This window comes from Cololabis saira, chromosome 13 (genome assembly GCF_033807715.1).
Source record: "Cololabis saira isolate AMF1-May2022 chromosome 13, fColSai1.1, whole genome shotgun sequence".
In the NCBI taxonomy this organism is placed as follows: Eukaryota; Metazoa; Chordata; class Actinopteri; order Beloniformes; family Belonidae; genus Cololabis; species Cololabis saira.
In genome coordinates, this window is record NC_084599.1 from 42,319,521 (window position 1) to 42,391,609 (window position 72,089).

Here is a 72,089-nt window from a genome sequence, read left to right on the forward strand (position 1 = left end):
GAGGGAAGAAACCTTGAGCAGGACCTGGATCATAAGGGGGGACCCTCCTGCCGAAAGCCAGACTGGGGGTCGGGGACGTCAACAGCACAGAACAGGCAGGTGGAAGCAGCAGCGGGATGACCGGGGGTGGGGGGGGGATCAGGACCGGGACCCGCAGGCCATCACGCAGCTCCCAAAGCTCCAGCCTGCAAACATGCACAAGTGAAAAAGTGAAAAAAGGGGGCCAACACAAGAAACTACAGGGGCGATGGACAAAGATGATAGCTATGAGATACAGTACTTATAATAAATTAAAGCTGCAAGCAGCGATGAACGGGCCCTCGCACTCACGGCCACCGCCCCCCATAAGCATATGAGAAATGACACCACCCATTACTTCCTATATCAAACCATTCAAAAGTTATAGCAGAAAAAAGGGACAACCAATGACAAGAAGGGGCGGGGCTAATTCAGGCCAATGAAGGTCAAGGACTCCATACAGAATCTGATGACACCACCCACAACTCTATGTCAAACCATTCCAAAGTTATAGCAGAAAATTGGGACAACCAATCAGAAGAAGGGGCGGGGCTAATTAAGGCCAACGAAGCTCAAGGACTCATTACAGAGTCCCATGACACCACCCACAACTTCCTATGTCAAACCATTCAAAGGTTATGGCAGAGAAAAGTATTCTAGGGGGCGCTGTTGAGCCGTTAGGCCACGCCCATTAATGCAAACCATGAAATATCAAATTTATCGCCAAGTCTGTCTTGCATGCAAAATTTGGTGACTTTTGGAGAACTATCAAATATGGACCAATCAGATTTCAAAATGGCCGACATCCTGTTCGGTTTCGGCCATGGCGCCAAGAGACTTTTCTTTAAGTTGTGACATGATACAGGTGTGTAGCGATTTTCGTGCATGTACGTCAAACCGTATTGTGGGGCTTGAGGCACAAAGTTTTCCGGGGGGCGCTGTTGAGCCATTTTTCCACGCCCATTAATGCAAACCATGAAATATCAAATTTATCGCCAGGCCTGGCTTGCATGCCAAATTTGGTGCCTTTTGGGGAACTATCAAATATGGACCAATCAGATGCAGGGATGGTGCGCTTGTTGGCGTCTAGCGTCGCCACGGTAACACTTTTGAAAGAGAAAAGTAATGCGCGTAGTCGCAGGATGGAGACGCACATTTTGATGTATAACACATCTGGGTTCACGATACGGTTCGGGCCGTATTAATTCTCGAACGAATGGCATATATTGCTCCAAAATTACGTGATTAATTCAGAATGTTCAAAATGGCCGACTTCCTGTTCGGTTTCGGCCATGGCACCAAGAGACTTTTCTTTAAGTTGTGACATGATACAGGAGTGTACCGATTGTCGTTCAGGTACGTCAAACCGTATTGTGGGGCTTGAGGCGCAAAGTTTTTTCTATCTGAACCGATCAGATGAAGGGTGGGCGCACTTTTTGGCGTCTAGCGTCGCCACGGTAACGCTTTTGAAAGAGAAAAGTAATGCGCGTAGTCGCAGGATGGAGACGCACATTTTGATGTATAACACACCTGGGTGCACGTTACGGTTCGGGCCGTATTAACTGCCGAAGGAATGGCATAAATTTCGCCAAAATGACGCGATTAATTCAAAATGGCCGACTTCCTGTTCAGTTTCTCGACATGACGCCCAGACACTTTTCTTTAAGTTGTGACATGATACAGGTGTGTACCGATTTTCGTGCATGTACGACAAACCGTATTGTGGGGCTTGAGGCACAAAGTTTTCAAGGGGGCGCTGTTGAGCCATTAGGCCACGCCCATTAATGCAAACCTTTAAATATCAAATTTTTCGCCAGACCTGGCTTGCATGCAAAATTCGGTGACTTTTTGGGCACGTTTAGGGGGGCAAAAAGGCCTTCCTTTTGTCAGAACAATAAGAAGAAGAAGAAGAAGAATTCCTGCAATTACAATAGGGCCTTCGCACTGCAAGTGCTCGGGCCCTAATAAAGATGGAAATGGAGAAGAGAGGAAGGGAAAAGGAGAGGAGAAGAAGGGTGAGAGGCACCGCCCAATGGATCATGTCGGTGCCCCCCTGCAGCATAGGCCTATAGCAGCATATGCTAACAAGCTAAAGTCGCAAAAGTCCCACTGCGCACCAGCGAGTGTACAGCTTGACCCCGCACTGATGTGGAAAAAAAAAATGCCCAAAAAATAAAACACGCCCGAAAAAATGAGGAAAAACATGAAAATGATGGCGATATAATAGTATACAGAAAAGCTTTCCCTTTTCTTATTATTACTCCGTACGCTTTTTTCGTCCGTTAATGCGGCTCGAACCGCAACGTGCACCCATGCATGGCATACATCGTTAGATGCATCTCCATCGTGGCTTCGATGGGCATTACTTTTCTCAGTCAAAAGTGTTACCGTGGCAACGCTAGATGCCAAAAAGCAAAAAAAAGGCAAAAATTCGGACGCTTATTGCTCGGCCGAACATTGTTCAAATTTATATCGGCCCAATTGGCACTAAAGGACCGCGATATTTAACTTTCAATTAAGAAAAAAATTTAATTTTATTTTGGACGCTTGTTGCTAGGCAACAGTTTATCGTACAGACATCATTACAAGATTGACAAATCCGTGACGTGTTGTACTACAACATATTTCAGTCTCATCATGCTAGCTAATACGCTTTTTGAGATATTTAACTGTTCTAATTTTCAAGCTAACGGAAATTTGGACGCTTGTTGCTCGGCAACACGATATCGCAGAGACACCAATCCAACGTTAAAATGCTCGGGACGATGTGGACTACAACATACTGAGGTTTCATTAAGCTGTTTTTTTACAATTTTTGAGATATTGAAGACAGATTGTCCCATTCTATCCTATGGGGCTTGTTACCATGGCAACAAAACCTATGCATTTTTATGGGGGAGAATATGAATAAATCATCCGTAAATGTGGCCCGAACCGCAACGTGCATCCAGGCCTTGGTTTGGTTTATTGTCCATTATTAATAAACCCAGACATGGCAAGAACCACCTCCGACACAACCAGTACCACCTTAAACACAACCAAAACAACCTTAAACACAACCAGTACCACCTTAAACACAACCAAAACAACCTTAAACACAACCAGTACCACCTTAAACACAACCAGTACCACCTTAAACACAACCAAAACAACCTTAAACACAACCAAAACAATCTTAAACACAACCAAAACAACCTTAAACACAACCAGTACCACCTTAAACACAACCAGTACCACCTTAAACACAACCAGTACCACCTTAAACACAACCAGTACCACCTTAAACACAACCAGTACCACCTTAAACACAACCAGTACCACCTTAAACACAACCAAACAACCTCAAACACAACCAGTACCACCTTAAACACAACCATTACCACCTTAAACACAACCATTACCACCTTAAACACAACCATTACCACCTTAAACACAACCAGTACCACCTTAAACACAACCAGTACCACCTTAAACACAACCAGTACCACCTTAAACACAACCATTACCACCTTAAACACAACCAGTACCACCTTAAACACAACCAGTACCACCTTAAACACAACCAGTACCACCTTAAACACAACCATTACAGCCCCAAACCAAAGCAGCGAGAGGGGACGAATGGGCTGTAGGGCAGGCCCATTTCAAAATGTCCTGAACATTTTCTAGTTATTATTAAACGAGACCTACAATCAGTTTTTCATGTGTTTCATTTTTCAGATACATAATGAAAGCAAGCATGTTGAAGGAGCTCAATCTGAGCTAAACATAAGGGTCTTTATGGTACAAACCTTGGGCTGGGGCTGAAATGAAATTGAATAACAGGGGACCCATATTCTTTCAGTATTATGTGTTTCAAATGTAAGGCCTATGGGGCCATATACTGTACTGTATGTGGGACTTGGAGGGAATGTTCTAAATGGGCCAACGAGGGGAAATTATGTTTTGGTCCTATTACAGTTGCATTTAACCAGTTAACCACGTAAAACCCCAGTAAATCCCTCTGAGAGTCCATGTGGGCAAACGTAGACAGGGCCACCATGGGACCCATATCTGCCACTCAGTTCTGAACATCAGGCCCGCATAGATACTGCCTGCTGTTGTGCAACACAGGTAGCTTACTGTCCAGGTATCAGAAGGTTATTAATAGTTTTATTCACAATTATTGATAATTAATAAAGTCGACTATTTACCAAATTGAATTATCAAAATGATAATAATCCGCGTGGGGCACCACCTGGATTTAACCAGAAAAAATGATAACTTAAAGCGACACTACGTAACTTTTCCACCTTAATATCATATTTCCAGAGTCATTGTGATGGTACATCAACTTCCAACAGGTTTAATGAACCTCTGTCATGGTCTGAGGGGTCTGTATCGCCTTCACTGGCACTATGTAACTTTGAGGAGCATGGTAGGAACCCTTCCACACTAAAAAACTACAAATCGTTACGGCTTTGACTGCTTTACGGCATACGTCACTTCCCCCTCCTTCCCGATTCGCAGTCGAGACGAAAATGGGCGGGGCTTGGAGCGCAGCTCCGCAGAAGCTGGTAACCCGTTGCTGTTGTGGCTGCAGCAGCTCCACACAACAGACGTGGGGAAAAGATCCTAATGGTTTAACTTTTCACCGCTTTCCTGCTCGGAGGCAGAACCACGGAGGCCAAGTATCTGATATAACAGAGTAAAAGAGTGAAAGAGTCGTCGGCTCGCTTTGGATCGCGGCTGTAACGACCAAACACCTTCCACAAGCCTGAATTGTGGTTCTGCGTTAAATCGACGCAGACCTACGGCGTAAGGTACGTGGCGACACGCAACGTACGGTGCGTGTCGCCGCGTACCCTACGCCGTAGGCTCTGATTTAACGCAGAACCATAAACAGCCTTAAACCACAAACACTCACACAGACCGGGGTCGGATCAAAACACGGGTTTTATTCCCCACTTCTCCAGCTAAACGCAGTTGCTGACCAGCTCTCTGCGGTGCAATGAACCCCAATCTTCAGATAAAACTAGTTTGTTGAGGAAAAAATATTAACTCTATTTGTAGCTGCAGAGGAAAAAAATAATCTCACGAGGAAAAAAAAATATTGCTCACGCCTCGGAGCCTCTTCAGCATAATATAGCAGTCAAAAAGAAAGAAAAGATAAGTAAGAGGGATACAAAACATGTACTGTATGTTGTACTATTATACAAATTTATTGAAACGCATGGCTCTTCAGTAATGATTTCATATGGATCCAGACCGTTAATAATCATTATTTTCTCCATATACTGCTCCCTGGCTTCCTTGTTTAAGGTATCCCGGTAAATTCCAGTTCCTTTCCAGCAGTTTAACATCTTTTTTTTTGCGTTCCTTCTGTTCACTTGGTGAAACAGAAAAGCGTCCCGTCTTCTCTCATCAAAACAAATGCAGCGACAGGACAGGAGTTTTCCGGCAGTACGCGCTGGTGCTCATGGGAAACGTAGTGTTCTTTCTGGTAAAACACTACCGCTTTTGTCCAAAAGATGCCGCCAAACTCAGAAAAGCTGAAAGTTACGTTGTGCTGCTTTAACAGCAGAAATCAGTCTCAGAGATTAAGGATTATTCTGCAGAATAGCAAATCTTACTATTATCACTTACAGAATAACAATTGAAGGCGTAGTTCGGCTCTGGCTCTGTCAAACAGTCATTGTGACCAGGATTTGTGCAAAGCAACACAAACAACTCATTAAAAATCAATCAGAATTTATTTACATACGGGTACCACAGCAGATGTAAATAATTACCCAAAATAAATCCTGATGGCACACTACGATAAACATAAAACCATTAACTAACAAGAAAAACAACAACAAGAAAAACAGAAATGAAACGCTAAATGCATGAAATGTAAAATAAATCACAACAATAACAAACACAATCCAATGGTCATGTACGGTTCAAAACATGGCTGCAGTGTTTAAAGATGGCGGACCTTTTTGGTATTTAAAGATGGCGGGGCCACGTGCAATTAGACCGGATGGCAAACGCGGCGTCTTAAAACATGAGTAATGGGCGGAAAATGTCGCCACAAAATAACGAACACAATAAAGATAACAATGATGATGATGTATACAGTAAACTCAGCTCTGAACACAGATTTAGCTTGAAACGCTCTAAATTAACTGATATACTCAGGAACCAAAACCTCACGCCTTCCGGTCGGGATCGGGAAGCTGCGGGTTCTGTCGGGGTTCCAGTCCGATGCGGCCTCGTTTCTATCGGCTCCACCATGCGGCTCGGCTCGGCTCAGTCCTGCGGGGACCTCACGGGCAGAACGATCCTGCAGGGGTTCCCCGGGGCGGGCAGCCGCTCAGCTCCCTCTCCAATTCTTCCTTTTAAAAGGAAATACAGTCTTGCTGCGTGCACACAGCCGGATAGATCTCTCCGATCACAGAGCCTCTTGACGCGCCTCCAGGCGCGCGGGGACAGTCCACTGGGATCAGGGCCTCCTCCCGTTCACCAAGGCGCGGGCTCACAGCCCTGGAAGAGTCTGGCTTCCGGGCTAAAGGAACTCAAGCAGAGGAAAGGTTAGGAGGAGCAGGAGGAAGCCGGGGGCTCGGCAGCGCTCCGGATCTCCCCCCAGGGTGATCCGATGTGGGCACGTCTTCTCCCCCCTCCCGGGGGGGAAAGCCGGTCCGTTCCAACCTGCCCTTGACACGAAGCCAAGCTGGAGCGTGAGGGAATGCCGAGGTGATGAGCTGGTGAAGAGAGGGAAAGGGAGACAGGGACGGAACGCCGCGGTCCGGGCCGTGAATCCTTGCTGATCCTCGGGCCGGGCCCGGTGCACGCGTCGGGGTTGAACCGACTTTAAAGTTGAAATACACGTTCACAAAATGTTCACAAACATTTATAAGTTCAGAGTTCACATGAGTGCATGGGCGTAGCACAACACTGCAAATCAGTATGTACTAGTAGTTTAAGGCCCTGTTTCCACATAGCAAAAATGGTGGTGTTTTCATGCGTTTTGGCCGTTCATTTACATGAAAACAAAGATCAAAGTCACCAAAAACGATCATTTCTGAAAACTCCGGCCAAAGTGGAGATTTGCCAAAAAGTAGGTTTTCACGTTCGCTTGTAAACGGAGAGAAACGGACATTTAGGCTTGTTGAAGAATATTATCAAAACCAGTTCAGAAGTCCGCTGTGGTGTAGTGAGTTTTATTCAGTAAGCCGGCGGTGAGCAGACCTACGCAGAGTGTGTCTGGGTTGGGGTGCTGACCACGAATGATTTGAAATCATGGCTTTTATACAGTAAGTTCAAAGCACATAAGGCAGGAATAAACAAGCCAAGTGAGAGACAAAAAGCAATTTACAGTCAGATGTGATCTGTGACCAAATGTCGTTATTCGGGCATTTGGCATGACTGTCACTAAGTTGTAAATTACCCCATAGGGTGTTCTTGTGTTTCAAGTCTGTGGCCAAATGAGTTGGCATTAACATATCAGTCAGTCAGGAACTTCATCATATGGCATTCCCGTGGTTCAAGTCTGGGTTTAAGCGAGTTCAAAGGTATCGCCCCTGCAGGGGGTAGGAAGCTGGAGTTTCAGGTCAGCCACGGTGTCACAATGCCTCATCAGGCTTCAGAACGTCACATTATGCGTCAGAAACGTCACCAGCGTCATGAGTGCGACCTGTGTTTACAAATTGTTTGGCCACTGTAGTTACTCGGGTCATTTGTTGATGTTTTTTTCCAGGATTCTGATTGGCTAGCATGACTTTATCTTCTTGTTACACTGCCCTCTGTAGGTTTGGCTGCTCATAGCACCTTAACAGCGTATTTTTTTGCGGGTTTGTGTAAATGATGATATTTTTCAAAACGTAGAGGGGAAATATCCATTTTTCTAAATACTATGTGGAAACGTGGCCTAAGTATGCAGTTTTGAAAGTAGCCATTGAGTTTCTCCCATGAACAAATGCATCCCTGTGTTTTGACCAAAAGAAGCAACGCTGAGGTTTATTTTATTTTTTATTTACTTAGACCTAAAGTGTGTCAGTTTAGTCCAGTTTCATGCAGCCTGCTTTAAATACCAATACAATCTGAGTCCACACAGGAGCATTTTCATGTTTTACACTGGAAAATTGATATTCACCTTGAGCCTGTCATGCTGGATGTGAGTTTCTGAGACCTCTGAACCAACAAATACATGTAAACAATTAAAATATATACACTTGAAAATTACCTATTTATTCATAATGATGCAACGGGTAAAACATATTGTTTACAAAAATTGAATGCACATTTGTGGGTGTATTTTTAAATTTCAATACTTAATAAACATTTACTAAATATTTCATACATCAGACTTTCTGGGGTTACCTGGATTATGTTTGGCCAAACTATCCATTTCTTTACATTCCTTCATTTCTCACGTTCAGTACTTGAGTTGTAAAAAAAAATCAGGGGGATGGTGACGGATATTGTAATAACATTTTTACCGATAATGTAATACCTTATTACACTTATTACATTTTGTGTTTTAAGTATCTAAGAATGTTATATACGCTGGATTTGAAACAACTGAATGACTATTGGGTTAAATTGCAGACTTTGAGTTCCATGTAATAAATTCCCAATAATGTAATAAGGTATTACATTATCAGTAAAAATGTTATTACAATATCAGTCAGGATATTTTATTACATTATTGGAGAAGTTATTACATTATTGGCTTTTATTAAATTTTCGGCTGAGTTAAGTACAAATTTTATTACATTTTCAGGAAATGATTACATTATAGGGTGCTACAAGGACTGAGTCTGCTAACGGGTCCATGTGACTGCAGGGAAGTGTTTACACTCTTAAAATAACCCGCCAGGCCACCTCGGAATATGGTACTAACATTCAAATCTTCTGCAATGAATCTTAAGTGCATAACTGGAAGTTGTTTAAACTTGTCTGGGAGAAGAGTGAGTTCATAGAAGGTGCAACGCTGCAACCAGACTCTGTGACACCTCGGCCCTGTTGGAGTTTCACTTCATTTATTCGTTATTCACAGTACTCTAGTTGTAAAAGAAAATCAGGGGGGATGGTGGATTTTTTCATATGGGGACAGATAATTTGTGCTGATTACAAATAATATAATATATTACAAATAATAGCAGTGACCAAAACACCTGCAGAAATACTGCAGGAATGACATAGCAGCAGTTAAATGCAGCCTTCTGTAAGCTTTAAATATCCACTGGGCTTACATCAAATACATCAAAACACAACAATAAAAAACACTTTTCTGAACTTATCAATATGACTCTGTCCTTCACAGGATAAGTAACATGGATCACTGCAAAAACTCACAATCTTAACAAGAATATTTGTCTTATTTCTAGTTAAAATGTCTCATTTTAGTAAAAAAAAATCTCATTACACTTAAAACAAGACTCATCACTGGAAAAAACAACAATTTTCACCTGTTTCAAGTAGATTTTCACTTGAAATAAGTAGAAAAATCTGCCAGTGGAACAAGATTTTTTTGCTTGTAATGAGAAGATAAATATTTTCCACTGGCAGATTTTTCTACTTATTTCAAGTGAAAATTTACTTGAAACAGGTGAAAATTGTCAAATAAGTTATTTTTCTGGTGATGACTCTAAATGTTGAAATAGCAGTAAAACCACATTCATTGATGAAATGACATAAGGGATGGAAAGGAGGGATGACAGTTTTACAGGGGGGATGATTTGGACCGTTTTTATTTCAGGGGGGATGCCATCCCACCTCATCCCCCCTCAACTCCAGTACTGGTCACGTTCCTTTAATGAAACAGTGAAAGAAGACATTCATTAGGGAAAACTTTCTGGTGTGGAAAAAGACAGACAGAAAGGACAAACAGACATTCAGGTTGAGGTTACAGACTCTGTGTCTGTCACTCTGAAATCTTACCTCTTCAGTCTGGTTTAAAATAGTCCCACGAAAGATCATGTAAATATATAAAGGTATGTTCTATCCAAGGCACTAATATGTGTGTATATAAATATACAGGACTGTCTCAGAAAATTAGAATATTGTGATAAAGTCCTTTATTTTCTGTAATAATTCTGTAATGAAGTTCAGTTTATTTATACAAGTACACTTCATTCTTTAAAAGAAAATCCAACACCATTAAAAAATAACTAGCCAACACGTTTATTTGTAAAATATTAGCTGTATCTAAAGTACAATACAGGACTGTCTCGGAAAATTAGAATATTGTGATTTTCTGTAATGCATTTACAAAAACAAAAATGTCATACATTCTGGATTCATTACAAATCAACTGAAATATTGCAAGCCTTTTATTATTTTAATATTGCTGATTATGGTTTACAGCTTAAGAAAACTCAAATATCCTATCTCAAAAAATTTGAATATTCTGGGAATCGTAATCTTAAACTGTATGCCATAATCAGCAATATTAAAATAATAAAAGGCTTGCAATATTTCAGTTGATTTGTTATGAATCCAGAATGTTTTAGTCTTTTTAATTGCATTACAGAAAATAAAGAACTTTATCACAATATTCTAATTTTCTGAGACAGTCCTGCATATATATATATATATATATATATATATATATATATATATATATATATATATATATATATATATAGCCTGACACCTATGACCAGCTTTCTAATTTGATTTTGCAAAACAGAACTCATTATCACACAAAATCCTGAATCTATTTTAATTTTTTTTTCATTGCAGAAAGGAATAATTTATTCCCTCTGTCAAATTCAGTTAATCTTCACCAAAAACCTCCATTAGGATTCATCAGTCATGCCCACGGAGAGGTATTACTCAGCTTCCAGGCCTGGCTGTTACAGAAAGGTCAGGAAATTTGTCTTTTCCTCAAGTGTATTTTCTCCTCTCTGGTTCCTGAGCAACAGTGAGCCGTGATGTTGAATCCGGGCCGCGGCCTCCACTCCATCACGCCAGACATCTCAATCCCTTTCCACTGTTAGCCTTTTTTTTTGTTCAAAAACCACATTTATAGCAGCACGGGTTTTCAACACTGATCAGTCACTACTCCTTTCTCCTTCATTAATCCCTTCCTCCTTTCTGCTATTTCTCTCACTTCTTCATCCTTCTCTCTGGTGCTTTCTTCCACAGCGGCCGGGCTTCACTCCATGCTTTCTCTCTTTTTCAAATGACACCTTTCACTTCGAAGTGAGGAGGAGTCTTTTTTCCAACTGCGATTTTGTTTTGCTTTTTTCAGCCTTTACTCCCTTTTCTTCGTCCCGTTGTGGTCCGTGAGCGCCGCTGGGTGCTGCTTAACTGCTGCTCCGCTTGCATATGAGACGCATTAAGGATTCCTAATCCCAATCTCCTCTGTCTTTGACACATTATTTAAAGCAGGGGTCTTCAACCGGGGACTGCGACCCCTAGGGGGGCCGTGGAGGTACTGCAGGGGGTCCTCCAACTTAAAAAGAAATCCTGTTAGGCGTATACATTTATTCGGGTTAGAAAAGGAGTAACCCAGGGGTAATTTTCAGGTTTTTAAAAACCGGAATATGAACGGTTATTCAAAGGGGTTATTGGTTGTTTTCTGCGCATGTTCTTTTCGCAAGAAATCTTGGTCTTTTGAGTCCAGGAAGTTCTTATAAACACGGAGAAACACAAGACCAGGAGGAGACTAATCACTTCATAAATGTAATGAAGGATATGAACATTTCTGCATTTGTAGACGGTATAATCAGAATCAGAATCATTTTATTGGCCAGGTTCGAACGTTGTCCAACGAGGAATTTGACTCCGGTAATTTTGCTCTTTCGCAGTAGATAAACAATAAACAAATGTGGTATTTTTGACATATGTACAGATAAACATCTAAGGTGCAGCAGTTTGAGGTAGGGAAAAAGAAAAAGAAAAAAGGACAGCTCTGAGTAAAATAAAATAACTTATTTACAATTTTACCATTTTACAATTTTACAAAACAAAATTATACAAAAATACAAAAAAATATAGAAAGGAAATGCAAAAGGTGAGAGGTGCAGCAGAGTGAGGCAGACATGATTATTGCAGAAGGTGCTAAATGATTGTTATTGCACTGCGTGTTTGGTTACTCTGAGACTGTTAGTTGTGAGAGTTCATCAGAGCAACAGTTTGGGGGAAGAAACTGTCCCTGTGTCTGGAGGTTCTGACGCACAGAGCTCTGTAGCGCCGTCCAGAGGGGAGGAGTTGGAACAGACTGTGTCCTGGGTGTGAGGGGAAAGTACCGGGATAGCCAGATTTACAAAAAGGTGAGCGAAAAGTTGCGCGAAGTAGGATTTACGGATTTACAGTACCAGCACCAAGGGCAAAAGAAGGCGACTTCTACTGGGCTGTTCATTATCCGCCGTGCTGCTGTTATTGTTGTTGTTTTGGATTTAGATACAGGAAGAAGAAGCGGAAATGACGTGAATTGCGTCATGACGTTCTCCGTGTGTCGCTGGTTTGATCCAGATATCCCAAATTATTACAATCACCATGTAAACAGGGATAACCCTGTTTGCCCACGCATGGAAACAGATTATTCCCAATGTTTCAGTAACCGGAATATTGACCTTAACCCCAATTTTGACTCCATGTAAACGTAGTCATTGTGGTTGCTGCCTGTCTCCGTTGATCTGATCACCAATTCCAACGGGATAGCTTGGAATGGCAGGAAACTCAAATCATCTCAGTACTCACTACTATTTGTTTTTCTTTATGACAATGAAGTCACTCAAATGACCTGAACAGTTACCAGATCTCAATCTGATAGACCTTTGGGATGTAGTGGGAAGAAGATGTGCATCGTGGATGTAGAAGCAGCTAATCTGCAGCCACTGCTGTCAGTATATACTGTACCACAGATAAATTCCAGCAGCACGTCCAGTCGATGTCACAAAGAATTAAAGCAGCTGTAAAGGCAAAATGGGGCTCCAGTGTGGGACTGCAGGCACCATGTTTACCAGTGTGTATGAATTAGCATCATGTCTGTCAGTGAGAAAATATCAATGTCTCTACACAGCAGGATCAAATGTTTTAATTGTCTCAACACAACTATGCTGTTAAGAATGAATCTAATGTTGCTTATAGAGGGAATGTGCATGACGTCACAGATGCAACTTCACAGCGGGTTACGCCCACTGAGTGTCAGAAAGACTGAGTGTCAGAAAGACTGAGTGTCAGCGTAAACTTTCAGTTTGAGCAACTGGAAAACATCTAAAATGGGAAAGAGCTGTTGTGCGATCGACTGTACTCATAGATTTAGCAAGAAATCAGAGTTATCGTTTTACAGACTGACGAAAAATAAGCTTAACAGAGACAAATGGATCGCTGCAATTCAGAGAAACAACTGGATTCCAGTAGATTTGTAGTTTCCATTTTGTATCAGGTAATGTTGGATTTTTGGGTAGCTAACGTTAAACGGTCAAATCATAAAGTTCGGTGTCCTCATCACTTTAATTTCTACAACAAATCCTGCCTTGAAGTCGGACCAAGTGTCAAGACTTTTGTAAGCCTTCAAGCTTTGCTTCGTGTATTTCCCCGGGGTAGAAATTAAGTACATATAAATATCAGGAAACTGGATTGGTGGCCAAATATTAATGTCCATGGACCACTGGTTCTTGGTAACTGTACCAAATATTAATGTCCATGGACCACTGGTTCTTGGTAACTGTACCAAATATTAATGTCCATGGACCACTGGTTCTTGGTAACTGTACCAAATATTAATGTCCATGGACCACTGGTTCTTGGTAACTGTACCAAATATTAATGTCCATGGACCACTGGTTCTTGGTAACTGTACGGGTCACTGTCAAGTCCAACTGCCTTTAATTTAAGCTGATAATCGGCTGTTATCCCGTCTTTTCCACTAGTTGCAGCCATTGTTGCTGATGTTTTTGCCACTCAGTGCAAGTAAGGGGGCTGGTCCAGTGGGGAAGTGACGTCAAAGCATACCGTCTATATCGAACTGACCATATTTTCATCCATTCATCTTCTTCTGCTTATCTGCGATTGGGTTGTGGGGCAGTTACCTATGCAGAGAAGCCCACACTGACCTCTTTTGAGGGGATTCCCAAGCCAGGTGAGAGACGTAGTCCCTCCAGTGGGTCCTGGGGCTTCCCTGGGGTCTCGTCCGGGAGGCATCATAACCACAGCATTTCAGGAGCACTGACTACGTTTCCAGCATCAATAACCCTTTTCTAACCTGAATATTAGCAATAACCCGGTTGGGCACGGCCATGTAAACACCAATAACCCCTTTGAATAACCGGAATTTGCTCATATTGCGGTTTTTAAAAACCTGAATATGACCCCTGGGTTACTCCTTTTCTAACCCGAATATTGGGTCATGTAAACACCAAACGGAATATCCCCATCAAACGGAACATGAATTTGTTTTCTGCACATGCTCTGTTCACAAGGAATCCTGGTCTTTTTAGTCCAGGAAGTTCTTATAAACACGGAGAAACCAAGACCAGGAGGAGACTAATCACTTCATAAATGTAATGAAGGATATGAACATTTCTGCATTTGTAGACGCTAGAAAGTACCGGGATAGCGAGATGGCACAGCTGCAGCTCCATTTGCCATTTATTCACGTTCTCGCCTTCCATTAATGAAGAAGGCGATGAGGAATAGTGTTAAGTCCTGGTGGTGGGGCAGTACCAGCACCAAAGCGCAAAAGAAGGCGACTTCTACTTGGCTGTCCATTATCTGCCGTGCTGCTGTTATTGTTGTGGTTTTGGATTTGGATCCAGGAAGAAGAAGCGGAAATGAGGGGAATTGCGCCATCACGTTCTCCATGCGTCGCTGGTTTGATCCAGATATCCCGAATGATTAATAACCATGTATACAGAGATAACCCTGTTTGCTCACGCATGGAAACGGAATATTCCTAATGTTTCGGTAACCGGAATATTGACCATAACCCCAATTTTGACTGCATGTAAACGTAGTGATTGACTCTACTCTGAGCCCTCTCCAAGGGAGAGCCAGGACACCCTGCAGACGTAACTGATTTTGGCTGCTCGGATCCATGATCTTGTTCCTCGAGTTTCTAACCACAGCTCATGACAACAGGAGAGGGAACGAACGGAGCTCAACATTCCTGTCTCCTGTTTCATTCTTCCCTCACTCGTGAACAAGACCCTGAGCTTTGTATTTTATTGCATCTAATCCTCCATTTTCCTATTTGACTACAGCCACAATAATGTCCTTTTGACAGATGAGACAAAACTGGAGCTTTGTGGCGAGTCACATCAGCTCTATGTTCACAGATGCAAAACTGAAGCATTCCAATATGATGTGAAGATCATTTGCTGATACTGGTGGTAAAAGCTGCTATTACATTTCCCTGTTGTCTTCCTCTTTTTTTATATTGCTGCTGTAACAATGTGAATTTCCCCATTGTGGGACACTAAAGGAAATCTAATGTAATCTAATCTAAGAAGACAACTGTGAAACATGGAGACTGTTCTGGAGCTGCTTTGCTGCACCTACAGAGATCCATTTTTGACCCAGATAGTTGCACTAATAACTCAAGTCGTTGTGAGGGATTTCATAAGATTCATCTTTGATTTCTTTGAGAGGATGCTAATGATTATTTCTTGAATGGATGCTTCCATTCAGGACCAGTTTCCCGCTGGGTTTTTAACCCGATAGTGATCCGTACCAAACGCAGAGTGAGACAAGATTCTCATCAAAATACCACAAATGTGTCAATATGTATAAAGGACAGCTCAGGTGCCGTAAACCATCCTTTTACGTATGTTTCTATTAAAGGGGATCTATTGTGGCATTTAATGTCTATTTTAAACAGGCCTTGAATGTCTTAAAAACAAGCTTTTGATTGTTTTTTCTATATAAATTAGAAATTCAGCCTCTAAACCATGTCTTTATCTTTACCGTTTCTAACCTCATTATCTATGCAGGATTCTGAGTGGGCGGGGCTATGATAATGAGTGCTGATTGGCTGCCTGAATGACGCGATACACCACTACGGAAACATGGTGGAAGCTCCAGCCAGCGGAGTTAAGCCTGAATTTTGGTTCTGTGTTAAATCGACGCAGACCCTACGGCGTAGGCTCTGCGTTGGTGTAACGCGGAACCATAAATCAGCCTTTACACCGTGTCATAACTGCATGCTATGCGAGCGAGCGTCAGTGACAAAATCAATTCCATTGCTTTATTTTCTATTGGACTGTCCTAACTGGTCGCAGCGACGCAGCGACGTTTTCAGCTGAACATTTGTCAGACGTCCTGCTTCTATTTTCTTCCTGTCGCTTGCGTTGAAAGCCGGTTGAAACCGCTGTAGGAAACGGTCATGGATGAGGAACGGCTGATCCAGTTAGTTGAAATGAGAAGTTATCTCTGTGACTACGTTTACATGCAGTCAAAATTCGGGTTATTGCTAATATTCCGGTTCCTGAAACATTCAGAATATTCCGTTTACATGGTAATTAATCATTTGGGATATCTGGATCAAACCAGCGACGCACGGAGAACATCATGACGCAATTCTCGTCATTTCCGCTTCTTCTTCCTGTATCCAAATTTAAAACAAATGCTACTTCGTGCAACTTTTCTCTCTCCTTCTTGTAAATCTTCTATCCGGGTACTTTCTACCGTCTACAAATGCAGAAATGTTCATATCCTTCATTACATTTATGAAGTGATTAGTCTCCTCCTGGTCTTGGTTTCTCCGTGTTTATAAGAACTTCCTGGACTCAAAAGACCAGGATTCCTTGTGAATAGAGCATGTGCAGAAAACAAATTCCTGTTCCTTTTGATGGGGATATTCCGTTTGGTGTTTACGTGACCGAATATTGGAGTTAGAAAAGGAGTAACCCAGGGGTCATATTCGGGTTTTTAAAAACCGGAATATGGGTTATTCAAAGGGGTTATTGGTGTTTACATGGCCGAGCAAATTCAGGTTATTGCTAATATTCGGGTTTTTAAAGGGTTATTGATGCATGGAAACACAGTCTATGATACTTCCTCATTTCACTACAAAAACCAAAATAAAGTTCAGCTGCTGGAGGGAGATGGACAGAGAGACGATGTCACGCAGAGCTACGATAGTCGGACGCTCATGCAGTTACACGGTTTTATAGTTGTGGGCGTGGTTTGCATTTTGGTTACGTAATGAAAATGCGCAGAATCTGAACGGCTCGTAGATCCACATGACATTGGACGATCATCCGGGCGGCTGTACAGACACTGCAGAATCTGGTTGTTTCCTCCTTCTCTGAGTTGGCAGGCTGAGGGGAGACCACTTTATATATGTTAAAGTAAGAAAAAACCTGTTTTTCATAATAGGTCCCCTTTAACTTTGACAGCTGGCAGACCTGCCATGATCCACTGAGCTCTTTTCTCACTGTGTTCTCTTTACTCTTATTTCATGTGTGTGTCATTATCATTGCCATTAACATCGTTCTCTTTTGCGTCTCATTGTCAGATCTCTGGAGACTCATTTCTGTGTGTTTGTTGGTCTGTCGTTCCTGTTTCCTCAGACCCCCGACCGGTGCAGACATGTGGCCGCACTCCCCGAGTCTTGTTCTGCTGGCACTTTCTCATTCCAGTTAATTATCCTCCTCGTCTCCACGGTCACCTTACTCGATTGCTGTGAAGTGAAGATTGAGTGGAAACAGTCGGGTTCCTCAGCAAGGCTGTTTTTATGAGTTGGGATAATATGATTCTGAATCTGGACTTTATTGGAACTAAATGGATGAACCAAATTACCACAAATTGGAATGAATTTGAATTTAATTGGACTATAATGGACTTGTTTCTGTGAATTGGCAGTGCAGGTAAAGGGAACTGAACTGCATAGATCACTAATCTATCCAATAGATTGATTAGAAGTAAAGCTGGTAAGATCCTTCATGTCTTGGCAGATATTTTACTAATAAACTTGCCCAGTTGTTTGTTTTTTTATGGTGCTGGATTTTCTTTTAAATAATGAAGTGTACTTGTATAAATAAACTGAAACTAGCTTTATTGATAAATATAAAATATCTTTCCTCCTGGTCTTTCCTTCCTTCCTTCCTTCCTTCCTTCCTTCCTTCCTTCCTTCCTTCCTTCCTTCCTTCCTTCCTTCCTTCCTTCCTTCCTTCCTTCCTTCCTTCCTTCCTTCCTTCCTTCCTTCCTTCCTTCCTTCTTTTTTCCCTTCCTTCCTTCTTTCCTCCTGCTCTCTCCTTCCTTCCTTCCTTCCTTCCTTCCTTCCTTCTTTTTTCCCTTCCTTCCTTCTTTCCTCCTGCTCTCTCCTTCCTTCCTTCCTTCCTTCCTTCTTTTTTCCCTTCCTTCCTTCTTTCCTCCTGCTCTCTCCTTCCTTCCTTCCTTCCTTCCTTCCTTCCTTCCTTCCTTCCTTCCTTCCTTCCTTCCTTCCTTCCTTCCTTCTTTACTCCTTTCCTTCCTTCCTTCCTTCCTTCCTTCCTTCCTTCCTTCCTTCCTTCCTTCCTTCCTTCCTTCCTTCCTTCCTTCCTTCTTTACTCCTTTCCTTCCTTCCTTCCTTCCTTCCTTCCATCCTTCCTTCCTTCCATCCATCCTTCTTTTCTCCCCTCCTTCCTTCTTTCTTTCCTTCTTTTCATTATTCCTTCCTTCCTTCCTTCCTTCCTTCCTTCCTTCCTTCCTTCCTTCCTTCCTTCCTTCCTTCTTTATTCCTTTCCTTCCTTCCTTCCTTCCTTCCTTCCTTCCTTCCTTCCTTCCTTCCTTCCTTCCTTCTTTACTCCTTTCCTTCCTTCCTTCCTTCCTTCCTTCCATCCTTCCTTCCTTCCATCCATCCTTCTTTTCTCCCCTCCTTCCTTCTTTCTTTCCTTCTTTTCATTATTCCTTCCTTCCTTCCTTCCTTCCTTCCTTCCTTCCTTCCTTCCTTCCTTCTTTACTCCTTTCCTTCCTTCCTTCCTTCCTTCCTTCCTTCCTTCCTTCCTTCCTTCCTTACTCCTTTCCTTCCTTCCTTCCTTCCTTCCTTCCTTCCTTGTTTCCTTCCTTCTTTCCTTCTTTTCTCTCTTCCTTCTCCCTTCCTTCCTTGTTTCCTTCCTTCCTTCCTTCCTCCCTCCCTCCCTCCCTCCCTCCCTTCCTTCCTTCCTTCCTTCCTTCCTTCCTTCCTTCCTTCCTTCCTTCCTTCCTCCCTCCCTCCCTCCCTCCCTTCCTTCCTTCCTTCCTTCCTTCCTTCCTTCCTTCCTTCCTTCCTTCCTTCCTTCCTTCCTTCTCTTCCTTCCTTCCTTCCTTCCTTCCTTCCTTCCTTCCTTCCTTCTCTTCCTTCCTTCCTTCCTTCCTTCCTTCCTTCCTTCCTTCCTTCTTTCCTCCCTCCTTTCCTTCCTTCCTTCCTTCCTTCCTTCCTTCCTTCCTTCCTTCCTTCCTTCCTTCCTTCCTTCCTTCTTTCCTCCCTCATTTTCTTCCTTCCTTCCTTCCTTCCTTCCTTCCTTCCTTCCTTCCTTCCTTCCTTCCTTCCTTCCTTCCTTCTCTTCCTTCCTTCCTTCCTTCCTTCCTTCCTTCCTTCCTTCCTTCCTTCCTTCCTTCTCTTCCTTCCTTCCTTCCTTCCTTCCTTCCTTCCTTCTTTACTCCTTTCCTTCCTTCCTTCCTTCCTTCCTTCCTTCCTTCCTTCCTTCCTTCCTTCCTTCCTTCTTTACTCCTTTCCTTCCTTCCTTCCTTCCTTCCTTCCATCCTTCCTTCCTTCCATCCATCCTTCTTTTCTCCCCTCCTTCCTTCTTTCTTTCCTTCTTTTCATTATTCCTTCCTTCCTTCCTTCCTTCCTTCCTTCCTTCCTTCCTTCCTTCTTTACTCCTTTCCTTCCTTCCTTCCTTCCTTCCTTCCTTCCTTCCTTCCTTACTCCTTTCCTTCCTTCCTTCCTTCCTTCCTTCCTTCCTTCCTTCCTTCCTTCCTTCCTTCCTTCCTTCCTTCCTTCCTTCCTTCCTTCCTTCCTTCCTTCCTTCCTTCCTTCCTTCCTTTCTTCCTTCCTTCCTTATTTGTTTAGGGTGTTTATTTCTAGTTCCTGCTTTCTGTAGAGGAGAAATGAGAAATAAAATGTTAATAGTGGACAACTTTCCCCTCAGGTTTAAGAAAGCATTTTTTTATTTTTGTCGTGGATCATAATGAGTTTAATGCTTTTGGTGCATGTTAAACGGAGGCTGATATGATAAATATATGCGTAAACTCACGAGTTAGTAGACGGTAATAAAGCTCTTGTCGTGCCGGTGGCTTCAGCTTCACATTCTGTTTGCTACGGTGCATTTTATCTGAGATGAAAATCTCGATATTCCCTTTCGCCATTTCAGTTTCACTCCTTCCATTTAGAGATTAAGCAGTTTAAAATATAACGTGAGAACTGGATCCATTTTACCGCAGCCTTTAACCCTCGTACTGTGTTCGGGTCAAAATGACCTAATTCTCCTTCTTCCTTCCTTCCTTCCTTCCTTCCTTCCTTCCATCCTTCCTTCCTTCCTTCCTTCCTTCCTTCCTTCCTTCCTTCCTTCCTTCCTTCCTTTTTTCCTCCCTTCTTTTCTCTCTTCCTTCTCCCTTCCTTCTTTCCTTCTTTCCTACTTTCCTTCCTTCCTTCCTTCCTTCCTTCCTTCCTTCCTTCCTTCCTTCCTTCCTTCCTTCCTTCCTTCCTTCCTTCTTTCCTACTTTCCTTCCTTCCTTCCTTCCTTCTTTCCTCCTGCTCGCTCCTTCCCTCTTCCCTTCCTCTTTTCTTCACTCCTTCCTTCCTTCCTTGTTTCCTTCCTTCTTTTCTCTCTTCCTTCTCCCTTCCTTCCTTGTTTCCTTCCTTCCTTCCTTCCTCCCTCCCTCCCTCCCTCCCTTCCTTCCTTCCTTCCTTCCTTCCTTCCTTCCTTCCTTCCTTCCTTCCTTCCTTCCTTCCTTCCTTCCTTCCTCCCTCCCTCCCTCCCTCCCTCCCTTCCTTCCTTCCTTCCTTCCTTCCTTCCTTCCTTCCTTCCTTCCTTCCTTCCTTCCTTCCTTCCTCCCTCCCTCCCTCCCTCCCCTCCCTTCCTTCCTTCCTTCCTTCCTTCCTTCCTTCCTTCCTTCCTTCCTTCCTTCCTTCCTCCCTCCCTCCCTCCCTCCCTCCCTCCCTCCCTCCTTCTTCCTTCCTTCCTTCTCTTCCTTCCTTCCTTCCTTCCTTCCTTCCTTCCTTCCTTCCTTCTCTTCCTTCCTTCCTTCCTTCCTTCCTTCCTTCCTTCCTTCCTTCTTTCCTCCCTCCTTTCCTTCCTTCCTTCCTTCCTTCCTTCCTTCCTTCCTTCCTTCCTTCCTTCCTTCCTTCTTTCCTCCCTCATTTTCTTCCTTCCTTCCTTCCTTCCTTCCTTCCTTCCTTCCTTCCTTCCTTCTCTTCCTTCCTTCCTTCCTTCCTTCCTTCCTTCCTTCCTTCCTTCCTTCCTTCCTTCCTTCTCTTCCTTCCTTCCTTCCTTCCTTCCTTCCTTCCTTCCTTCCTTCCTTCTCTTCCTTCCTTCCTTCCTTCCTTCCTTCCTTCCTTCCTTCTCTTCCTTCCTTCCTTCCTTCCTTCCTTCCTTCCTTCTCTTCCTTCCTTCCTTCCTTCCTTCCTTCCTTCCTTCCTTCCTTCTCTTCCTTCCTTCCTTCCTTCCTTCCTTCCTTCCTTCCTTCCTTCCTTCTCTTCTTCCTTCCTTCCTTCCTTCCTTCCTTCCTTCCTTCCTTCCTTCTCTTCCTTCCTTCCTTCCTTCCTTCCTTCCTTCCTTCCTTCCTTCTCTTCCTTCCTTCCTTCCTTCCTTCCTTCCTTCCTTCCTTCCTTCTCTTCCTTCCTTCCTTCCTTCCTTCTCTTCCTTCCTTCCTTCCTTCCTTCCTTTCTTCCTTCACACTCAAACCTATACTGTAGGTGATTAAATCAGGAGTGACGGGTTTGGAGCAAATTCTCTGGAAAAAGTGCAGAAGCCACAACCCTCCATTAGTTTAATTAAATTACCTTAATCTGATACGTGCTATTTCAAGTCATCGCACAATTATAAATGCACTTTTTGTTGGTGGCCCCGAGCAATGAGGCATGTATTTATTTATTTCCCCTTCCCTTCACCGCACCACGCACACACGAGAATAAAAACACGCTCAGAGCGAAAAGTCAAGTTGTATCTTGGGGAACGCCGGCCGCCCATCTAAATTACACACATTCATTTATTATTAAAACCGAAATGTAGGTGTTTTGCAGCTGAATACTTCCCTTTCCCCCGGGGGACAGACAGGAGTTTGTTTCATTCATTTCACATCATTCAGCCTCCAGATTGCTTGTCGTTACAGCGTTGCTACCTGGCCCTGAACTCCCCACTGCTTTATGTTTCTATTTGGAAGTAAATGCATTTCTCCGAGGTCCACTGAATACACTATTACCTTTTTTTATGATCATTGGCTGAGTTGCTTAAAAAAAATAAAAAAATCTGCCCAGATAATTAAAAATTATGCAACAAAAGGTTTACAAAGAACCCAGTCGTGCTGCTTCCCGTTTAAATCATTTTTTTTGTCGCAGTGAAAAATAAACAAAATGCCAAACTTAAAATTGTAATTTGAGCTGGCAAATATGATTTGTGGCTTCAAGGACGACTAATTCATGTTGGTGGAAGGTTTCATTTGTGACATCTTTAGTAGGTGGAGATTAAATTCTGAACAAAGTTTTCATTCTTTCATGTTTTTAACATCATGAATAAACGAATAAATGAAGTGAAACTCCAACAGGGCCGAGGTGTCACAGAGTCTGGTTGGAACGTTGCACCTTCTATGAACTCGCTCTTGTCCCAGACAAGTTTAAACAACTTCCAGTTATGCACTTAGAAGATTTGAATGTTAGTACCATATTCGGAGGTGGCCTGGCGGGTTATTTTAGGAGTGTAAACACTTCCCTGCAGATCTCTGCACGTCAGTCACATGGACCCGTGAGCAGACTCAGTCCTGAATCCCAAACTCTCTGGAACTGAATTCTAGGACCACATTAGGCGTTTGTAGGAAATACAAGTCATTACTGTTTGATGTTGGTTTTTGAGTGATGTATGTTCTATTATGTATTTTATTGCTGCTGTTGTCTTGGCCAGGTCTACCTTACAAAAGAGATCTGGTATCTCAATGGGACTTCCTAGGTACCGGTAAACAAAGGTTAAATTAAAAAAAAATAATTAAAATGGGCTGGAAACTATTATTTTATTTAAGACTTCCACATATCTTGGGCATTACAACATACGAAACTGAGTGCCACCTTTCAGCATCCACTACTGATAGCATGTTAGCTGGAATCTCTGCACACACAACATGGATTATACATACAGGCCGACGAATCAGGACTAATTGTCCAAGTAGCCACTTGAATCCAGAGAACCTGTGTCAGTTAATCGATTCGATTCCGATTCTTAAGATTCAGAATCGATTATCAAGATTTGATTCAACCCGATCCGATTCCGATATTGATTTGGGTTAGTGTTATTAAAACAGTTTTTTGACCTGTTGCATGAATGATATGACTGCAGTTCTGCAACATATTAATACTGTTATTATATTGAGATTCAACAGCAAGTATTGCAGCTAATGATGCTGTAAGGACCAATCAGCTCCCAGAATGCTGATAGAACTGAAACAGAAACATCATGGGTCAGAATTACCAAACAGATCCAGGGAGGAAACAGAGACGGATGAAATTGGTTTTATTTTTTAACACATTCCGTTTTTATTTTTTCCATTTTGGTCTATTTCGTTTTTTAATTTTTGAGAATTTGGTTTTTTAGCATTTTATGCAAATGTTACCCCAATACAATATATAAAGTAATGAAATATAGAAAATGTATGCAATTATAACTGAAAACTTTAATGTTTTCATACTTTACATATATCTAAAGGCAAAAACACGGCACCAGTTATTCTTGTGTCCAACAAAACATTCCTTTTTTGGGCATAAACCAAAAAATACCAAAAGTTGTAATGCAATGATGAAAAAAAAAATCGATCTTTAGACATACGAATCGATTTTTAGGAATGAATATGAGAATCGATTTAGAATCGGAAAATCGATTTTTGGATGTGAAATCAACAAGATTTGAGACCAAACGGTTTGTTTGTTGTTTTTTTTTTCTAACCAGGCTGTAAATATGTTTATTTCTGCTCTAAAGTGGGACATTCAGTGGAGATTGACTCACTTTTGGAGTCGCCCTCTAGTGGCCAGTCGAAGAACTGCAACACATCCTAGTTCTCCATGAGCATCAGCCCGGACGTCAGTCCAGTTACAACAGACTTTGCTTTTATTTATTTTCTTCACTGTTTGTCACATTTTCGTGTGTAATGTTTAGAAAAATCTAAATATTGTAATTTGTTACCAAGGTCAAATTTTAAACAAAAATGACTATAAATCTTTACCATTAACGAGGCAATGACATCGATTACGGAAGAGTATCAGGGCCAGGCAGGAGAAAAATTAAAATAATATTTTAGAGGAGGAAGATTTTTTTTCATTATGCACTTCGAGAAAAAGTCGAAATGTCGAGAAAAATGTTAAAATTTGATGACAATAAGTAGGTTAGTCATTTTGATAGTAGGCTAATATAACAAATATAGATACATACAGCATGTGTTGCCTTCATTATAAGGCTTATACAAGACTTAATTTTTTGTGGCTCCAGACATATTTGTTTTTGTGTTTTTTTTTTGGTCCAATATGGCTCTTTCAACATTTTGGGTGGCGACCCCTGGGGCCTGTACTACGAAGCAAGTTCAACATATCCAGGATATCTTTTCCTTATCCAGATTCACTAAGCGGGACAATTGCAATCACGCTAAGCGGTCACACGACGGTGGTTATCAACTCGGTATATCAACCCAGGTTTCTCCAATCTGGATATGAGCGCGTGCACATAAAAGGGGCGGTGTTTTCAGCGCATGACCAATCGCAAGCATGGAGAAGTCCGCTGTCAGAGCCTCTTACTTCAGCAGTGAAGAGCAAACTATAATTCTACAGAAATACGATGAGTATAGGAATATTATACAGGCAAAAAGCAACACAGTTGCAGCTGCAAAATGCAGGAAAGACAGCTGGCAAAAGATCGCTGACTGTATAAATGCATAAGTTCATAGGGATATAAACATATATTTGAATATTCTGGGAATCTTAATCTTAAACTGTAAACCATGATCAGCAATATTAAAATAATAAAAGGCTTGCAATATTTCAGTTGATTTGTAATGAATCCAGAATGTATGACATTTTTTTTGTTTTTGTGTTTGCATTACAGAAAATCACAATATTCTAATTTTCTGAGACAGTCTGTATATATTGGTTCTATAACTATTGTTGTTGACCGATAACTTGTGCTGATGCTGTACCAAAGAATTGGGTTTATTTATTTATTTTATTTTATTTTTTATTTTTTCAGGAGGGGGGTATTTAGTATTTTAAAGTGACTTCTCAGAATGTTCGAGGGACGAAATTGAAAATCCCTTTTTTGCTATCCCCTTACAAATGCATCTTCTTTTTGATTTCTTCTTGATTTATTTATTTAATTGGTATTAGTTTTGGTTGACTGTACATCGATTTTGGGTGATGATTTGTTTTATTTATTCATTGATTGATTTATTTTTTATTTTCTCCTCCACCTCTTTTTTCCTTTTTTTTCCTTTTTTTTCTGGATCGTTCATACAGGTACTCATCAGGGAAAGCAAAGGGGTTTTGGTGGTCCCTGAATACGCGTTCTCTTCGGAGGGATCCTCTCACGATCCGCGCACCAAGCTCCACTGGATTCTCTTCGAAAGGGCATGCCATTTTCCAAGAGAGCTGATTGGTCAGTGGGCGGTGCTTTTACACCCGGCGATCTGTATCTCGAACATAACCTGCTCCGGAGCAGGTTAGCGGTTCAGCATAAGTTACCATGGCGATGTGCCCCGCTAAGAAGTGAACCACCGTCGTAGTCCTGAAAACCCAGGGTTAAACCTGAAGTTACCTCGCTAACCCCAAATCCCGCTTCGTAGTACAGGCCCCTGGTTTAAACGGTGTAGCAGCTTATCTTAACACGAACCTACTGAGAGATTTTGGTGAATCTCTGGACACTAACACACCGAGTGCAAGACAAAAACAACCAGACACAGATTACAGGGCTGGATACTGGAGAGTTTTTACAACCGTAACCGAACCCCAGCAGGGCAGGGTGGAAAATAACTACAGTATGTGTTGCCCAGTTAAAGATTTACTCCTGTCTGGTTGTGAATGACAGCTTTTGTCATGACATTTTAGAAGTGAAGTGAATGGACGTAAACATTGTACATATTTCAGAGCTGCAGTGAGAGCTGCTGGGGAGATCATGAATTGTGTAAAAGTGAGCCTTGAAATACATTTTTTCTGTGCTAGGAATAACTAGAAATACTTGTGATTCCTTGGTTTTATGAAATATATAATTTAGATAGTTAGATTTTCTTTTAAGCCAGTTGAATGGGAAATTGAACATTTCCCTACTGTTTTTGTTTTTACAAGAAACGTCCTTGTAACTGCTGTACATGTTTAAAACCACTGATAACATCCAATTAAAGTTTGAATTAAATTACATCCAAGGCCTTTATTTGCCTTATAATGTACCGACAGTGATTAGAAGCTTAATTGGACGTTTAATGGCAGATAAAAAACACACGGCTACAAACAGAATAAATTCATTACATTTAATTTTTAATTATTTCATTGCACATTTACTCAAGTGCAGTCATACTCAATGTAAAGCTTTTAAAAAATACAATCTCAGTCATCTCTGATGTGATTCCAGATGCTTTTGTGTTAATTTTCAGAAAAATAAAATACAGTATATGACAGATAAAACACTCTTTGGAGAAGTGTTCGTTGAGAGATCTGGAAAGTAAACATTGGGAATCAGGGCAGCATCACTGGTCAACGGTCAGTGTTTCACCACAAAACATGTACATTTCCCTTGATCTGTGTAAGCACAACTGTGTCATAGCAATTTTTTTTTTAATTTTTACTTTTCAATATCTGTAGAATATTACATAACGTACTATTGTTGAGAGGAGAACATGAATACCCACTTTTTCGTTTGGCATCTGAATCAACGTTTACACCACTCAAGCCCCAGCTCCGTTATTCATGGTAGCTGGGAGGGAATATGTCAAAAATTATGAAAATCATGCACTTGGTGACAAGTTTTTTGATATTTGGCATGGCGGTAGTTATCGACATAAGGTTTCAAAAACCACCGCAAACAAATTGGGACGGCCCCCCTAGTGGCCGTTTGCTCCTAGATTGTTGTATATTGTCAATTTCTCTACTTTTTTGGTGCTAGGGAATTCAATTCTGAGATAAATTTCCTATTTCAAGGTCATTTTTTTGCCCAAAAAAACTCTAGAATGAAGTCACAAAGAAAGATTTTAGAGGGCTCTAGACCCATATTTTCACCCCCAAGGAATGCAGTTTTCTGTTTATTGGACAGTAGTGTCAATAATCTCACTGGGTGAGAAGATAAGGTTTTCAAAAACCACCGCAACACAAATGGTGATGCCCCCTAGTGGCCAGTTTGCAAAAAAATTAAAAATGTCTCCCGCCGAAAAAGACAAAGGTCATATCTCAGCTTCTCTTAGACTTAGATTGTTGTATATTGTCACTTTCTCTACTTCTTTGGTGCTAGGGATTCAATGTTGAGATACCTTTCCTATTTCAAGGTCATGTTGAAGGTCAAATTTAATTTCCCAAGTCATTTTTTTGCACAAAAACTCAAACTAAAAATATTGTATAGGGCTCTAGACCTCTATTTTCACCCCCAAGGAATGCAGTTTTCTGTTTATTGGACAGGTCACTATCACTGTAGTGTCAATAATCTCACTGGGTGAGAACAGTGACCTTCATTCAGGCTTAAGATGGACAGAACCTCAGAACTAAGTCACAGTGAAAGAATAGGATTTTATTAAAATAACAGCACAAAAAACATCAGCTCTGCATATTTAAACTCAACACCTACAATGCTGCCTCTATCTCCTTATTGCTTATTGATTCATTTTGAATTTTCTGCAAACCGGCCACTAGGGGGCCGGCCCAATTTGTTTGCAGTAGTTTTTGAAAACCTTATGTCAATACCTAACACCATGCTAAATATCAAAAAACTTGTCACCAAGTGCACGATTTTCATGAATTCCCTCCCAGCGATGGCCCGTACCGCTCAGCCAAGTTCCCCCATTCTCCTTTTTACAAATAGCTTGATAGGTTTACGGTAATTTTTTTAACTAAAAAAATAGTTTGGATCATCAACTGTATACAATACCAAAAACAATGTGCTTTTCCCCCATATTGTGAAATAGTGCTAGAGTTATATATAATTCCCCGTCTCCAGCCCCCGTTCCGGTGCGCCCGTCCTCAACGGAGGCCTCTCTCCGTGAAACTTGCGGTGTTTGTACCTGCCGTTCTTCTCCTTGTTAATGTTGATGCAGGCGTTGTGCTTGTTGCTCTGCAAGTGGTTCCAGTACTTGATGAGTTCGTTGGGGCTGAACTGATGGGACGTGATCAGGTGGCTGTACCTTACAACTGGAGTAAGAGAACGCGCCAGTGGTTGAAGAGAACTCGTTGGGGGGCGGCGCCGGATCGATGCGCAGTTTGGCCAGGCAGATCCCCACGTAAACGTCCTCCAGGTGCAGCCTTCGTATGCTGAGAGAGGCGTGGTAGATCAGCTCGGCCATGTCCCCAGAGAACACGTACCCCCGTGCCCGAGCAGAATATCGGGTAGCGCTCGCTCGGGTAAAGCTCCGGTGGCATGTACCACTTGCTGTCCTTGTTTCGGTTTGGTGCGTAGCCCTCATCAGGTACCCCGGTGAAGTACCTTTGCTTGGGCGAGTAACTCGGGCTTCAGCAGCTTTTGGATGAGATACTCTGTATTTACAAACATATCGCTGTCTGTCTTCATCACGTAGGAGACGTGTGGGCAGAAGTTGGCCACCCAATCCATGCCCATCAGAGTTTTGATGGTCAGGTTGTAGTAAGTGTCCTGATAGTCCTGTTGGATGATGTCGTGGTAAACGCGGCTCTCTTCCTCTATGTTGCTTTGAAGGAAGATGTCCGAGTTCTGTCTTGTGCCGAGAAGAAAAAAGCCGAACGAACCCTAGACCCGCCGCTGCGCTCTTCGTTTCCCCCACGTCTGTCGAATGGCGTTGCGCGCATCAATCTGTCCGGGTTCTGCAGCGATGAGCAGGATGAGGAAGGGTGTGTTGTCCCTGCACTTGAAGGGGCTCGTTCAAGATGTACCGGTAAGGCTGCGCGCTGAGAGTCTCCCCTACATCCATCTCCTTCTGTAAACTGTTGTTTGTGCTCATCGATTCCCCAAGGCCAATGGCGCCCATCCTGGATCCCCCTCCACCTTCAACCCCCGCCTCCCGCCGGCTCTCCCGCCGCCCCCCTCCACCTGCTGAGAGCTGAGGTTGAGCGGAGACTTTGGTGCTATGTACCCTGTTTCCCTCCACAGGCTCCTCAGAGAGTTGCTTTGGTTGACCTCCCCCTTGGGACTGCGGAAACCCCTGACCGTGTAGGCCAACGGGTTTTCGCGAAGCCCACTGCGTCCAGGCAACCTGTCCTGGTGGCTGAAGAATAGGAAGAAGGTGAAGAGCAGCGCGAGGAAGAATAATCCAGCCACATGGGTGCGAAAGAGCGACCGCTTGACGGTCCAGGTGATGGGGCAGCAGTGCCGCCGTCTCCACTGCATGGTGGAGGTCGGGGTTGTCGGAGGCCGCTGCTGCTCGAGAATCGGCGGCGGCAGTCGCGTACAGTCCCCTCAACCATGTGGTTGTCAACAATCTGATGGTTATCTGACGTTTGCAGACGGGTTGGAAAGTGTCTCTCGATGGGTTCGGGGTAGCGTGAGAGCCCCTCAGTTTAGAGAGTTGTTACAAGCAGCAGTTCTCCAGTCAGGGAGGCTTCTCCCCCGTCTGTTCTTTGGCACCCGTCGAAAAACACAGGGTCATACTCTTTGTTTCATCTCCTTCAAGTTGTGAGGGTCAGCTCTTCAGTTTCTGGTCCATCTAATCTGAAATGAGACAAAAAGAGAAACTGAGAAAACAGTCTGGGAGCCACAGGCGAATGATCAGAGCTGCAGATGTGTGTGTTTTTTCCTCCCACATGTGGGGAGAATGGATCGTAATTCTTGATAACTTTGTGTACTGACTTGTTTCGACGACACAGTAATTCTAAATAATCTTCTTCCAGGTTGAAAACACTCACTTGAAGCTTTTTGTGGCTACGGCCCCAGAATGGCAAATGTCTCTCTTGGCAATTTGACTTAATAGAGAGACTCTGAATCAATGACAGAACTATTGTGTGTGTGACAGGGACGGGGGAGAAAGAAACAGCAGCCTGTGGCCTTTGAAAGAAGAAGATTAAGTAGTGAGCTCATCTCTGCTGCCGTCCAGCTACCAAGGAAAATACCACTGACAATTACACAGTGATGGAAAATAAGAGCATCTCCGATTTCATCTCAAGACTTTCCTCGTGAGACTATTTAAACATTTCTCAACTGCAAAGAAATAACCAAAAAATAAAGGGTGGAAACGTTAAGTTGGCATTGTGGTGCAGAGCATGGTGCAAGAGTGGCTCTCTCTTGCGTGTCATTATTCAGCGTGACGCCTTGGGCTGAAGTATAAACTGCTGGTTTCCTCAATGTGGTGCCAGCTAACTCCTCTCTGAACCACACGGGCAAGCGAGTGTCATCAGCCCCCAACTACAGATCGGCAGCAAGGGGGGAAATTAATCTGTCAAAATGAGGTTTCAGGGTCCACCAGGCACCGTTGTCGATCCCCCCCCCGCCCTCCGGGCAATGACAGCCAATGCTACGCGTTCAGTTTCAGCCTATCAATGCCGTGTTTGTCTCGGTGAAATCACCCAAGACGTATGAAATCGAACACATGGGCACTTGCAGACATAGTAGCATAGACAAAAGTCAACTAAAAATCTATATATGTGATAAATAACTGCATATCAGTAATTTTAGGGAGTGTAGCACCCTATAATGTAATAATTTCCTGAAAATGTAATAAAATTTGCACTTAACTCAATCGAAAATGTAATAAAACCCAATAATGTAATAACTTCCCCAATAATGTAATAAGATATCCTGATGGATATTGTAATAACTTTTTACCGATAATGTAATAAGTTATTAGGAATTTATTACATGGTACTCAAAGTCTGCAATTTAACCCAATAGTCATTCTGTTGTTTCAAATCCAGCGTAAATAACATTCTTAGATACTTAAAACACAAAATGTAGAACTCTGGACTGAAAATGAACATATATATTACATTATTTTGTCAAGTATTACATTATCAGTTTTGGGAAAAAAAAGAAAAAAAGACCCACCTGAAAATGTAATAAATTCCCCAATAATGTAATAAGGTATTAAATTATCGGTAAAAATGTTGTTACAATATCCGTCAGGATATTTTATTACATTATGGTGAAGTTATTACATTTTCGATTGAGGTAAGTGCAAATTTTATTACATTTTCAGGCGTTATTACATTTTCAGGAACATTATTACATTATAGGAAATTATTACATTATAGGATGCTACTGGAGGCATTTATCATGTGAGTATAATTGAGTAAAAAGATTGATAAGTGATTGGAGGAAACGTAAGACATCAGGAGTCTTACAATATATGGACCAAAAGTAAAGAAAAAATGAAGTATCACTGAACTGAATTGACTTCGGCACAGCAAATAGATAAATAGTTCTTTATTGATCGGACGCATAACATTTAATAGGAATATCATTGTTTATGTATTTACCAGGATTGCGTGGCCATAAATTCCCCTGATTACGCTACTTTCTTCTGAAAAGGTGAAATAATTTTTTGATTTATTAATCCAAAAGACGCTGCTGAGCAGGATCTACAAAAAACACAAGCGCTTACCAGAAATCAGACAGGACACAAGGGGATAGAAAGACAAGACATACACAGAAGGCTTGACAAGACACAGGTGCACACAATCAGGCCAGAGGGGAACAAGGACACACAAGTAAACGCAAGGAGACGGAGTTTCAAAATAAAATAGGAACTAAATACCAAAACTGTGACATAACAGCACCTTCCTGAAGCTTTTTTGTTTTTATCTGAGCTTTGGGGTGAAACTTAACTTTTCCGTAAACGGGAACATGTCATATTTATGTAGAGATTAAGCAAGAGTTTAACCTAGAACAGTACTTACTATGTCAAAATCAAAAGTATAGACAGGCCATTTGTAATTTTAGGACTGTGACAAAGTGGGTGAGAGCACACCATGGGCCTGATTTACTAAAGGTTTGCGTGCGTAAAAACGTGTGCAAACTTGACATCACCCGCAAACCAATGTGCCAGCTGATCTACTAACAGCGTGCAAAGAGGACTGCGCCTCTCAAATGAGCAAAATAACACACGCTATTCATTTAGTACTTTTGCCCTGATGAATAATCAATATGGGGCGTACCCGCCAGAAATCCTAAATACTGGGAGGGAAAGATGCAAATAGGTTAATTTACCACACGCAATGAGATTTGCCAAGCCTGAAAGTAATTGCGCGTATTGTGATTGCGTCTGTATTTAATACGTTGAAAAGGAAGGTGCTAATCTGCTGCTGCTGTTATTGTGGCAAGGAGGCGACATCCAAAATCAAAGAATACGCAGAGAGAGAGTCTTTATTCTGCTGCATGCTATTTTAAAAATGGTTTTATTAAAGGCCACTTTTTCTTTAGTTCCTCGCCTTATATCTTGCCACCTTCTTTTCTTACCAACTGCATTTATTCTATCACAGATTTTCTCCCATATTGCGTTTCTTTTGGTAATGTTTAAATTTCTTTGCTGTAGTTCATGAATGTGTTTATTTGCCTCTTCCACTAATTTCTCTAACTCCAACTCGTCAAATTTCATTTTGCGCTTGCGACTATCCTGCTTTCCATCCAGACTCTCCATTTAACTCTCTCATTTAAATACATGCGGTTTGCACCTGTTATCAACTGCGCACGCATTCTTAGTTGATCACCCGCAAAACACGCAACAACAACACGTGCAAACGTTTTCAGTGCACACGCAATTTAGTACTCTTTATTTAGGATCTTAGTAAATCAGTGTCACCATTTCAGTCTACTATCTTAGTCCATCCAAATTCAACCGTGCTTGTTTGTTTTGGTTATAGGTTTATCATTCTTTCATACCATGCAGGCACATAGTACCCCGGGTTTGTTTGTGTTCTCAATTATTGCACTTAAAATAATACAGAAAAGTTTTGTTAAGTTTAAAGTAGTTTATTTGTTCAGTTTTGTCATTTATCATGAGGTTGATTATGTTACTTACCATACCCACCAGGTTCCAGTGTGAAAAGGAGGGAAAAGTGCAAACACTTCCTGTATTTATACCCAGTGACATCATTAGTGATGTCACTGGGTTGAACCATGTATTGGGGAGGTACATTTTGGATTTGTTTTCTTATGGATTTTGATTGTTTAAATTGATTTTGTTACTTCAATCTAATAAGTTAAATGTTATTTATAAATTAGGCGCCTTTTTGAAGAATGTCCTTCCTCTGTTTAAATGATTTAGATTTTTATTTTTTTTGGCCAAATTGAGTATTTTAGTTGAACATGTACAGCCTGCCACTTGCTACAAATGTACAAATGTTTGTGTTCTTGTGCTCCGTACCATGTAATCATGGTTGTGAGTTAAAATAAATGATTGATTGATTGATTGATTGATTGATTGATTGATTGATTGATTGATTGATTGATTGATTGATTGATTGATTGATTGATTGATTGATTGATTGATTGATTGATTGGAAATCACACTCATGTTTATTTTCCAGTGTTTTAAAAAGAGAAAGGACCCTCCTGCGTCACTGGTCAACCACAGCCTTCTGATGATCACCAGATCCACTAACCTGTAGGGCTGTAACAATACACTAATCTCATGATACGATACAATACACAATACACGATATTGAGGTCACGATAACGATACGATATTATAGCAGTATTTTTTTTAACAACCTTGAATGAGGAACATGAAAAAATTGTCTTTTATTTGAAATATACAAAATACAAAACAATGTGCATTACAGTTTGTAATGCTTTATAACTGTTTAAGTTTTAAAGAGAAAGCCAGGCCAACCATTTTCCACAAACTGAACTAAAAGTAAATGTCAGGTTTGCATTGAGCATCTTCAGTTTCATACAAGTACAAATATTTAGCCACAAAGTGAATAGTTTCTCTCATGTATGATTTGACTTTTTTCTTTTACAGAAATTTAACAACTAAAATTAAATAAATACATACAATTTTACATCATAAAAAAGATTGATTCATGTTCACCTTATAAGTGTAAGAGGGAGATTTATTTTTGTTAAGAAGGTTATTTTGGTAATTCAGGGTTCATTATTTTATAAATATATTCTTTATATTCTGATGTAAATCAGGGACTATAATGACACTAGTCAGTTTATCTGTAGTGATTAGTCTGTTTTAGATTGGGCGGAGTGATACGCCACAGTACGGCACTAGCTGCTGTGTTGATGTTCTAAAATCCTACACTGTTGAGGGACATTAAAGTACACTGGAACTCAGCAGAAGTTTCCCCGTGTTTATCCTACTCACGACCCCAAAAAGGTTTAATTTAATAAGGTAAGGCTTAACTCTATACCAGCCTTACATCAGTAAAAGTTCAGAGCTCAAAACCCCCAAGAGTCCCGTGATCGGGACCAAAACGGTACTAGTTTCTTCTGAGCGGAGGAAGATTTTGGTCCACGGGTCGAGGTGCGGTCGGCACAAATACGTGGCACGATATATTGTTACACCCCTACTAACCTGGTCATCTCCCGTTAAACCCCCTTCACTCATTAAAGCTATAATCCGGATGCAGCTGCGCTAGCAGACCAGCGCCAGGTGGAAAACCATTTAGGATTTGTGATCATTTGCTGATTAGCCAGGGATAATAAATCTGTCCCCAAGTCACAGAGGAAAACAATCAGTTTGGAAAAGCACAACATTTACTGTTCTTTGCCTGTAATTACATTTGCACAAATACTGTACACATAATCATCTTTTGCCATCATGAACACGCACAGATAATTAGTGGAAAAACAGGATATGCCAGCAGAAATTAGACTCTGGTGAATACTAAAGTAGAAATCTCATCTGCTTCCTTATGTGTTTGCCCGTCTCTTATTAATTTGGAGATATATTTTTGTGCAAATATGACATGCTCGGGTCTGACGAGGAGTTTCTAAACTTACAGTTTTGATTCCCCCTATGTCTGCTCATTTATCCTGACAAGGAACGCTCTAACCTTTCCCGGCGCGGTTGCTTACTCAGTGCGAGCAATTACAGGAGAACGAGAGGGGCCAGGCCCGGCTTTGTTTTAAAGGTTAACACACTTTACATCCCGGCACATCCAGCGCTTGAGAAATTTCCGCTGTCGACTAAATGAACATCTAGTTACACGAGCTCTGATGAAGAGTGCGTGCAGGGGAGGCCCACGTACGCAGAAACGCAGCGACGCCGCGACATCCGCCCACCCACACACTCCACGCGCCGGCCACCGCGGACGGCTTTGTTTGGCCGCTCTCTCCACGCAAATGCCAATTTCTCTGGGAGGTCAGACACCCCGTTTCTACTCTTTTAGCCGTTCTATTTACTCTGCCGACGCTTCTCTCCTCACAATTCATTTTTCTTTCCTCCCATCAATGTCAGCTCTATGGAAGCCAATTAGTTACAGCAGCACTAATTAAAGCCCCAGCGAATACAGCAGCGGTCAATAATCCCAGCGTAGAGTGAGAGAGATGCACGGGCGGTGACGTATCGGGCATATATTAGTGCCAAACTCTCGCACCAACGTCAGATTCAAACCCGTTAGAAATGCTAGAACTTGAAGATGGGAAAATGGGACGTTGCTTTCTTTACTTTTCTGCCTTCTCTAGCATGTTTCTGTGATTTTATTCCTCTCATTCCCTCCCCCCATCAATGCCTGTAATGCAGTCAGGACACGGTTTTGTCAATGAGGCCACTGATGTAACCAGTACTGGAGTTGTAAAATAAAATCAGGAAGGAAGGAAAGAAGGAAAGAAGGAAGGAAAGAAGGGAGGAAAGGAGAAAAGAAGGAAGGAAGGAAAGAAGGGAGGAAAGGAGAAAAGAAGGAAGGAAGGAAAGAAGGGAGGAAAGGAGAAAAGAAGGAAGGAAGGGAGGAAAGAAGGAATGAAGGAAGGAAGGAAATAAGGAAGGAAGTAAAGAAGGGAGGAAGGGAGAAGGAAGGAATGGAGAAAAGAAGGAAGGAAGGAAAGAAGGGAGGAAAGAAAGAAGGAAGGAAGGAAAGAAGGGAGGAAAGAAGGAAGGAAGGTAGGAAAGAAGGAAGGAAGAAAAGAAGGAAGGAAGGAAATGAGGGAGGAAAGAAGGAAATAAGGAAGGAATGGAGGAAAGAAGGGAGGAAGGAAAGAAGGGAGGAAGGGAGAAGGAAGGAAGGAAGGAAGGAAATAATGAAGGAAGTAAAGAAGGGAGGAAGGAAGGAAGGAAGGGAGGAAGGGAGAAAAGAAGGAAGGAAGGTAGGAAAGAAGGAAGGAAGAAAAGAAGGAAGGAAGAAAAGAAGGAAGGAATGGAGGAAAGAAGGAAGGAAGGAAGGGAATTAGGGATGAAAGAAGGAAATAAGGAAGGAAAGAAGGAAGGAAGGAAGGAAGGAAGGAAGGAAGGAAGGAAGGAAGGAAGGAAGGAAGGAAGGAAGGAAGGAAGGAAGGAAGGAAGGAAGGAAGGAAGGAAGGAAGGAGAATTAGGTTATTTTGACCCAAAGACGGAACAAGGGTTAAAGTGCAAATGAATCTTCATGTTTAGCTGAACTTCTCTGTTTTATGGTTTATTTATGCAGAAAAAGGCACATTTCTGACGGACAGAAATTATCTATGGGGACAGATAATTTGTGCTGATTACAAATAATATAATATATTACAAATAATAGCAGTGACCAAAACACCTTCAGAAATACTGCAGGAATGACATAGCAGCAGTTAAATGCAGCCTTCTGTAAGCTTTAAATATCCACTGGGCTTACATCAAATACATCAAAACACAACAATAAAAAACACTTTTCTGAACTTATCAATATGACTCTGTCCTTCACAGGATAAGTAAAATGGATCACTGCAAAAACTCAAAATCTTAACAAGAATATTTGTCTTATTATGGGCATGCCAAGTAATGGCATGACCATATTGCAATCGTCCAGAATGGCCCAAAGGGCAATGTTGCTAGCATTTTGCTAACAAGCTAAAGTCGCAAAAGTCTCACGTCACACCAGCGGGTGTACAGCATGACCCCGCTCCGATGTGGAAAAAATCCCCAAAAAATTAAACACGCCCGAAAAAATGAGGAAAAACATGAAAATGAAGGCGATATAATGGTATACAGAAAAGGTCCCTTTTCTTCCTTATTATTATTCCGCAACGTCCACCCATGCATGGCATACATCGTTGGATGCGTCTCGATCGTGCCTCGATGGGCATTACTTTTCTCAGTCAAAAGTGTTACCGTGGCAACACTAGATGCCAAAAAGAAAAAAAAAAGGCGAAAATTCGGACGCTTATTGCTCGGCCGGACTTTATCGTAGAGACATCGTTCAAACTTTCAAACACTCGGCCCGATTGGCACTAACGGACCGTACAAGCTCATTGTGCCATTTATTACACTTTTTGCGATATTGACTTTTCATTTCTTTCTTTATTTCCGTTTGACTTTGGACGCTTGTTGCTAGGCAACAGATTATCGTACAGACATCGTACAAAGGTTGCCAGACTTGGCACGCTGTGGACTTCAACATATTCAAATTTCATGAAGCTGTGATTTAAGGAAATTTTATGTCAAAATCCATGCCAAATGGCCCCATTCATTCGGATGGGGTTTTTTACCACGGTGAAACACAACCACTACAGCCCCAAACCAAAGCAGCGAGAGGGGACGAATGGGCAGTAGGGCATGCCCATATCAAAATTTCCTGAAATTTTCTAGTTTCTAGTTAAAATGTCTCTTTTTAGTAAAAAAAAATCTCATTACACTTAAAACAAGACTCATCACTGGAAAAACACAATTTTCACCTGTTTCAAGTAGATTTTCACTTGAAATAAGTAGATAAGCAGATTTTCCTACTTATTTCAAAGGAAAATGTACTTGAAACAGGTGAAAATTGTCAAATAAGTTATTTTTCTGGTGTTATTTTTCTGGTGATGACTCTAAATGTTGAAATAGCAGTAAAACCACATTCATTGATGAAATGACATAAGGGATGGAAAGGGGGGATGGCAGTTTTACAGGGGGGATGATTTGGACCGTTTTTATTTCAGGGGGGGATGCCATCGCCCCTCATCCCCCCTCAACTCCAGTACTGGATGTAACACAGAAAAAAACACAGAACCGTGCGATGGTAACACATTTTATCCTCTGGATAAAAATAAAAAATAAAAGTCCAATTTGGGAGCCCATTTAGCGAGGCTGCTCACTGAAGATAGAGGTTAAATTCAACTTTATTGAAACAGGCCTGACTGATTACGTGGCTGGCTGCGGCTCCCATTCCGCCTAATAATGCTGCCTGGAAGCAACAATCCTCATTGAGCCAGGACACGTATGATTTATTCTAATCCTGCAGAGGAAGCTTGCAGCGCCTCATAAGAATATTCACCACAATCACGACTGTGGGAACGTCAGGAAAACGTCCACATGTTCCACACACGGTTTCCTGTTGGAATATTAACCTTTGTACTGTCTTCGGGTCAAAATGACCTCATTCTCCTGTTCCTTCCTTCCTTCCTTCCTTCCTTCCTTCCTTCCTTCCTTCCTTCCTTCCTTCCTTCCTTCCTTCCTTCCTTCCTTCCTTCCTTCCTTCTTTCCTCCTGCTCTCTCCTTCCTTCCTTCCTTCCTTCCTTCCTTCTTTCCTCCTGCTCTTTCCTTCCTTCCTTCCTTCCTTCCTTCCTTCCTTCTTTCCTCCTGCTCTCTCCTTCCTTCCTTCCTTCCTTCCTTCCTTCTTTCCTCCTGCTCTTTCCTTCCTTCCTTCCTTCCTTCCTTCCTTCCTTCCTTCCTTCCTTCCTTCCTTCCTTCCTTCCTTCCTTCTTTCCTCCTGCTCTCTCCTTCCTTCCTTCCTTCCTTCCTTCTTTCCTTCTTTCCTCCTGCTCTCTCCTTCCTTCCTTCCTTCCTTCCTTCCTTCTTTCCTCCTGCTCTTTCCTCCTGCTCTTTCCTTCCTTCCTTCCTTCCTTCCCTTCCTTCCTTCCTTCCTTCCTTCCTTCCTTCCTTCCTTCCTTCCTTCCTTCCTTCCTTCCTTCCTTCCTTCTTTCCTCCTGCTCTTCCTTCCTTCCTTCCTTCCTTCCTTCCTTCCTTCCTTCCTTCCTTCCTTCCTTCCTTCCTTCCTTCCTTCCTTCCTTCTTTCCTTCTTTCCTCCTGCTCTTTCCTTCCTTCCTTCCTTCCTTCCTTCCTTCCTTCCTTCCTTCCTTCCTTCCTTCCTTCCTTCCTTCCTTCCTTCCTTCCTTCCTTCTTCTCTTCTTCTTTCCTTGACACTAGACAGCACAAGGGTTAACTGAAATAGTCTAAATATTGATCAAACTCAAATAATGCTGTTTATTTTACTCGACTAACAACAAAACACCTGAAGGATCTTTATCTGACTATTATGTAAAGCAGAGCAAACAAAAACCTCTTCACATACGAGAGGACAGAAGCAGTTGTTGTTTCCCCTTTTTGTTCTAAAAACAGACTCATAGTCATAATACTTCTCTTTTCTATTATTAAATAGCCTTATGTTTTCACAATCAAATCCTGAATGTTATTATTAACCTGAAATTTGAATAAAGACTGTTATTCAGCGTAACACACATCGCATTGTTCTGAATAAAGTTGCTTTCTTCAATGAAAATTATGACTAAATATCGTCGTCAACAAACCTTTATCACCTGAGGAAAACGAGACGAGACGCAACGAAAATGCCGGTCCATGTGACAATAACGATAATTAAATATGTAATGCAATATCGTAGAGGAATAAAAACCAGACTAAAATGTAGATTACAAAATAAAAACTCTGTCTTCATTTTCGTTGACCGTGTGGCAGGGTGGAGAGGTTGATGGGACAACGCGCACCTGTGTCCCATCCGCCTGAGTGGTGCGCTCTCCACCCTGCCTGCCTTATAAGGGAGAGCTGGACAGCAGCGAGGGGGTCGGAGGGGCTGCTAAGAAGGTGCTTCTGCACGTGTGTGTTGTTGAAACTGGTCTAATAAAAGGGTCTGCACGAAACTCCGTGTCTCTCCATCCTGTCGGTCGGGCCCCCGTAGCACTCGCCGTGCTACAGACCAAAACGAGACGAAATGTTCTACCAAAGATCCTTAATGTCCATGTTTGAAGTAGTTTCCTCTGGTTTAGTCTTTAAACCAGTTTAGTCTTTAGATCTTTGGAAACACTTTCCTACATAGACGTGGAAAAGAAAACCCAATGTGTCGTCAGAAAAGAAAAAGATGGGGAGAAATGTGGAAAAATACATATGTTGTCTTCTGTATCTGGAATGAATGTATTCTTGAGTCTATAAGTTAACATATAATTAAAGCTGTAAGCAGCGATGAACGGCCCTCCACCCTTGTGCACGTTCAGGCTGCAGTGGAAGCTTGTATGACTTGATGTAGATTCTTCAGGCCTGGACATTTAGTGGATGAAACCACCCACGACTCTCTATATCAAACCATTCAAAAGTGATGGCAGAAAGTAGGAACTATCCAATATGGACCAATCAGATGAAGGGTGGACGCGCTTTTTTGGCGGTCTATCGTCGCCACGGTAACGCTTTTGAAAGAGAAAAGTAATGTGCGTTGTTGCAGGATGGAGACGCACATTTTGATGTATAACACACCTGGGTGCACGTTACGGTTCGGGCGAAGAAGCGGCCGAAGAAAATGACATAAATTGCGCCAAAATTACACGATTAATTCAAAATGGCCGAATTCCTGTTGGGTTTCGGCCATGGCTCCAAGAGACTTTTCTTTAAGTTGCGACATGATACAGGTGTGTACTGATTTTCGTGCATGTACGTCAAACCGTATTGTGGGGCTTGAGGCACAAAGTTTTCTAGGGGGTTTGAGTTCTTCCTGTTTCCCATCTGCCCTGATTGTCTGCACCTGTGTCTCGTTAACCCTTGTGTATATCTGGTCTTGTCTTTCTCTTGCTCCATACTGTTTTGTCCTCCATGTGCCATGTCATGTTTTTCTGGTTTTGTCAAGTTTGGGTTCTTGTTTTGATTTTTGGATCTTGCATTGCAGCGTTTTTAGTTTAAATAAATCATCATTTTTGGAACTCCTGCCTTCTGGTCTCCTGCATCTGGGTCCTAATCCAACCTTCCTGACCCTAACCCTAACCTTGTTTGAATTGTAAAATGGGTTTGGCTAAATACAATCTTTGACTAAAACTAGACTAAAATGGACAATTCTGACTAAAATAAGACTAAAATGACTTTTAGTCGACTGAAACTTGACACAACTAAAAGGAGAATGAACGTGACCAAAAACTAATCAAAACTAAAATGATAGCTTGACCCAAAGACTAAACTAAAGCTAGAATTGAAACAGGCTGACAAAAACAACATTAGTTCTGAACATTAACTTTCATTATAGTTCTTTTGTTGAGCTTTTAGTGCTGCTGTACTTTGACCTCAGCAGAAAAACTGGTTAATTTCCAATCCAGGTCCAGGATCTGGTTGTTTGGGACTCGGTGGCTGTACTGTGTCTGCTAGAAAACCGAATCATGCAACACACGTACAGTATGTGGTTCATAAACTGATGCAGCCGTCAGCTAAAGATGACTTTTCCATTAACATTTTATGCTTCACTGACCGAAGTTTTCAATTTGGCTGGAAAGAGGTTGCGATAATGTCAACCCAAGGAAATAAAAACTGGAACGTTCCTGGTTTTATTAAAGTGTGGTTGTTGTTTTTTGTAAGGAAATGTTTGGATTCTTTTTAAGGGGAACTTTTGCCCTGAGATTGAGTATTTACTGTTAAATACTATTACTGGTGCAATGAATGTCTCCTTCTGCTTTACTTTGAAAGCAGGATTATCGACAGCAGCTCTGCTATCTTTTGGAGAGACACGTCCAGAGCAGACGGTCCACACGTCTTCTCTGAGCTCCCTGATCCCGTCCCTGTCTCAGTTTTAGCTGAACTCCTTCTGAACAAAGTCAGGGCTGTGAACCGTTTGGTTTCAGGGAAGAGCTCAATAAGACCGACAATAAATTCAGCAAAATTGAGGTGAGAGTGCGGCCGTTTTTGTTCTACCTCTTCTTCCTCTGACTGAGGCGTCATGTGGTCAGTAAAACCAAAAGAGGAACATCCTTCACAGTCTGGAGACAAGTCTGACCAAGATGCAACGGGAACAACGGGGTCAATCGGAACGGATGAAACAGGAAATAGAAATAGGCTTTGATCAAAAGTCAAGGGAAGGATTTCTATTTCAAAAGCTTCATTGTAGTGCTGGGCGGTATGACCAAAAATTTATATCTATAAGGAAATAGACTGGCCGCTCCCGTAACAGTTGTGGTGCAACAGTTACGGAGCGGCCAGTCTATTTCCTTATATTACAACGTCGTTATTAATTGTTCGTTTTTTTTCCCACTTATTCCACCAAACACCGAAAGTGTTTTTTTTGCCATTTTCGGCCGAACAATTTTGCTTACTGAACAATCGGTGCATCAGTCTACTGCACAAACTCACAAACAGTGTCCAGCGGCGCTACGTTCCCAACGTTGTGTAGCTACTGTACATACTCACCGGTATTACGGTATATGAAAAATTCATATCATAAGAAAAATAAACACCGGTATTCAGTATGAACCGGTATACCGCCCAGCACTACTTCCTTGTATATCTCTTGTAATTTTGGTGCTAGGATATCTATATACCAGTGACGTGCGGTGAGGTTCATGGTTGGTGAGGCCATGACTTCTTTAGTGTCAGATTTACAAATATATAAACCAAAAAGGGAAGCTTATTCAACAGGTTATTTCATATCTCATCAGCATCCTTCACAAAAAAACACACGCACGCGCGCACGCGCGCACACACACAGTACATATTTCAGATACGTAAAGGTAAGAAAAATGTGCATTTGCTCTACACCCTCCATGTGTAGGCCGTCGCAATTCTATAATTCATACAAAATAAATGAGTATAGACTGGTGTACAAAACCACAGATTTAAATTTTGACCTTTAGTGAAATATTCAGTTGTTTTTAAAACGTTTAATTCTGATACTTTAATCAATTTAATACAGATTGCTCAACAAAAAGCATGAAAAGAAAAACAAATAATATTTTATTTAAGGCCAAAATTTGGTTTTTAAATATTCTATTGTATTTTTCTTAATCTAATCTCTTTTTTATAAGATTGAAAGTGTTTTTGGTCTTACTTTTATTTGTAAATGAAGTCCATGCGCCTGTCCTTCGCCACAAAAAACCTCTGTTACTTTGTTGTAAAAGTCCTCCTTATTTTAGTACGTGAGCGAACGGCGTTGGCTCACGTTCGCCCCCTTCAGGTGAGGCAGAGTACTGTCTGCCTCACCCTGGGCCTTTTTCACTGCGGTTTTATTTCCCATCAGCGAAACTAAATATGTCACTAACAAACATTAAACTTTAATGGTTAAAGACATTAGCCAGACTGTGGAAAATCAGGTCAAATAAACGTATCTGCAAACTTTATATTGGCGACATGCAGAGATACGGCAACCAGCCACGCCAATCACACGTATCAACCCAGTTTGTGATGGATTGCGCAATCAGAGCTCAGCTCGTTGCTGCCGCTCCTCACGTTTCAGCCCCGTATTTGAACAGGAAATAGGCAAATTCAGCGATTTTGACTATAATAAATGTTCGAAATTAGTCATACATAAAGATCAGTGGACAAATATTAGTATAAATTTGATGTAGGGCTGGGCGATATGTCAAGATTTTAATATATATCAATATATTTTCAAACGCAATATGGTATGAGACAATATCGTTTATATCGATTTAATTTTTTAATTTTTTTTTTTTTTTATTTTTTTTATTATTTTGATATAGCTTATTTTGTGACAAATTGACTTGAATGTTTTATTTCAGATTTGCACAAATTTTTTGTTATTTGCACAACTGTCAACCTCAGTGGAAAAGTCTGCCTGTTACTGTCTACATTGTATTAATTGTACAGTGTATTTTAATGTAATTGTTATGCAGGAAAGGGATATTTGTTTTATTTTATTCAAGAAGCATTTTTATTCTATATATGCAGGCAGTTTATTTTTATTTCATTTGTTTTATACATTTTGATATTGTGCAGACCTCTGACAGGTGAGGCTCTGCCTCACCTGTCATCATGGCCGCACGCCCCTGCTATACTGCTTGTAATATTCCACCTGGAATCCGTCAAGGCCCGGTGACTTCCCCGATTTCATACATGAAACTGCTTTCCTGATTTAATTTTCTGTTATTAAATGATCTAATAATTCCACCTGTTCAGGTAACAATCTAGGCACATTAATATTAGAAAAAAATTCTGTCAATTCTTCTTGTTTGAGATTGATGTCTGATGTATATAGTTCTTTGTAGAACTGTTGAAAGACCTCATTTATTTCTTTTGTCGAAGAGACTGTTTCCTAAAGAAATAGGCTTTCAAAATAAAACAGGAACTTGATCAAGAAAATAGGAAATGTAGAGTAAAATAGTGAAACCTGAACAGGAAACCCTACTGACATTTACGCAAGCATTCAGTCGCTATGTTCATCATTTAGAAATAAGAGAGAAGAAACATACAACCGAGGTCTGAAGCCATAAAGATAATTCAAAAACATTTTTTCTGCAACTTTAAATCCAAATTGTGTAATATGAAGCAGTAATTTAACTAAATAACAGCCGTTGGAAGTCATTGGATTGACATCAACATACATTTTCTTCTTAAACAAACTCTTGTTGACCCACCGATGAAATAATTTAGTTAAATAACTGCTTCATATAACACAATTTGGATTTAAAGTTGCAGAAAATGTATGTTTCTTCTCTCTTTACTTTAAATGATGAACATATGGCATAAATATATAACTTTTAACAGCAATTAAAACCATGTTAAACATGTTATAAGACTCAAGTATTAACATGTTTCATCTGGAACAGCAGTAGCATTCCCAACACTTTCCTTGGCTACGAGTTGTGAGGAATTTCCAAGTATGCAGCACTAGTCGATGTATTTGTTCCTTGAACATTAACTAGAGTTTCTTTTTTAGCCGGATGCCAGCTAAACAACGCTGGGGAGAGAAACGCGAATGACGTCACCATGCATTCACGCCCAGCAGAAAAACATGGCGACAAAGCGGCATAAACGCTCGAAAGTTTGGTTACATTTTACCAAAATGGATGACAACAGGGCGACTTGCAATACTTGCAATGTGGACATTTCAACAAAGGGAAGAAACACTAGCAACATGCAAATGCATTTGCATACACAGCAGGCAATAACTTTGAATGTGTTTGATTTGTTCTGTGTCCGGAGTGAATCTTCTCAACCTGCAGCAGCGACGACGTTAGCTAGTCCTCTGCTGTTGATACTGCATAACTAACAAACTAACACTGCCTATCATGTTAGTGCCATTTGCCTTATTGTAAAACCTGCTATTACTAACTACTAACGTTAAATGAATCCCTTCTCATGCATTACATTTAGATGACCATGACGTAGTGTGACCGGCTCAGGGGCTACCGCTACCGCTACTGCTACCGCTACCGCTAGCCCAAGGCTGGGGCGTCTTAAGACCTCACTGTTGACCTCACTTGTACTTTTTTGTTCAAAGATATAAAACAAAGTTGATGCTAATCGACCTGTTTGTTTCTCCTTTTTTCCAAATGAGAATCGATAAAGAATCGAATCGAAAATGGAATTGGAATTGGAGAAATCTTATCAATTCCCATCCCTACCCTTGTGCATTTAAAAATTGAGCTTAAAAGTTTCCTCTTCCATGAAGCTTGTCGTCAGAGTTAGCTTGACTGCTGCTACAGGCCCGGATGGCTGGACGACCTCCCATGATGCACTGGGCCCTTCTCTTTCACTCTTGTATGTATATTCCATGGCTACTGCTCACTTTGGGCTTCTCCTGGTTGGTCTCCCAGCATGCATCCCTGCACAAATCTGTCTGGATTCTCTTTCCTGTTCTCTCACACCGCTGTTTTTCCTTGTGGCCGTTTTATATCAATTCATATAAATATGGTTTGCATGGAACTGCAATAACACTGGATTCTGATTAGACTGAATCATAAAGTTTCACTGTCATGAAAGGAACTTGTTGCATGTTATCAGAAGTGCCTTTGCATTACATGTCAAGTAACTACAGTATGGAGACTATGCAATGCTGAAGTTTAGTGAACTTTAAACTTTACACTATGTCTACTCATGACCATAGTTTTGCATTTTGAGACATAGAATTAACTGACACTATGAAAGCTTTGCAGTGGGTCTTGTTGGTGGCCAGACCCAACAATCTTCTTGGGCCAAAGGTTTGGAAAATGGTTTCCATCCATCTTTTTAGGGCTGTTGTCACACATACAGTACAATAGCTGCTTTGTCATCGCACCGCTGCCAAATAAGTTGTTCTGAGTCCGTGTTTGTACCTGCTAGCCGGCCCAGCAGCTCACACACTTCAGTCCAAACCACTATTTCAACTACCAACCTCAGGAATAAAAACGGTCCAAATCATCCCCCCTGTAAAACTGCCATCCCTCCTTTCCATCTCTTATGTCATTTCATCAATGAATGTGGTTTTACTGCTATTTCAACATTTAGAGTCATCACCAGAAAAACAACACCAGAAAAATAACTTATTTGACAATTTTCACCTGTTTCAAGTAAATTTTCACTTGAAATAAGTAGGAAAATCTGCCAGTGGGACAAGATTCATCTTCTTATTACAAGCAAAAAAATCTTGTTCCACTGGCAGATTTTTCTACTTATTTCAAGTGAAAATCTACTTGTAACAGGTGAAAATTGTTGTTTTTTCCAGTGACTAGTCTTGTTTTAAGTGTAATAAGATTTTTTTTACTAAAATGAGACATTTTAACTAGAAATAAGACAAATATTCTTGTTAAGATTTTGAGTTTTTCAGTGATCCATGTTACTTATCCTGTGAAGGACAGAGTCATATTGATAAGTTCAGAAAAGTGTTTTTTATTGTTGTGTTTTGATGTATTTGATGTAAGCCCAGTGGATATTTAAAGCTTACAGAAGGCTGCATTTAACTGCTGCTATGTCATTCCTGCAGTATTTCTGCAGGTGTTTTGGTCACTGCTATTATTTGTAATATATTATATTATTTGTAATCAGCACAAATTATCTGTCCCCATATGATAAAATCCATCATCCCCCCTGATTTTTTTTTTACAACTCGAGTACTGTGAATAACGAATAAATGAAGTGAAACTCCAACAGGGCCGAGGTGTCACAGAGTCTCGTTGCAGCGTTGCACCTTCTATGAACTCGCTCTTGTCCCAGACAAGTTTAAACAACTTCCAGTTATGCACTTAGAAGATTTGAATGTTAGTACCAAATTCGGAGGTGGCCTGGCGGGTTTTTTAAGAGTGTAAACACACCTTTATTTAACCAGGTAAAAAACTCATTGAGATTAAAACCTCTTTTTCAAGAGTGACCTGGCCAAAATGGCAGCATAAAAACAATACAACAACATACAAACAGAGACAGTCAGTCTCACATTCCGGGGAAACAATAGTAAAACAATAGTCAAATTTACACAACGGGGCAGTCACAAGAACCGAGAGAGCTAATTTCTCTGACTTTTAAAATTGATTTGAATTCACCCAAGGATACTAGATCAACCAATTTCAAGTCCTTCTCTCATCATTCCAGGTTGACGGGGCAGAAAACTGGAACGCCTTTTTACCCAGTTCAGTTCTGGCTCTCGGGACCTGCATTTGAATAAAGTTCTGTGAGCGCAGGTTCATAATGGCTGACGTTTCTACACATGTGCACACACAAATATGTAGGGAGACGTCCCAAAATGGATTTATAAAGCTGTTATTCATTGATGAAGCATTGTGACACCGTGGCTGACCTGAAACTCCAGCTTCCTACCCCCTGCAGGGGCCACACCTTGGAACTAGCTTCAACAAAGACTTGAACCACGGGAATGCCATATGATGAAGTTCCTGACTGACTGATATGTTAATACCAACTCATTTGGCCACAGACTTGAACCACGAGAACTCCCTATGGGGTAATTTACAACTTAGTGACAGTCATGCCAAATGCCCGATACCGGCATTTGGCCACAGATCACATCTGACAGTAAATTGCTTTTTGTCTCTCACTTGGCTTGTTTATTCCTGCCTTTTGTGCTTTGAACTTATTGTATAAAAGTCATGATTCCAACCACTCTGGGTCGGCACACCAACCCATCCATCATTACAGTATAATGTATTACATATAAATCATCCATTCTTGGGATGACTCTGCAATTCATACCAGGACGAGGGAGCGAATGCTTTGAAGGAACGTTCCCCAAAAACAGTTGGGGTACGAGGAATAGTGAACATTATCGATCTGTCCTGCCTGTTGACTTTGGAAACCAAGAGAGAACACAAATAAGAGCTCATGTCACACAGGATGGCCTTACAAAGAAAACAATACCAGTGTTTCCATCTACGATTGTACAAAGAAGGCCAGCCCAACGGTCTCATAACGACTACAGCGATGAGCAGGAAAACCTGAATCTGTTATAAATCTTAATGCTGCATGATACACTGAATCAAGTATTGATACAAACGTTGCCTGAATCAGTCTTTTTCTTGCATTAAAGGAGAAAGAACTTTTGTTTCTATAATAGAAAGCCAGTTTAACCCAGAGTTTCTTTGTAAGACACTCAATATGGTACATAAAAGATGGATTTCCATGCAAGTAAAATCCCAAGTATTTGTCAATCACTTTCTCATCTTGTGTAACAACGTGACAAGCTTCCTCCGTCTTCCCTGATTTTTAAAAACACATTATCTAGTTTTGTCAGGATTGAGCTCAAGTATTAATTGATTAAGATTCCTCTGAATAACGTTTAAAGCACATTGTAGCTTTTGTATGGCACCTTTTAATGTACAAAATAGTGTCATCTGCATAAAAGTGAAAATTGTCACAAGTTACATTTTGACAAAAGATATTGATAAATCCTCTAAGCTAACTATTAAGTGTTTATACACTAGTTTTATTCCAAATATCAATTCATGACACTCGATACCTTGAATATTACCACTGCACGTGTTTAACTATCTGTTTTAGTTGTAGCTTTCACTGATTGGCTATATTTTGCTTCGTTTCACCACTAGATGTCATTAAGTCTTACACTGCTGTGTGAAGCAGCACAAGGGACTTTCTCTCAGGAAACGTGGTCTTGATCAGCGGTTTCTCAAACTCTTTGGGGTCCTGGACTAGAGTTGCCACCTTTCAGAAAGAGAAATAAGGGACGCCCCGATTTCAGCAGCGCAGGCACAAAAAAAAGGGACATCACCAAAACTTCTAAACTGCATAGAAATGTATTTATTTTATATGAAAAAATAAAATGCTTTGATTTAAAGTCTAAAGTGCTTTAATAGCGTTGAACTTGCATGACTGTAGAGACAGACAACCATACTAGCAACGGAAATATCCTCCTATGCTACGTATGTCCACATCAGCCAACATGTAGAATATAGACTAGTTAATTTATTTCAATAATCCAACTAGAATATGGTGTAAAAGTTAATTTATTTCAATAATTCAACTAGAATATGGTGTAAAAGTTAATTTATTTCAATAATCCAACTAGAATATGGTGTAAAAGTTAATTTATTTCAATAATTCAACTAGAATATGGTGTAAAAGTTAATTTATTTCAATAATTCAACTAGAATATGGTGTAAAAGTTCATTTATTTCAATAATTCAACTTAAAAGGCAAAACTAATACATTACATAGTCTCATTACAGGCAAAGCAAGATATTTTAAACCGTTATTTGTTATAATTTTGATGATTGAATTGTTTATTGAGTTCATAAAATATTCTAATTTTTTTAGATTTTTTTGGGGGGTGGGTTATAAACTGTGAGTCATAATCATCAACATAATAACAAATAAAGGCTTGAAATATCTCACTTTGAATGTAGTGGGAAATAATATATTTGTTTCACCTTAAGTTGAATTTACTACAAATGAAGTTTTGCAATATATTCAAATGTTCCGACCTTCACCTGTATATTACTACATAAATAAATAAGAGCATAATGTGTGTCTGTATTGGTTCAATACGGAACGCAACTTTTAATTCCCAATTACGTAAAGATTCCGTATTTTAAGGGACGGGTGGCGACGCTATCCTGGACCCCCTGCAAGTTTGTGATCAACTCTGCTACGTCAGGAACAAGCAGTCTTTGTTTTACTGTACTGTTACTGTGCTTATCGTCATCTTACATTTCCTTCCGGATTAATAAAGTATCCATCGATCTATCAGTCTTCTTTGTTTTTAGGAAAAATATTTGTAACATTATTGCAATTTCAAGCGCTAACTTTAACTTTGCAGGTTAATGAGCTTTCTACGGTGACCGAGACCCGCCATTGCTGAAAATAAAAGTAACGCTGCAAACAGAAACAAACGCTGCTGCAAATTAAAGAAACGCTGCAAATAAAATAAACGCTGCTGCAAATAAAATAAACGCTTTGCAAATAAAATAATAAACGCCGGTGCAAATTTTAAAAAACGACGCAAATAAAAAAGCCACAACGGAAGTGAATTACTGGGGACTATTTTTGCTGATGCACCGGTGTTTTTTATGTGAGAGGAGAAGAAGAAGACGAAGAAGACGTAAGTAAAAAGGAAGAAATAAGAAGAGCGAGGAATAAGAAGAACAACGAACGAGAAAATAAGTGAAAAGGTTAATGTTCAACGTCGCTACGTGTAAATTTTTTCGTATTCTTCTTCTCCCCTCACACAAAAACACCGGTGCATCGGCAAAAATAGTCCCCGGTAATTCACTTCCCTTGTGGCTTTTTTATTTGCGTAATTTTTTTTATTTTTATTTGCAGCGGGGTTTCTTTATATTTTCAGCGTTTATTTTATTTGCTAAGCGTTTCTTTTATTTTCAGCAATGGCGGGTCTCGGCCACCGTAGCTTTCCCCCCAAAAAGCTTCCTGTTGGGGGAAAGTTTGTATTAACAGTGTCATCCAGTAACTTCAACAATGCAAACGGGTGCAAGATTTCTTATTAAAATACAATAAATGATGAATGTGAAAGAAAAAAAGAAGGTCATGTTACTCTCCGTAGTTTAGGTAGATAAAGGTCTCGCTCACATTTGGGTAAAATAATAATCCATTTCTATAAATGTTCTGTATTATCATGGACCTCTTGCATTTACAACACGGGCCACTAAGGGCCCGCGGACCCCGGGTTGAGAATCACTGGAAAACCAGCCAAAGTAACTTTGAACTCCGTCCTGTGACACGTCAACGTGATGAAACCAGCTCAGCGAGCTGCAACGGATGTGATGCAGAAGAGATAAAAATACTCCAGGACGGACGGACGGACGGACGGAGGAGAAAACAGACGGAGTTACAGAGAAACACAATTACCCGCAGCTAAAACAGACGACAGGCCTTTGTGCTGCTTTAATTTAATTATTAAACGCCCATTAGATCAATAGGTACGTATGGATTAGTTGTCCAGTCTGTTATTCCAACATGCTGCTGTAATAAATATAACTGTGATTAATGATTCATTTCAGCGGTTCCTCTGTGGCCGCGGAAGAATCTGAGATTAAAACTGTTAAATTATGAAAAAAGAGGTTAGTTTAAGTACATTTATCTCAGTTTACGGTTGATGAATAAAAGTGACTAAAGTCTCTACGAGGTCAAATGTTTAAGTCTTGTGTTTCAGGTCAAGGAAGGAGGAAGAGAAGAAGGGAGGAAGGAAGGAAGGAAGGAAGGAAGGAAGGAAGGAAGGAAGGAGGAAGAGAAGAAGGGAGGAAGGAAGGAAGGAAGGAAGGAAGGAAGGAAGGAAGGAAGGAAGGAAGGAAGGAAGGAAGGAAGGAAGGAAGGAAGGAAGGAAGGAAGGAAGGAAGAAGGAAGGAAGGATAGAAGGAAGGAAGGAAGGAAGGAAGGAAGGAAGGAAGGAAGGAAGGAAGGAAGGAAGGGAAGAAGGAAGGAAGGGGAAAAAAGAAGGAAAGAAGGAAGGAAGGAAGGAAGGAAGGAAGGAAGGAAGGAAGGAAGGAAGGAAGGAAGGAAGGAAGGAAGGAAGGAAGGAAGGAAGGAAAGAAGAAAGGAAGGAAGGAAGGAAGGGAGAAAAGAAGGAAGGAAAGAAGGAAGGGAAAAAAGAAGGAAGGAAGGAAGGAAGATGATGGAAGGAAGGAAGGAAGGAAGGAAGGAAGGAAGGAAGGAAGGAAGGAAGGAAGGAAGGAAGGAAGGAAGGAAGGAAGGAAGGAAGGAAGGAAGGAAGGAAGGAAGGAAGGAAGGAAGGAAGGAAGGAAGGAAGGAAGGAAGGAAGGATAATTAGGTAATTTTGACCCAAACACAGTAAAGGGTTAAGTCTAATCTTCAAAAACTTGCAGGTCACCGGAAAAAACATGTTTGTGTTTTTATATTTTACAGATTTTTTGAGTCTCTTTTACAACTTAACAGAAATGTAATGTTGTCCAGTTTCCTTCTCATCACATTGACTTCCGTTTCCGTTCCAATGACTTTCTTAAGACTTTTAGTCTCCTCTGCCACGACTTTGTGCAGCTCTGTGAGCAGTTTCATCGTTAGTTTCATCGATGCGCGACATCGTGCCATAAACTGCCATAAACTTCCATAAACTGATACGCAGTTGTCACAAGATCAAGCCGGGGCTCTTTAACTCGGCTCATCTTTGGCTGATACCAGGGACAGGAAGCCAGGAGGGCTCGGCAAACGCTTCCTGGAAACTACGCAAATGTTCTTTCAAATGAGGCTGAAATGAATATTTCATCAGGGGAAAAATAAATCAAGCCTCTTTTTTGTGCTGCTTTGAAATCTGAGCAACACGGATTGTGCGTTTGATTCATTGGTGTTTCCCCTTTTCTCTGTGGACAGGGATGATTATGAAATAACAGTCCGGTCTGGTCCTCAAAGTTCACCTCGTTCACCCAAACCCCCTAAAAACATCAGTGACATTTATTGAGAGGGTTTTCTGAGAGGGAGCTGGTTTTTGGTGATAAAACTGAAATCAAAAACTCCCCTCATGGTCAGACTGGGTGTGGAGATCTGGGGTTTAACACAAATATGGACAAGTTTATTTAATCAACATTTAGAGAATGTTATCCTCCTTTTGTTTAACATGTCTTTCCTCTCGCTGTTTATTCTGTTTCTCTTTTGTGTGGCATTTTATACGTAGAGAAAGGTGAGCAAAGATAGTCTGTGCACAGTACTGGAGTTGAGGGGGATGGGGGGGGTGAGGGGGGACGTCATCCCCCCCTGAAATAACGGTCCAAATCATCCCCCCTGTAAAACTGCCATCCCTCCTTTCCATCCCTTATGTCATTTCATCAATGAATGTGGTTTTACTGCTATTTCAACATTTAGAGTCATCACCAGAAAAATAACACCAGAAAAATAACACCTTCCCCCCTTCCTTCTTTCTTTCCTCCCTTATTTCCTTCCGTCCTTCTTTTCTCCCTTCCTTCCTTCCTTCCTTCCTTCCTTCCTTCCTTCCTTCCTTCTTTCCTTCCTTATTTCCTTCCTTCCTTCCTTCTTTCCTCCCTTCTTTCCTTCCTTCCTTCTTTTCTCCCTTCCTTCCTTCCTTCCTTCCTTCCTTCCTTCCTTCCTTCCTTCCTTCCTTCCTTCCATCTTTTCTCCCTTCCTTCCTTCCTTCCTTCTTTCCTTCCTTATTTTCTCCCTTCCTTCCTTCCTTCCTTCCTTCCATCTTTTCTCCCTTCCTTCCTTCCTTCCTTCCTTCCTTCCATCTTTTCTCCCTTCCTTCCTTCTTTCCTTCCTTCCTTCCTTCTTTTCTCCATTCCTTCCTTCTTTTCTTCCTTCCTTCCTTCTTTTCTCCCTTCCTTCCTCCCTTCCTTCCTTCTTTTTCTCCTTCCCTTCCTTCTTTTCTTCCCTCCCTCCTTCCTTGACAGCAGAAGGGTTAAAGAGGGATCTCTCTGGGAGATAAAGCGGTGACGGCTGCAGCCGCCGAGCCGTCGTGGTCGTAGTAAAGTGTTACACGACAACTCCCACTCACAGGGAGGGACGTCCTCTTTAATCGTTCCTCTAACTCTAACTCTCTTACTGCTTTTTAATCCGTAACCAGCGAGTTCTGCTTCACTTTCAGGGCCGGACGTACAAGTTGACACAAAACAACGGTGATAAATCACGAGGCCGGGTCTGCAAATGAAGCCCCATGAAAGTGTCCCGGTCTAATGAGCAGCCTGTGCACAAAGATGGAGAGGTTGTAGCTGCTGCTTCTCTCTCCTGCTCCCGGCGAGTGTTTATGAGATATCAGTCCGTACGCTGACCACAGTCTCCGGTGGAAACTATCTGCAGACGACTCCACGCGGAACAGACGCCTATATTTATATGAAACAACGGAAGGTTCCTCTTTAGCCTCGTGGCAGTTATAAATAGGTGTTTTTTTTACATTTTAACGGGTGCAGATGAACCGCTGACCCCTGTTTTGAAGACACTGGTTTTACCCGGGGATGACGAGGGAGGAGAGAGGTTTCAGTAACTGCAACGTGAAGGTGTTTCTTGATTACAGAGCTGGAATCCTAACTGTTTTTTATTCACCCTCTGCAACATTTAAAGAGCCACCGAGGCTGCAGAAAGTCTGACGTGGAGAGGTGGTCAGATGATGGATTGATTGATTGAAATCTTTATTTCGAGCATATAAATATTATTTATATTATAATATTTATTTATTTTTTTAATAATATTTCGAGAATATTGATTATTCATTATGCACTTCGAGAAAAAAAGTCAAAATGTTGAGAAAAAAGTCGAAATGTTGAGATTAATGTTGAAGTACAATTTCGAGAAAAAAGTCGAAATGTCGAGAAAAAAGTCGAAATGTCGAGAAAAAATAGTCGAAATGTCAAGAAAAAAGTCGAAATGTTGACAGAAAAGTCAAAATTTCGTGAATAAAATTGAAATGTTGAGAAAAAAGACGAAATTTTGACTTTATTCTTGAAATTGTATTTCAACATTAATCTCAAAATGTTGCCTTTTTCTCGAGCATATTAAATATAAAAGAAAAACAATTACACAAAACATCAGAATACAAATAAACAGTCATTAAATAAACCCTCGTGCCCGAAAAGGAGTAGGAGGAAGTAAAAAACTTACGAGGTCCTACCCCTTGTTTCTTTTGCAATTTAGCTTGAATACAAAAATAAATATAAGAGCAAGCTTTACTTTCTCAAAAAAATATTGCATTATAAAATGCATCATGCAAGATGCAAGATGCATGATCTGGATTCTGGAGACAAGGTGGGGGATTGGTTGATGGGTGCATGGATTCTACAGACATATATAAAGATATAACGGTGGGGTTGGGGGGGTATAAGTGGAAAAAAGGACCTTTTTTGAGACATACGTACCTCATCCTCCCCATGCTGCTGCTGCGGCTGCTGGAGGGGCTGCTGGTCTCCATCACCGCCTCCTCTCCCCGGGCAAAAGCTCCTCCATCCTCCCCGTTTCTGCGTGTTCCTCCGGTGGCATTCACGCCTCGGATCCCCCTGTCTCTCCTCCTCTCTCCCTCTTCTCTCTGGCTCTGGTCCTCACTACCAAACCGGCAGGTCTCTCCTTTTTTCTGCAGCTGCAGCTCTCCTCCCTTTCCGTCCGTTCTGCACCGCAAGCCTTTATTTGGTCCTCCAAATTCAAATAAACGCTATAAAAAAACACCGAGGGGCATTTCTGATTTCTGATCTCCGATCAGCTGCTTTCCCGACGTGATCCAAGTTGATCCTCCTCTGTAGAGGCGTTATTTCTTAAAAAAAAAAAAAAAAAAAAAGGTGTGTGGATAAAGGTAAAACAGAATCCCCCGGACGTTATCCGACGCCGCTCCGGGATGGAGCGCATGCAGCGCGCAGCGCGCAGCGGCTGCAGGAGCTGCAGGATGAAGACGCGCCTGGAGACGCACCGGAGCAAGAACCGGATCAGCTGCAGGAGAAAAAAAACCACAGATGCACAAATTAAAGCTTGCACATCTGAGTGCGATCCCTGCCAGAGATGTCAGAGAAAGACATTCCCCCAGACAGTCCGAATGTGGGAAAAGAAGAGCCAGAAGTGATTTATTCTCACCTCCCCACTGGGGTCGGTCAGTCCGCCCTTTCCCTTTCTGCGTCCCCCCCTGCTCTTCCTCTGGTCCGGGGGCTTTTCCTCTTCCTCTGCTCTGCCTCTTCCTCTGCACCGTGTCGGACCCCTCGACCACTGCCGGAGCTCTCACACCCGTCTGGACCCCGTCTGTCCGTCCGTCCGTCCGTCGGTCTGTCCGACTCTGACGGAGCTCCAGCGCGTCACTGCGCTTTTACGGGGGGATGAGACCACGTGACCCGCGTGATGCGCTCCGAGGGGACGGCGCTAGAAATAAAACAGTGGAGAGTAAAGGAAGGAAACACAGCCCTGCTTTTCTTTGGGTTTATATCTCAGTGTTTTATTGTTTTTTTTTCTTTTTCTTCCTTTTTTCCCTCTTTTTTTTCTTTTTTTCTCTCTCTTTTTTTAAGAAAATGCCAGGGTATGTTTTTTTTTTTTTTTTTTTTCGGCCAGGTGAAGTTAATATATGTGAGTGAGAAGAGAATGTGCAGGTGAGGAAGAGTATTAGGGCCAGGTAGGAGAAAAATAAAAATAATATTTTAGAGGAGGAAGATTTTTTTTGTCATTATGCATTTCGAGAAAAAAAGTCCAAATGTTGAGAAAAAAGTCGAAATGTCCAGATTAATGTTGAAGTACAATTTCAAGAAAAAAGTCGAAATGTTGAGGAAAAAGTGGAAATGTCGAGAAAAAAAGTTGAAATGTCGAGAAAAAAAGTTGAAATGTCGAGAAAAAAAGTCGAAATGTCGAGATTAATGTTGCAGTACAATTTCAAGAAAAAAGTCGAAATGTCGAGAAAAAAGTCGAAATGTCGAGAAAAATAGTCGAAATGTTGAGAAAAAAGTCGAAATGTCGAGAAAAATAGTCGAAATGTTGAGAAAAAAGTCGAAATGTCGAGAAAAATAGTCGAAATGTTGAGAAAAAAGTCGAAATGTTGAGATTAATGTTGAAGTACAATTTCAAGAAAAAAGTCGAAATGCCGAGAAAAAAAAGTTGAAATGTCGAGAAAAAAAGTCGAAATGTCGAGATTAATGGTGCAGTACAATTTCAAGAAAAAAGTCGAAATGTCGAGAAAAAAGTCGAAATGTCTAGAAAAATAGTCGAAATGTTGAGAAAAAAGTCGAAATGTTGAGATTAATGTTGAAGTACAATTTCAAGAAAAAAGTCGAAATGCCGAGAAAAAAGTGGAAATGTAGAGAAAAAAAAGTTGAAATGTCGAGAAAAAAAGTCGAAATGTCGAGATTAATGGTGCAGTACAATTTCAAGAAAAAAGTCGAAATGTCGAGAAAAAAATTGAAATGTCGAGAAAAATAGTCGAAATGTCGAGATTAATGTTGAAGTATAATTTCAAGAAAAAAGTCGAAATGTCGAGTAAAAAGTCAAAATTTCGTGAATAAAGTTGAAATGTTGAGAAAAAAGACAAAATTTTGACTTTATTCTTGAAATTGTATCTCAACATTAATCTCAACATTTTGACTTTTTTCTCGACATTTCGACTTTTTTGCACAATAAGTGCACAATAAAAAAGAATCTTCCCCTGTCAAATATGTTTTCTCCTGCATGGCCCTAATACTCTTCCGTAGGAGGGGGTGGATAATGGTGGGAATTGGAGATTTTACCAACAGATAAGATTCCTGTCGAGGTTTGGAGTAGCAGGAGCCCGAGGGGCAGGACTTCCAGAAAAACTGGTTTATGACATGAAACATGGTGGAGAGAACCGTATGGATCTACGGAGGACCAAAACTTACATGAAAAATAAAAAACTAATTTTATCTTTTTATTTTGGCTCTAATTTATAGCAGGTTTTCCAGCACTTGCAGTATAACCATATGATACCTGTCAAGTTTTGGGTTTAAAAGTACAGGAAATTTCCCGCCGCTGTCCCACCAGCCCAACCGAGGTCCAGTATCTGACATTTTAAGATAGATTTACGAGAAATCCAAAATATCTACCTGTCAACCACTTACAGACAATTATGTAGTTGTACCTTTGTTGACACTGAAATGCTGTGGACGTTCCTTTGTGTTGGAGCTATTTGTCACTTTTGCATTATTTAATAATTTATCATTTAGTTAGTTTTTGTGGTTTAGTTTTGGGAACACACCTTTTAGTTTGTTTATGATATTTAGTATTGATTAAGTTTATTTTGGTACTGAAGCATGCTTTTATTTTGAAGGTGCTGCGGTTAGATACGGGGGTTGGCAGACACAGGTGAGGGGGGCACCTGGGAGGGCAGATGGGTTTTTACCAGGGAAAGAGAGGCGGCAAAGGGCCATCGCTCTTTGTTTGTTTGCCAATGGAAATAAACTTTATTTTTTGCCTGGACAATGGACTCTTTTTATCCTGCGTAAATTCACTCCCCAAGTGTCTCAGTCTTTGATCTGATTCAGTTTATTATAGTTTGATACTTTACCAGTTTTTTAATAATTAACCTGGAGGACAAAGAGCCACTAAACCAGGGGTCGTCAACCCGCGGCTCTAGAGCCGCATGCAGCTCTTTAGCGCCGCCCTAGTGGCTCCTGGAGCTTTTTTAAAATGTTTTTTCCTTTTTTTCTTCTTTTTTTCTTCTCTTTCTAGAAATGTTGACTTTTTTCTCGACATTTTGACTTTTTTCTCGACATTTCGACTTTTTTCTTTAAATTGTACTTCAACTCTAATCTCGACATTTTGACTTTTTTCTCCACATTTCTACTTTTTTCCCGAAATTTTGACTTTTTTCTCGACATTTTGACTTTTTTCCTGAAATTGTACTTCAACATTAATTTTGACATTTCGACTTTTTTCTCGACATTTCGACTTTTTCCTCAACTTTTTTCTCAACATTTCGACTTTTTTCTCGACATTTCGACTTTTTTCCTGAAATTGTACTTCAACTTTAATCTCGACATTTTGACTTTTTTCTCGACATTTCTACTTTTTTCTCGACATTTTGACTTTTTTCTAAACTTTAATCTCGACATTTCTACTTTTTTCTCGACATTTCTACTTTTTTCTCGACATTTTGACTTTTTTCTAAACTTTAATCTCGACATTTCTACTTTTTTCTCGACATTTCTACTTTTTTCTCGACATTTCAACTCTTTTCCTGAAATTATACTTTAACATTAATTTCGACATTTCGACTTTTTTCTCGAAATTTTGACTTTTTTCTCGAGATTTTGACTTTTTTCTTAACATTTCGACTTTTTTCTCAACATTGACTTTTTTCTCGAGATTGTACTTCAATATTAATTTTGACACTTCAACTTTTTTCTCGACATTTCCATTTTTTTCTCGAAGTGCATAATGAAAAAAATCCCCCAGTTTTTAACCAATATAGCTACATGCACCATGTGTTGTATTCATTCTAAGGCTGATACAAGACTTTTAATTTTTTGCGGCTCCAGACACATTTGTTTTTTGTGTTTTTGGTCCAATATGGCTCTAAAACATGTTGGTTTGCCGACCCCTGGACTAAACTATGTACATAATAGAGCCTTGATGAACACACAAAGGGGAATTAAAGCATACTGATTCATTTTGGACTCTGGACTTTGGACTTGTTGGACTATGGCGATCTTCTTTTTATGAGCGCTCCTGAGCAGTATTTAAAGAAATGAGATACTGTGTATCATTGTGCTTTGCGTTTTATCACCGGTTGCAGCTTTCAGGTACATCACTGTTTTTTGTTGCTGCTGCCAATTGTCCTTTGCCCGTCCGTAGACTCTCCCACTGGCTGACTTTTATCTATAAATCCATTTTGGGACGTCTCCCTACATATTTGTGCGTGCACATGTGTAGAAACGTCAGCCATTATGAACCTGCGCTCACAGAACTTTATTCAGACGCAGGTCCCGAGAGCCAGAACTGAACTGGGTAAAAAGGCGTTCCAGTTTTCTGCCCCGTCAACTTGGAATGATGCGCAAAAGGAATTGAAACTGGTTGATCTAGAATCCTTGGGTAAATTCCAATCAGTTTTAAAAGACAGAGAAATTAGCTCTCTCGGTTCTTGTGACTGCCCCGTTGTGTAAATTTTACTATTGTTTTACTATTGTTTCCCCGGAATGTGTGACTGACTGTCTGTGTTTGTATGTACTGTTGTATTGTTTTTATGCTGCCATTTTATGGAGCCAAATCAAGGCCAAAAGTTTTGCTAGTTTGAAAATAAAATTTGATGCCACGCCCCCCACGCCAGATCAGGGCCAAAAGTCTGAAAATGAAAAAAAAATTTGAAACTGAAAAAAAAAATTTGAAACTGAAAAAAAAGAAGTGAAACTGAAAAAAAAGATCTGAAACTGAAAAAAAGATTTGAAACTGAAATAAAAAGTTTTGAAACTGAAAAAAAGATCTGATACCGAAAAAAAAATTTAAATTGTAAAATAGAATTTTCAGATTCAAATTTTATTTTCAAATTAGCAAAACTTTTGGCCTTGATTTGGCTCCATACCATTTTGGCCAGGTCACTCTTGAAAAAGAGGTTTTAATCTCAATGAGTTTTTTACCTGGTTAAATACATGGTTTTACATGGTTAAATAAAATATAGTATATATTTATATATATATACTTATTATTTATATATATATATATATATATATATATATATATATATATATATATATATATATATATATATTTTAAATATGTTCCGTTTATATACGCATTGATTGTCGTCAAATGAAACATTTACATTTTCTTTTTATTTGACAGTTTCACTCATGTGGCTCTCTGGCGCCGCCCTGGTGGAGCTGACGGACATCGTTCACTAACGTCACCCCGTCCTGCTCCTCTTTAGGAAAGTAACTTCGGTTTCCCATTTTTAGAGATATTTACACAAAGTCTTTGCTTTTTGGGCAGAAATGTCTTCTCTGTCGTTACATCCATCCATCTATCTGATTTGTTGTCCCAAGTTTGTTCCCGTTGTCACCACTAACCTCACGAGAACTGCCACCCAGGCTAAAGCAGGGGCAGTTCTCGGGAGGTTAGTGACAATTCAGTTTGCAGTTTAAAAATGATTACATTATAAAATGGGAAATTTACAGGAAAATACTAATACTGGAGGACGGCGGGAAAGACGGTAAAATACGATAGTTTCCCGGCCAAAACGTCAGACAGGTCTGAGTATAACATCTCCAGGTCATCGGTTTTCCTTTTCCTTGTACATGTATTCCTTGTTTTTACATCCCCTCTCTCGTCTTTTTGCTTCCCCTAATGCATTTCTGTCTCATTCTGTAAATGAGGAGGAGCCTTCTGGGTCCAGCTGCTCTACAATTGGTCAATAAACGAGACGGAGCCAAAATGAAGACTATTGGGGGAAATTCTAAAATGATCTATTAACTATGTGGTGTAGCGGTACGGAAGATTATTAGGGCCATGCAGGAGAAATAATATGTTAGAGGCGGAAGGTTTTTTTTTATTGTGCACAAAAGTCAATGTAGAGATTAATGTTGAAATACAATTTCGAGAAAAAAAGTCGAAAATGTCGAGAATAATACAATTTTACGAATAAAGTTAAAATTTTCACCTTTTTTCTCAACATTTCAACTTTATTGATGAAATTTTTACTTTTTTCTTGAAATTGTACTTCAACATTAATATCGACATTTTTACTTTTTTTCTCAACATTTCGACTTTTTTCTCGAAGTGCATAATGAAAATGTTTTTCATAAAGACGAAATGTCGAGATTAATGTTGAAATACAATTTCAAGAATAAAGTCGAAATTTTGTGAATAAAGTCGAAATTTCATGAATAAAGTCAAAATTTCAAGAATAAAGTTGAAATATATTTCGACTTTTTTCTCGAAATTGTACATTTCGACTTTTTTCTCAAAGTGCATAATGAAAAAAAAAATCTTCCTCCTCTAAAATATTATTTTAATTTTTCTCCTGCCTCGCCCTAATACATTTCCGTAGTAGGGGGGTCAAAGGGACATTATAAAACAAACTGGACATTATTAGTATTAGTTTATTCTTTAGTCTTTACCCCTCAGTGTCACATCTCAACAGAGACTCGGTGCTTCTGTTTGGAATCACTTGGGCTGCAACACATGAACTGATAAGGTAAAGGTTTTATTATAAAGATGAAGAAATGAAAATGTGTAGCACGTTATTACAATTCAAAAGCACCTATTAATACATATAAAACAATGGTATAATACACATACTGTAGGCGGGTACCTATGGACATGTGTATGTATGGCAGGAACCTGCACATCCTGTGTTTTTTAGGACTTGTGAAGGTCTTTGGCTGAGGATTACGCCCGTTTATATGGTCGTCTATGTCAACTAACCACGTATCAGTTGGAAAAAGATAAAAACTACTAATGTACTTTGTCCTGCATATTGACATTATAGTTGTGCCAGTTCTTCATCCACTCTGTCCTGCACGGCTGGCCTTGGGCAGGAGCCCCCTCATCGTGATCCAGGTCTTACTCAACGTTTTTTTTGTTTTTTTTTGCCATTATTTGGCTTCAAGGTTCTTCTCCCACCAGGGGAGGGTTTTATTTCTTTCATTATTATTTCTTTCAGTATTTGCATGGGGGGTCATGCTCTGGGTCTGTGAAACGCAACTGGAGACAATCTGAATTATAATAGATGCCGTATAAATAAAACTGAGTTAGAGTGAAATTGAATTATTTGCAGGGAGCACGCTCCTACCGGGAGGATTCCAGACTTGACACAAGATCAGTCTGCGTTATTTGGTATCCAGAGATGTCACCGTCACCGCGTCCCCGTCTGGGGACTCGTTGACCAGCGGGGATATCATGTCATCGATTTCCCTGACACAGCTTAGCCTTATATAACAGCTTTATCTTAACAAACGTTTAACAAGTCACATTTAGCGGCAGTCAGTTTCAATGAATGTGTTTCCATCCCCCAAAAACGGTGAAAAGCAGAAAGCAGAGAGGCAAATTATTCGGATGAGTTGTCCTCATCTATCAGAGCCTTAAATGAATGCTGTGACCTCATTGATGGTGACTCTCCTGGAACAAGACGGCGACAGAACGTTTGCATGTGGCACAAAACTGAAATCAAGGAAGCTCAATTCACAAGAAGTGTCTTCCACAGTATAATAAGACCTCCCACTTCCACCCCATCCTCCATTATGTGGCAGGAAAAAGGGGGATTCTGTCTGGAAACAGCTGGATTTAACACCACTGGTCTTTGTTTAGGTCTGTGCGCAGCATCTTTGTTAGTAACAGTTCTACACTGAAATACTGAAGTATTTACCCATGTTTACTACATTAGTAAAGCATCATTGTGCACGTGTTATTAGCAACTATATTTAGTGCACATTGATATCTAGAGGTAATACTTATTGTGTTGAAGTGTGGGGGGAAAGAGTTACCAATGCACAATGAATCCATGAGTCACATTACAGAAACAAGCAGTGCAAATCATTCACAAGGTTGGATTTCTACACAGTTTACCATTTTTATTTATTATAAGTATCTCATAGCCATCATTTTTGTCCATCGTTCCTGTAGTTTCTTGTGCTGGCCCCCTTTTTTCTCTTTTGTGCATGTTTGCAGGCCAGAGCTTCAGGAGCTGCGTGGTGGCCTGCGCCCCCCCCGCCCCCCCCCCGGTCATCCCGCTGCTGCTTCCACCTCCCTGCTGTGCTGCTGACGTCCCTGACCCTCCAGTCTGGCCTTCAGCAGGAGGGCCCCCCCTTATGATCCAGGTCCCGGTCCAGGTTTCTTCCCTCCTAAAGGGGAGTTTTTCTTGCCACTGTTTGGCTTAAGGCTTTTCTCCCACTATGCCATTGTTTATGTAATAATTCCTCGGAGGTTTATGTTCATGTTCTGGGTCTCTGGAAAGATCCTAGAGACAACTTTTGTTGTATTAGACCAGTGGTTCCCAAACTCTTTTTTGCCAGGCCCCCCTTTTGTACGTAACAGAATTTTCGAGCCCCCCCCGACCCCAACACAGACACACACATCTTTTACATTCAAATGCGACTGCAATTTATTTCATATATTGAACATATGTGCGAAAAAACTGTCCATCTCTGTAAAAATAGATTTTCAGCCTGACAAGCTCACAGATATTGAAACAACAACAAACAGGAGCCAAAATCTGAACATTTGCTCTACAAAAATGACACCTTTAATCCCTACATTTTTTCAGTGATGTGAGTGGGCTTGCTTCATGTGTGCAACACATTTCTTTTTTTTTCTTTTTACTGTACAATACAGTATGCATTACTTTCAACATATTTCTTTCCAAAAATAACCAGCTCCCTGAGGAAAAAAACCCAGCAGAAACAGCTAAACAATTTTTTTTTTTTTAATTAATCTACCTTCCAACATCGCCGCGCCCCCCCTAAGGGGCTGGCCCCCCAGTTTGGGAATCACTGTATTAGACGCTATATAAATAACATTTAATTTGAATTGAATTGTTCGTATTATCACTGACGTGTATGTATGTATGTATGTATGTATGTATGTATGTACCGTATTTTCTGGACTATAAGCCGCTACTTTTTTCATAGGTTTTGAACCATGCGGCTTATACAAAGGTGCGATTATTCTGTGGATTTTTCTTCCACCTCTCGGGGCGCTCTAACCGGAATTAGAATCAAAACTAAGACAAAATAAATGCAAAGAAGAATACGCTACTTCTTCTTTAGCAGATAGAAGTAGAAGCAGATTTCAAACAGATAAATAGATAAATAAATAGTGGTTATTTTCTCTTGGTTCTGTCCCGTTTTAATCAGCAAAGTTGCTGCCGTGTTAAAAGACACTGTTAAAGGATCTATTTAGGTACAAACATGTACATCATTTACAGTTCAGAATCCTTCTGTACATGTAGTAAATATCTAATCTAACAACATAAATATCTGCGGCTTGCATATATTTTTTTGTTTAAATAGAGCAGATGCGGCTTGTATGCAGGTGCGGCTTATAGTCCAGAAAATACGGTATGTATGTATGTATGTATGTATGTATGTATGTATGTATGTATGTGTGCACCCCTGTCCATTACCTTCTGGTATTGTTGTCCTTTTACACACATTGTGGTTATGAAATGCAAATACTGTAGAATAATGTTTTATTATAATTTGATATAGGTGTTTTGTTCATTGTTCTCGTTTAAATGTTAAGACAGGAGGAAGCCTTAAAAATCTGTCAAGTTATTGATGAGAAACAGGAGTGGGATTAAATACGTTTTCTTCTTCCCACTCCCTTTCGAGTGTTAATCAATTAATTTGAATATTGAACCTGCACGTCTACTGTTAAAGGTATTTGCTTACTTTTCTGTTGCACGCAGGTCATTTATGTTGTAGAAATTTTGTATCGCTCGAAATAAATATGAACTGAGCTGAAGAGGTGAAAGAAACAGTCCTAACTTCCTGCCACCAGGCCGAACACCACCGGCCTCATTAACGTCCCGGAGACCCTGAAAAGCCTTCGTCGGTCTCCGGGTTGCGTTTGCTCTCCTGCACCTCCAGACACGGCGTTGTTTCCTGGTCCGGGATGAAAACAGCGCTGAGCTGAAGTGAAGCAGATGGAATTACGGCTCATGCAGAAGCAGCTCAGCACCGCGGGGACTGCAGGCCGGCGGGAGACCGGCCTCTCGCAGCATCGTAAATATTGCAAGGTTCCACCACAGCACAGGTGACTGAATAATTAATAGGAGCTGTGTCTCTGACAGAAATACTTTGGAGGCCGTTAGCTCTGCTACCTGGCCTCCGAGAGCATATTTGTCATAGGAAAGTAATGTCGGGGAGGTGATTGATTCGCCGCGGTTGCGAGGTTAGAGGCAGTGTACTTTGTACATTAATACTACGTGGCATCTATTAGATCGGTAGCTTCCTCCAACTGTCTGGGCCTCGTTTCGCTGGGGAAGCCAGCGCATCAAAATTCAGATTGTCATCATTAATTGTCGGAGCTCTGGGAGGATCGTTGGTAGTGTAGCGTCACGTCTGCTTCATATCCCGCCTTGATTAAAGGAAACCTGCTGAATACACGCCCTCAAAGAGGCGACTCTCGCGTATGCGTATGTATATACCTATACATACGCATACACCCATACATACCTATATGGAATGATGAGAGAAGGACTTGAAATTGGTTGATCTAGAATCCTTGGGTAAATTCAAATCACTTTTAAAAGACAGAGAAATTAGCTCTCGGTTCTTGTGACTGCCCCGTTGTGTAAATTTGACTATTGTTTCACTATTGTTTCCCCGGAATGTGTGACTGACTGTCTGTGTTTGTATGTATTTTTGTATTGTTTATATGCTGCCATTTTGGCCAGGTCACTCTTGAAAAAAAGGTTTTAATCTCAATGAGTTTTTTACCTGGTTAAATGAAGGATATATGTATATATATATATATATATATATATATATATATACATACACATGCACACATATGCATACATACACATATAATTAGCTGCCCATTTCTGTACATAAATATAAACAAATCTACCCTTTCACCAATATTGTTATATCAGGCCCCCCAGCCGCTAAACCCCGTCCTCTTTGTACCTTGTGAAAATCATGTTTTTATATTTGTTTTTAAACTGGTTAACGTTTGGACATTGTTTTAATTCTGAATCCATTCTGTTCCATAGTTTAACTTCACTGACTGATATAGAAAATCTTTCCATTGTTGTTCGTGTTCTGCAAGTCTTAAAATTTAGAGTACCGTAGTCCTTAAATTATACCTCCCCTCTCTGTCATAAAACATTTCCTGTAAGTAAGATGGTAATAAGTTGTTCTTAGCTTTATACATGAATTGTTTGGAATTCCACTATGTCAAAAAATTTGATTATTTTAGAATTGAAGAATAAGGAATTGGTGTGTTCACGAAAACCAGCCTTATGAATTATCCTTATGGCTCTTTTCTGCAATATGAATAGTGGTTGCAGTGAACTTTTATACGTATTTCCCCAAACCTCTAAACAGTAACTTAGATAAGGCAAAACCAGGGAACAGAACAGAATGCAGAGTAATTTGCTATCCAGGAATTGCTTTGCTCTGGCCAGAACTGAGATGCCTCTAGATACTTTGTTGTGTGTTTAATATGAGATTTCCAGCAAATCTTGTCATCTATAATTACCCCAAGACATTTAGTTTCATGTACTCTCTCAATGTTTATACTCTCAATCTGTACCTGTGCTTGATTGTTTTTATTGTTTCCAAATACCATAGTTTTTGTTTTATTTAAGTTTAATGATAGCTTGTTATTGTCAAACCATTTTTACATTTTGCCAAATTCTGAGGTAATATTGTCCAAAAGGTGCTGTAAATTCTCACCAGAATAAAATATGTTTGTGTCATCTGCAAATAGTATGAATTTCAGTGTTTGTGATACTTTACATATGTCATTGATATAGATGATAAACAGTTTAGGACCCAACACTGACCCCTGGGGGACTCCACACTCAATGTCCAAACATTGTGACTGATTTTCTACCATCTTCACAAATTGTTGTGTAAATAATTCCGAATTAAACTATTTTCCTTCGAGTTTACATGGAAATAGTAATTCTGAATTGAGGTTTACATGGAAAACACGTTTGATGGTCTTTCTCTAATTCCTCTCCAGGTCTGGGGGTTGGGAAGGTTCTGATTGGATAGGGGGGGGACCGGAAGTTAAACTACCAGAAGAAAAACTAACTTAGCCGCTACAACTTTGAAAAGCTCACAATTTTGATGTTTCTTGCCATCTGTTCTTTTAATTATTTCCAGGTCCTCCAAGCTATTTATTAAATAAATGTTCTCTGCTCTTGACCAGCGTTTACTGCTGCTGCATCTTGAAACTTTGTTTGGAAAACCAGCCCAGTGGAATATAAACGTCATGGAGAGAGACGGGCGAGGGAACGAGCAGAAAGAAAGACCGGAATTAATTTAAAGAGGAATGAGTGTTTACACACGGAAGAGTATCAGGGCCAGGCAAGAGACAAAAAAGAGAGTGGAAGATTTTTTTTATTGTGCACTTACGAAATGTCGAGAAAAAAGTCGAAATGTCAAGATTAATGTTGAAATACAATTTCGAGAAAAAAGTCGAAATTTCGCCTTTATTCTCAACATTTCGACTTTGTTCTCGACATTTTGCCTTTTTTCTCGAAATTGTACTACAACATTAATCTCGACTTTTCGACTCTTTTCTTAAAATTTCGACTTTTTTCTCGACATTTAGACTTTATTAACGAAAATTTGACTTTTTTCTCAACATTTCGACTTTTTTCTCGAAATTGTACTTCAACATTAATCTCGACTTTTCAACTTTTTTCTCGACATTTCGACTTTTTTCTCGACATTTCCATTTTTTTCTCGAAGTGCATAATGAAAAAAATCCCCCAGTTCTAACCAATATAGCTACATACTAAAATATTATTTTTATTTTTATCCTGTCTGGCCCTAATACTTCGGATTTAAAATCGGAATAAACCAGCCACTTACTTCGGAATTAAGTTTCATTGGGAATGGCCATTTTCATTCGGAATTAGGTGTTTACATGGTCATTTTTACTCATTTTAAATCAGATTTAATTTAATTTTAATTCTGAATTAAAGAGGAATTAAACTTCCCATGTAAATGCACTGATAAATATGTTGTGACAGTGAAAGCATGTAACAGGAAAGGCTTTTCACAATCTATAACTGCTATAGACAAGTTTACAGAGGCTGAGTTTCTTTTTTTTTTTTTTATATTTTCCTTTAAAAACAGGAAAAGTGGAAAACTAAAATATGCTTACCTTTCTCTGCCATGCAAAGCAAAGCAAGTTCAAACACAAAGAGCCTCTGAATTTACATATCAACCTGGAAACCCTTTTACATCGAAAGAATTTCCAATTTCTCTCCTGTCAATCACGCCCGTTTGCCGTCGTTGGAAGGACACGGCGCAGAATACGGTGGGGATATCTACCTGTTTGAACTGTGGGTTCATGCCTTTGTTCTTTAATTGTTTTTACTTCTTGCCATTTCTTATTAAGGTCCATTTCTGCACAGGCCGGTCTATACTTCATAATCTGGTTTTCCTCCCAGGACCCGCTGAGGGGGGAAGGCAGGGTGGTTATCGCACCGCTACGCCTTTTAAGAAATTCAGTCTCGGATGAAATGTGAGCAGTTATTGCTCTTCTTAAAGAGTCGAGGTGCAATATCTCGCCGTGGAGCTTCAAGCAGAGCCGGGGATGTGTCCGTGAATATCTCCGCTCACCCAGACTCACAGGACGAACAAATAATGGGGGTCAGCAGTTACAGCGGGCGGGATTGCACTGAGCATTCATTTGCTATACATACACACACATGTGAAAAATATATATACAGTACTCGAGTACTCGACAGATAATTTGTGCTGATTACAAATAATATAATATATTACAAATAATAGCAGTGACCAAAACACCTGCAGAAATACTGCAGGAATGACATAGCAGCAGTTAAATGCAGCCTTCTGTAAGCTTTAAATATCCACTGGGCTTACATCAAATACATCAAAACACAACAATAAAAAACACTTTTCTGAACTTATCAATATGACTCTGTCCTTCACAGGATAAGTAACATGGATCACTGCAAAAACTCACAATCTTAACAAGAATATTTGTCTTATTTCTAGTTAAAATGTCTCATTTTAATAAATAAAATCTCATTACACTTAAAAAAAGACTCATTACTGAAAAAAACAACAATTTTCACCTGTTTCAAGTAGATTTTCACTTGAAATAAGTAGAAAAATCTGCCAGTCGAACAAGATTTTTTTGCTTGTAATAAGAAGATAAATCTTGTCCCACTGGCAGATTTTCCTACTTATTTCAAGTGAAAATTTACTTGAAACAGGTGAAAATTGTCAAATAAGTTATTTTTCTGGTGTTATTTTTCTGGTGATGACTCTAAATGTTGAAATAGCAGTAAAAACACATTCATTGATGAAATGACATAAGGGATGGAAAGGAGGGATGGCAGTTTTACAGGGGGGGATGATTTGGACCGTTTTTATTTCAGGGGGGGATGATTTGGACCGTTTTTATTACAGGGGGGGATGATTTGGACCGTTTTTATTACAGGGGGGATGCCATCCCCCTCATCCCCCCTCATCCCCCCTCAACTCCAGTACTGTATATATATATATATATATATATATATAGATATATAGATATATATAAAAAAATCACCAATCCATGTGTTTTTTTGATTACAGCCCTTGACCTTTGTCTTGAATTGCAATATGATGCAAGACATTTCCGCGGCTCATTGAAGCTACAGTACGTGCATGCCTTTTATGTGGTGTAACCTCACAAGTCTGCAGCCCCTCGCTCGCAGAATTCTGTAGGCAGGAAATGTTTGCTAATATTCTTCCTTCTGCATGTCGGCGTAGGATCCCAAGGTGAATCGGAAGGACCTTTTTGTTGTGCATCGATTCTGCCTTGAGAGATAGAAACAGGGGACTCAAACTCCTCAAACTCGTTGTGTAAACACGAGTTATGAAACGCACCAATCTCACCCATGTACTACTTATTATTTCCCCCCCCAATTAATATTCCTTTTTAGATTTGGACATACGTGCTTTTGTGCTGAAGTCTTCAGGATGTTGGTCCTCATTAATCCCGCTATCCCACCCCCACAATGAAAGTGCAAAGAGGAGGTAGGAAAGTATGGAACAGGTCATGTTTTGATGGAGATTAAAAGGTATATATTACTTGAGTCGTGTTTTTTGGGGCACGTGTACTTCCCTGGACTGAACAACACCATTTCACACGATGAAGCAAGACACAGAGGCTAAGGCCTGGAAAGATGACACTAGAGAAAATGAAGAAGTGTGTGCAGAGCCGGCATCACAAAGGAAAGAAGCCTGGAGAGGACAGCGACAGGTTAATGGGAGCAATGATCCTCAAAGATTTGCATGAATCTATAAAAATCATTCACGCAACGCAAAATGATGAAAGCTGACGTTCAGTAAGAATCCAGTGAGTCCGAGACAAGATTCAGAAGTTCTGAAGATACTGGAGAATGAAGCAATAATGTGATGATAGCAAAGGGATGATGGAAACAACACACGACAAGGGCGGCCACAAAAGTAATATAAAAGGCAGAGAAAAAGACAATGGCACCGTTTTTACAAGACTTCCAGCCATAAAAACACAAACTGGAGGGAAAAAGAACCGAGGCATCAGGAAACGAGCCTCCGCCGGTGATGATCCGATCACTTGCTCAAAGTAAGTGATAAGTCTGAACAGAAAGGATTCAGGGTCGGCACCGCAGACACCTCACAAGTCTTCATGGACATTAAAAGGTTTCTGTGGTTTGGTAACACTCTCCAACCAGATGGACGTTTTCTGGAGCTTGAATAAGAAAGAGGGAAGTCTGGCCGCCGAGAAGGGAGGTGGAAGTCCTGTTGCATATTCTGGCATCCTCCCAAAATATCCTCCTAGTCCAGGCAGTGATGTGAAAGAGAGCAACTACCAACTTTAAATGAGGCTAGAACCCACTCATTTATAACATCAGCACTAGGTTCGAAATTTGAGTATAGAGGGAATGCGCATGATGTCACAGATGCGACTTCACAGCCCACTGAGTGACAGAAAGACTGAGTGTCAGAAAGACTGAGTGGCAGAAAGACTGAGTGTCAGAAAGACTGAGTAGCAGCGTAAACCTTCAGTTTGAGCAACTGGAAAACATCTAAAATGGGAAAGATCTGTTGTATGATCGACTGTACTCATAGATTTAGTAAGAAATCGTTTTACAGACTGCCTAAAAATAAGCTTAATGAGAGACAAATAGATTGCTGCAATTCACAGAAACAACTGGATTCCAGGCACCGAAACGTGGATTTGCCGTTCCCATTTTGTATCAGGTAATGTTGGATTTTTGGGTAGTGTTGAGACACTGCAAC

At 40.6% G+C, this 72,089-nt stretch overlaps 1 protein-coding gene across 1 annotated transcript; it reads right to left on the reverse strand.

Moving 5' to 3' along the window:
• Positions 1–28,252: 28,252 nt before the first annotated feature.
• Positions 28,253–56,383, reverse strand: b3galt2 (UDP-Gal:betaGlcNAc beta 1,3-galactosyltransferase, polypeptide 2). Its single transcript, XM_061738882.1, is given in 8 exon segments — positions 28,253–28,466; positions 28,468–28,647; positions 28,649–28,780; positions 28,782–29,171; positions 29,173–29,304; positions 29,307–29,963; positions 55,554–56,115; positions 56,257–56,383. Coding segments are annotated over 6 exon segments (1,377 nt in total). The 5' UTR covers positions 29,643–29,963; positions 55,554–56,115; positions 56,257–56,383; the 3' UTR covers positions 28,253–28,259.
• Between the last annotated feature and the right edge of the window lie 15,706 nt (positions 56,384–72,089).